Source organism: Thermobia domestica, chromosome 5 (genome assembly GCF_964235325.1).
Source record: "Thermobia domestica chromosome 5, izTheDome1.hap1.1, whole genome shotgun sequence".
Classification (NCBI taxonomy): Eukaryota; Metazoa; Arthropoda; class Insecta; order Zygentoma; family Lepismatidae; genus Thermobia; species Thermobia domestica.
The window spans coordinates 229,352,871-229,424,959 of NC_137458.1; the positions used below are offsets into that span (position 1 = coordinate 229,352,871).

General features: G+C 35.0%; 1 protein-coding gene across 1 annotated transcript; it reads left to right on the top strand.

Moving 5' to 3' along the window:
• The first annotated feature begins 5,739 nt into the window (after positions 1 to 5,739).
• LOC145685422 (phenoloxidase-activating factor 1-like) lies at positions 5,740 to 57,870 on the top strand. The gene is made up of 5 exons (XM_081757816.1): positions 5,740 to 5,749; positions 21,501 to 21,705; positions 31,611 to 31,918; positions 54,957 to 55,156; positions 57,859 to 57,870. Exons 1-5 carry the CDS (start codon positions 5,740 to 5,742, stop codon positions 57,868 to 57,870), a joined length of 735 nt encoding a protein of 244 aa, XP_081613942.1.
• Positions 57,871 to 72,089: the final 14,219 nt, after the last annotated feature.

Genomic DNA, 72,089 nt, shown 5'->3' on the forward strand with positions numbered 1-72,089 from the left:
CGAATCACTTATGTTCTGTAAGTGTTTACACAGAAGTCGGAAATAAATCAGTTTTGTTTTCAGAATTATTCAAAAACAATGCCCATTTTTTGGGAGTGAGTGTGGAGTCTTTCACAAGTATTCTTAATCCTTTTCCTCGTTGGTCTCGTTCTTCTTTTTTCAGAATGTCGAATCATAATTGTCAAAGACTATGTCCATTCTGACGACATCACTCGCAAACTTTTCTAAAAATGGTTGAAATGTGTAGTGTAATACATAGAAAACGTCTGTCCTGGAATAGGCTTCCGCATGTGAGCTAATACTGCTCCATCAAATATAACACGATACACTAGGTACATCGTATTGTGATGTTCCAAGTGGTTCTAAGCAAGAAATACCATCTGATTTTGTTCCCTTGCGTAATTGACCATTTGAAGAGAGTGACGGAGGATACGAAAAGTTTTCGTGAGCAAAGAAATCTTTGATGTCTCCAACTAGACTTTGACAAGCTATGTATAAGCGAGAAAACAGGCTACAGTCACTCCTTAAAATTGACTCCTTGAGTTCTTCTTCGTTCCTTCTTTTTGCGACGTGTGAAAAAGCGAAAGTTTATGTCTTTTAATTGGTTCTCATAAAGGCGTCTGGCATTCGATGAGCCGTTTCCGAACAAATGTTTTGTACTGTTGCTTTCCCAATTCTTCTGCTTTGAAGACAGACTCATCTGCTTTCTCATTCATAACAGCATAAGTGGCAACGCATATTAGCGCACCATTTTCGTCACTTATTCCTGCCTCTTTCTCAAATTCGGTTAGAAATCCTGCAATCACTGGTCCCGAAAGCATCCAACGCAGAAGAGCACTTTCATTATCAAATATACCAATGGCACCTCCTTCCCATTTTAGATCTTTATTCCATTGTTCATGTAACTGGTCGTGGGACATGTACGGATATTTACTGTTTGTCTTTGTTCCCACAAAATTACCTTTCTGAAATTCATCATATACTTATGGGTTTCGTACATTCAATTCTCCCAAAGACTTTACAAATACTGACATCCAACGGGCATAATTGATGTGATCCAGGGAGAACATCCAGGGACAAATCTGATCCAATGCACTACAATAGGAGGAACATTTCGCCGATCGAATACTGTCCAGCAAATAAAAAAGAAGTGATCCAAGGTTCATGGCCGTGTACTAAAATTTGAATTGGGCCGAGAAAAATAAATCATATAATATTATGCATAACACATATTTAAGAGTCGAAGGCTATCTTGGGTTTATGACGTCATATACTCGCCTTTCGCCTCAAAGAAAAGACAATAACTTATGTTACTTTATGATTCTACATACGAAAAAAGATATTGGTGGTTGTTGGACGTTTCTATCGTTTCTCTAATGCGAGAAATAAATAATTTTCATAATCCGTATGTAAGCCATGGCGTCATACTGTGTTTATGACGTCATATACTGGCTTCTAGACACAAAGGGGAGCTAATCACATGTTATGTCAAGATTCTTCACATCCAAAGAAAGATATTGGCGGTTATCGCATATTTCTATTATTTTTTCTGTGGCGCGAAATACCCACTTCTCATACCGGAGATAAACCGCGGCGGCCATCTTGGATTTATGACGTTATAAAGTGTTTTCAGCACTGACAGAAGATAAACACTTGTGATTTGCTATTCTCCACGTTAAAAGGAACATACTGGTATGGTACTATGTTTCTATCATCAAAGGGCCAATGGAACTACAAATGCCATATAACTACATCTACGGATACATTCGAACATTATTCACCAAAGTTCGACATTTAGTCCTACAAAAAATTGATTATCTCAGTTATTTGTTGACATACATCAATGATTCTGGTCGCGTTCGAAAGCTATTGAAATGACCTTTGACGATTGTTTCAAAGTATTTTTCCATAATCATAGCAGTTTCAAAGTTATTTGCTATAAAACATAGAAGATCGTTTTGAAAATAAACATTTTTCCAGTTTGAGACGCCATATTTAACAATGGCGGCAATATAAGGCAAGTATTTATAATGACAATAGAGGTACAATGTATTCTCTGCAAAATAAAGGAGAAATGAAGTTTCTACCTTGAATGGTAATGGAGTTATATAATTTTAAACTCAGTTAAGTCAAAATTCGTTGGCGGCCATATTGATGACGTCATATACCTAAAACAAGACCCCCGCCGAGGTGGTTCTATATCAGGATTTACCTCTTATTAATAGGCTTATCATCCCTGAAAGTGGCATGTTGGTATCACATTTTGCATGATCCAGTCGCTAAGCTACTACACTATAAATAAAAAAATAAAAATAAAAAAGTTGCTAAGGTGACTGTACAGAGTGCCAAATTCTACTTGGCTTCGGGGGCTGAAATCTCTAGCTATGACTCTGGATGGCCGTATTTTTTAAAACTGTTGATATGTGAAAAGTTTTAACGGAATGCCGAGCTCATAATTGCTGTATGGGAAGCTTTAACAATGATAAAGGCAAATAATTTTCAAACGTCGGATCGATCAAGCCCGTAAATGAGATATGAACTTCCTCCTCTGAATATTTGCAGTGTCTAGGTTGAAATTGCTAAGGGCAATTTTAAGTTTTCGTTGTTGGGAAAGATAGGGATATTTTGCTGATATTTACTGGTAGAGCCAGGTGTTTTGGGCTTCCTTGAAAGTAATTTTATGTGGTTAGGTATAACTCTTCCTTGTTGTTCAATGACTTATTTTTGTCCTTAATGATTCTATGTTTTTTGGTAGGGTATTTAGCCAGTATTAAAGTAACTGAAGTAAACGATGTAAGTTGATTCTCAAAATAATTTAGTGCAGTCATTATACATGATTATTAGTCCAGTAATTAAATTATATTATTGACGGTTTTATTCAAAGTAAATGATAATCTTGCATACTGTGTAAATTGAAGAAACTGATTTCCAATAAGAAAGTAATTTACTAATACATGTATTTTTATTTCAATAATGTCTTTGAGATAATGTTTGCGACATTTTCCATGTTACTTAATGTACATTAATATCATCGCAAAGGAAATCAGAATGTTGTAATTTAAAAAGTTGAACAAACACATTCACCTTGATAAACTAGTCCTATTTTACCCAAGACCGAAGAAGACGGACGTCATTACGCTGAAAACTCTCAAATGCTTTATGCAAATGTTTCTCGAGGAATCATTGTGAGTACCTAATTTTATCTATGTTGTCCTCGCTACGTGAATTTATTGAAAATTCTTGTGATTACTGAATCCTGTTTACTGGCTTGTTCGAGTGATGTCTGAATCACAATCAGGTCTCATTCCTTTGAAGTGTTGTTCTATGATGAAAGTTTTTGTTTTTCCAAGGAAAGTCTCCAAAGGAGAACATATCTGAAGCAAAGATGGAGTGAGTCAATGGGTCATGATTTGTGAGTTTGTTATTGGGTCGTGGTCAAAAGGACGTGACCCATTGCTACCTACAACTCACCGTGACCCACTCTGACCCACCATGACCCACTCTAACCCACCGACTTACTCAGACTCACTGACAGACATTACTGAGTCCATTGTAGACAGCATTTTCTGAACACTAGTGTTGTCTGTGTTTCATTTTCAATTCTTCATTTTTCATTTACTGCTGTTTACTTACCTGAGATGAGTATATCTAAGTGGAAAAAGAACTTGAGGTACTTTTGGATATTGATATTTGTAACTGTAACAGTGGTCGAAGTGAGATGCTATGCGGTGGTATGTTTTACAGCTTCTGGTTTCTCAGTGATGAAGACATACCGCCTCTGGTTTTTAAGTAATGAAGACATACCGTCACTGAAAAGTAGATGTTAATATACTTTCGATAACCCCATTTTTATACACAGTAATCAACGAATTGTTTTGCATATCAATAATTATATTTCTTATGTAGAAATAATTTCTGGTTTGGCAACACCAGCATTTTGTTATGTTTTCGATCTTTTTAAAATGAGCTGTCTGCAAAGAAGATCACCTCTTGCTCCTGTGCAAGAATTTGTGTTGTTTGTGTAGGTTACAGATAATGGTCACATGGCAGAAAGAAATCAGTAATGGGTTCAATCCAAACAAAAGGCAGTGAATTGAAGCGACTTGTTTAAACTGAAATCGGAAATTACAGTTTTGAGTTCGCCGGGACTTGTTCTGCGTCTACCTGAGTCCGCTATTTACGAATAAAATGTACTTTATGCAATCAAGAAATCTAATATTTTGCTTAAGTGTTCGGTCACTGTGTTGTGTGTCAAGAAAATTAAATTGATGGAGCTTATATACTTTCATTAAACGTATTATTGCGTCTTTCTAAATTAGATAACAACCTTCCGGGGATCTGGAATACCTCATTCGAGTGGGGAGTCAGCGGGAAATTGTTCAAAAATTATTAATATAAAAATGGTTCTGGAGCATTTTCGTATATAATTCTTTCTAATCAAAATAATGGGATATTTTTTTTGTTATTCGCAGAAAATTTGGGACGTGGACAAAGCCTCCCATGTTGTACCCGTAACGATGAGAAGTTCTTTCATGGTTTTGAGACATTATGTAAATAGAAATGCAATCTTTTAGGTAACATACTCTCAATGTATTTCAACATTTAGATAGCTGGGATGTCGAGCCAAAATCGTAATAAAACATACCGCTTCTGCTTTTTCTCCACTTCGAACGCTGGTAATAATAGCAATAGGACCTACTACCTGGCTATCGAGACACAGTCTTTGAGTCTTTAGAGGAGTTAACTACCGAAAAAAATGTATTTAAGAATCACGGTAATATATGATTTATTACATAAAAATGAAAGCAACTATGTATGCGTGATGATCACGGTCAAATGGCAAAGGCAAAAGAAATGACTTTTGGTATATTCTTAGACCCCAATTCCAACTGGGACGTTATCATATGGCTCTACTAAAGGGGAAGAGGGGAACCGAATTTTTATGAAAATTGAGGGTCTCACATGTCGTTCAACTTACGAGGTGGAGTTCAGTATAATAACTCTTTATTAAAAATAAACAGAACGTGTTCTAGTTTTTTTTTTAAATTTCTCTTTTATGTGAGGACTTTCTATATATGGGAAATTGGTAGTGGGTTGATTTGTAAAAATTATTGAGAACAATCGATATTAGTTGAGAAACAAATTGAGAAACAATTATCAATGAATACACAAAAAGTTACAGTGCCTCATATTGTATATCCTCTGCTTTCTAATGCAATAATTGCTGAAACTTATGTTTATTATATGGAGCGTTCAGAGCACAAAAGATTGAAGCCATAAGGTTGTGAGAAAAATTACTATAAAATTTGTACTGTAAGCTTAATTACATGGAAGTCTAAGTTTTCACGATATTCTTCATTATATTGAAAGCTTTACACCTTTTTTGTCCCTTACTTTCGTCCACTGTACCTTGATTTGAGACTTTCAAATTTTATCAAATTTTCAATGGAAAAGTATCTTTAATTTAACAAGGAAATATTTATATATGATAATTAAATTCAAACTCATCGTAATTTGCAACATGACAAATACTTTACCAAATTATATCGTAAATGTTACATCCAACGTTATTGTAACAGAGCTGTACTTGAGCGATTGACTTAGAAATTCAAACTCCAATTAGTGATAATTTTACAGCATTGTTTTATTACATGTGTAAACTCTTTATGCAATGTAAAGGAGGACGTAGATCATGGGTCAGAGTTGATGACGATGGGTTTCGATGGATAATGATTCAGAATGCGTCACGGTAAGTAGTGGGCCAGAGTGGCTCACGGTGGCACGGAGTTAATCATGGTGGGTAGTAGGTCAGAGTGGGTCATGGTGGATCTTGGGTCACTATGGGTGGGTGACCAGTTCATGGATCAAGTTTTCATTGACCAACACAATTTGAACAGTGATCAGAAATAACGAATTAAAAGAAGCATTATTCCTTCTGATCACTGTTCAGACACTGTGTCCTTTGTAACAACAGAAACAACCTTTGGAACAACGAAAATATCATAGTCTAATACTTCAAAGCTTTGAAAGTTCCTTGAGATTCCTCCATCAGTTCTTTAAGCCTGACGTATTAAACGAAAGTAACAATGCACTGTAGTGCCTTGCTTTGTTAAACAAGAGCATGTTTAACTATACACATAACTGCGATCTCAATTATTGCAAATAAACATGGATATTGCATTTGCTATAACTAGTGGTAGTTGGTATTTTTATAGTTTAATTGGTATTTATGGCCATAAGTCTTTTAATTACCTGATGATGTGACACCAGTGAGCACATAAGGTTGTAATGGAAAATGAGACTGATTTACATTGTTCAGTATGAAGCAACAGCCGGAAGTAGATTTGATTTAAAGAAAGTAAGTGTCTTTCCAAGAATAAAAGTTAGATTTTGTTCGCGAAAGATGATAGGTAAATATAGAAGTTCGTAGTAAAGCTATACGTGCAAGAGTAAAATTTTAAGGAGATGATAATAGAGTCAAGAAGCAAGGAAATGTGAAGCTAAAGGTACGGGACTTTTCGAACGCACTGTAAACAAGTGTTGAATGAGGTCTTTGTTTAATACCACACACGTTTTGAAGCAGAATCGTAAAACATGGAAATAAATAGACAATTTGAGCAAATTGCTTCCTCTATTTCCTTTGTTTTCATGCAAAGATGAGCCTCGTAACGAATCTTTACGCTACATTACAACAGAGATTAAACGTAGTCCTAAAAAGTATAGTTCATCAAACACAAATCAAATGTGTCTAGGGTTCTATGAAAAACAATTCACTGTGTTTGAAGTCTAGTGTTCAAGTAGTTTCGTGTGGCTCAGACGTAGTGAGCTAGGCCATAAATTGCATGAACCATGCATTATTTATACGAGAAGAACAATATACATGCTTTCTCGTATATTCTAATAATATGGACTTCCGGTATAAATCATGCTGACATTGCCAAATAATCTTGGTAGCTCCAAGCTAATTTAAATAGTTGAAGACCTATGTTTCCATACATATACCTAGCTGAGCCCTCTACGTTATGTGTGTTTCGTATTATTGACAGTAATATCGCTAATTCCAAGGTCTCTAGTGCCCGTTTTTACTTTATTATCCGTTACAAATAATTGGGGAGCCTTATAATTCTTTTAGTCTAAAATCCCTGGATTATTCCAAATTTTCCAAGTCACTTGTCAGAACAAAGTATATTTGAAGGTAGGCCGCTACGTTTGATAATAATTGAGTCGTCAGATAAGAACAAATTAAATTCATAAAATCGGTGTCTGTGTTGCTCACGGTAACTGCAGCATGCTTGAACCGATTCCCATGAAACATCTACAGATTGTTTGTTGCTTCAAAGTACAAGACAATTTCATTGGGGAAAAGAACGACAAAGAGGAGGGGATGAAAACACACTCTAAAAGCGGATGAAAATCGGACAAGAAATGACTGAGTTTCACAAGTTTCTTTATTAGTTCAGAGTACAAAGTCTTTAGGGAAGAATATTTGAGAAGGGCATCATTAGAAAAAAAGAAAGAACTCTAAAAATGAGTTGTGATTACTTTAATAAAATTCAGGGGTTTATAGCAATATTGCAGAATCTCTATACTACTATAAAACTAATACAATTAAGTCATTAATCCACTGATTTACCTCTGTGTTGTAACAATTTGCAAGTTAAATCACATGTCGTAAAATGTTTTATTGTCATCCTGAATTAACGGAAAAGTTTTATCGCAGGATTCCATGTTTGTCATTGATTGGTACTTTGGCATTTTAAGCTGCATCTTTCGGACGTATAACACCAGGAGGCACAACTTCTGACTTTTGCAGCAGGAAACTTTTTGTTTAACATGACCATCAATAAACTTGCAAACAGATACGTAACCTACTGTTACTGAAAAAATCGTACCGTAAATGCCGCTGTTTTGAAATGGAAAATATCTCGGTTTTAGCAAATGATTTCGTGGATCTATTAAAATACATTGACCATAAACTTTTAAAAGATAAGATGTGCTCAGACGAAATGTTTGCTACATAGTAGCCGGCATTTTCCGCACTTATGAAAATCTCATTTCATTCGCCCGACAAGTCCTATATTAAACACAAACAGTCGATTTTACTTGTCCTCGTTTCATTACTTCTGATTACAGAAAGAGAAGACACTTACAAAACGCTTATCAGGTTAGACAAGAAAACATCTCAGATTTATTCTCTTCTGAAACCTTACACTAACTTCAAAGTCATCTGTTGTCCTCTAGGGACTGCTTTTGCTCTTTCTTTACCTCTCATATGTAGAGTGAATCTTGAAGATAACGTAGAGTATACAATGTAATTTTTGTCATTATTGTTTTTATTCTCTTCTTAAATCTAACGTTTCAATTGTCCGACAAAGGTTAAAAGACAGGGTTCAGGTATGCTTGAATTAGTATCAACGTCAGGGCGTAGAAATGTTAACTCTTTCAGTGATAGCTAAATTAGTTTACACCACGACAAGCACCTTCAAATCGAAACTACTGTTTTACACTACAAAGTGCAACATTGTTATCAATATTCTTTAAGAAATGACCACACAATTCTATTTTGCATTCACGATCGTGGGGATGAAAAATTTGCAGCTTAAAAGAACGAAGGTTTCCTTCAGGATATCGTGAATTGCTGAGAGTCCTTCCTTATCCTCCCGTTTTGTCTCCTTTTCAAATACAGTATTTACGCGATCCTAAGACGCACTTCGTAAAAGAAATCATCACCAAAATCGACGTGCGACTTAGATTCTAGTTTTGCAAGTTTAGGTCTACATTTTGTACTGTTAGTAAGACTCAACTGAGAGTAGAAAACGATTATGTTTTGTCGGAGATAGCTAATCCCGTTAGTCATGATTCTGTACTCACATTTTTTTTGAAAAAATGGGAAATTGTTTTATGCGGAAAGTGGAAAATTGGAAACTGGAAACGGAAGAAAAAAGTGTCATTTATAGTTTTAAATGTTTATTTATCTTTTTCATTTTAAAAAGTCATTGCAGTGCAGCTTTTCCGTTTTCCCAAGGATGCGTCGTACATTTGAGGACGTCTTAGATGAGCGTAAATACGGTATTTAAAAATAGCCTGCAACCCTCTCTAATTGAAATCTATGTGTGAAACCACTAAACTTTTATTCTTATAAACTTTCAGCTGAGATGCTAATTTTACCAATTTGTTCTATGGTCCCTGACTTTGACCTCAGAAAACTATGTTGGAAAGCTTGGAAGCACTTACTATGGACAAAAGTGAACATACTGTTTAAAATTGTAAAGTTATTCTTCTCACAATTTCAACGTATTATTTGGTTTTACCTATTTCCTGTATACTGCAGCATTTTTGAAGTATTTTGTAGATATATAAATGAAAATGTAAGTTGTATATTTATACAAGAGAAAATTATACGAATGAAAAAGAGAAAAACACTCTCCATACATTTTACCTCAGTTACATATTCACCCATTTAAATGAAAGTAAACGTTATCAATACATATAAATGAAAGTAAAAGTTTCGTTTCAACAGAACTGAACACTACGTTTGAAAGTGAAAGAAATGTTTTCAAACCTCAGATACTTATTTCACTTAACCAATTTCAGGAATTTTCCAGAACTTTAAAATAGCATGTATACAAGGTTTATCAGATCACCCGTTCCAGGCATTTTGCTCAGCTCGTTGTGCACGTAGACCCTTCAAACAACAAACAATATTTGGTATCCCAAATAGTTCTCTGCAAGGCGACTATCACAGCGAAAGCAAGGAGTGAAATTGAGTGTTGCACATCATTTAGGAGGTTCGAAAATACTTTCAACGATATGTATTAAAAAGAACTGAAATGCCACTTGAAACTCTTAGCTGAACGCTTAATGCTATTATCAAGGTACGAATATCTAAAGCTAGTTTGACTTAGCTGAAGAACTAAATATCTTTCTTAGAGTAAACATATTTCTGCAATGCTTTAATCGCACTTGGTGTTTTTATTGTAATATTTGTAGTAGCAATAGTGATAGTTATAAACGTACAATACCAATTACGTTAAAATACTTGATAATTACTATAGTAGCAAATATACATGGAACACTGATGGTTAAATAAAAGTATATTAGTGGTTTGTACAGCCACTCAGAAAAGTATCTCCGCCTTTAAGCGCTCTAATTCCATTACTTGGGGTCCAGCTCATTTGCAATTGAGAGAACGCCTACACAGATGCAACCTAACTTACACGTAACTTTTCTACGTATTGACAGCAGTTGGTAGCACAGAGGCAAGCTTTTATGCAAGTAAAATTGTGATTAGATGACGCACGAAACATTTCTACAATCTCAGATCAATCTCCCTTTCAGAGTGTGTTTTCCAATGAACATCATATGTTAATCTGAATATTGTTGTGTATGTAATGTATTATTTCATTATATACTGTAATTCAAAGAAATAAAAACATGATTACACATGAATTAGAAAATGCTTGAAATTAGGCGAAAATATCAAATCTAGAACAACTGCTGGAAATAGGTTTCTAAATCACTGTCTCCATTGACAGACCTACAGTTCTCCTTATTTCAAATCTGTTTCTTTCCAGGGAAGAGAAGATCTTGCTTATGACACTGAGTATGCATTGAGATTGAAATTGCAACAGGAACAGTTCAAAAAGTTCCAGTTTGACCGGGATTCGAACTCGGGTCTACCGAATGGATGTTAAATGTGCTAACCAGCCATTTAACCTTCCACCTAAACTAATAACTAGTTAAAATCGTTTCATGGAAAAATATAAACAAGATACTCAAATATAACAAAAACAAACAAGTATAAACAAAATATAAATAAAAATATAAATAAGAAAATAATGTATAAGCAACTTGTGTGAGTGCCTTAATGCCTTACTCGAGAATTCTTTGTTTAACTCAAAAACATGTTAAATAGACGTTGCACAATGAGGAAAATATGGAATGTTCTACAAGTTGAGGCTACGCTATCGCAGAGCCCTAACTTGTGGGGAGGCAACTGTCCCCCAGATAAGCTCCCTGCCGTTCGAGGCGGCCTATTTTGAGACAAAATTGTCTTACTCCATATACGATACGAACATGAAACTACAAATGAAACATCAAATATTGCCGCTACATTACATAAACAAAACAGCATACAAGAGGTAAATAGAACGAAAATGAGTCATGGACCCATTTCAGTAATATTTATTCGCATGGCTTTGATATTTATCAGTACTATCCCCTTAATAAGCTGTAATGTATGGAATTGGCTCTGGGAATAACTAACGGAACCGGAGACCTTGCCGTGCGAGAGAGCCCACAGGCTGTGGGGGCCCATAAAAATTAGGTGAAATTTGTAGATTGCGGGCCCAATAATTAGAATATCAACTTTTTCTAGGGGACCCAAATAAGCTTATTAATGATTGACCCCACCACCAGTAAAGAATCTAAGTTACGGCGCTGGTCGTCGTTTGCAAGGATGGTCCCGATATACATTACATTTCGTCTTTACCATATCTTGTAACTTCCAAAGAAGAATAGACGACATAAATTATTTTCGCATTCTTTGAATTGTATCAACACGTGTAGAAATAGACAGTTCTATGTTTATGTTCCATAACTACTATTTTCTTTTCTTATATTCATATGAGGAGTTTGTGGCAAATTGAACCGGTGGTACTAGCCGAGTGATCTCGGGCGTTCGGCTTCTGATCATGAGGCGCAATCCACTAGGATTCGAATTCCTCTGAAGAGCAAAGTCGGAATTTTAACTGTCCTCAGTATTTCTGTGTTTGTGTTCCTGGAGTGTCTGGAATACATCGAAAGGACATGAAGTGCCAGACACGAACAGTACTCTGGTTGGGGCGATTTGTTTTAAAAAATGTGAAAATAGGAAACTCCCATTGCAGCTACTTGGGTTGTTCAAATCCCATCGTGGTTATTAGTATTTTTTTCTGAATGAGAATATAATGTTTATGTAATTGGTATTGTAATTAGTTTATTCCTTCATTTTTATTATTATTATTATTAATATTATTATTATTATTATTATTACCTCAATGGAAAGAAAAAGTAATATAGTCGAAGGTATTCATAGGATTAGAAAAGTTATAGAGTATGTCAGATGTTTCTTAGGTTTACACATAAACGCAATAATATTATTACGTTTATGGATTTACAGATACAATTATCTTTTCATGACAACAAGAAATAGAATATGAAGATTTGTTAGCTGATAACAGTAATGCACTTTGTTTCGCCCTTCTTCTAAGTAGAAAGGTGAGGTGACATCTTAAATAGGATCATTCTTGTGACAAGTTATCCCTATTGTAAGTTCGATTAGTATTTGCAATTTGTGCACAGCTAGGAACAATTCCTTTGAACTCATTTTTGGCGCATACTACAGGAGTGAGGACGTGTTTAGCCCTTATGTGTTATCAATTCTTATCCAAACACGTTACTTGCCAGACAGTTACGAACGTTAATACGGATGACGTAATTTTGTGTTGTTGCCATTTTATCTGTAAAGGAACTTGTCTCAACTCTTAGACCCAGAAAAATTGAATATTTTTGATGTTAGTATACATCAGAAGTTCCAATTTTGCAGATTAGAGAAGTTTACTGATTTGCCACAGCCGGAATCAAACTCGCGTCCCAATCGATATGAAACTAGCACTTAAGCCACTACTCTAAGACATCACTGTTCTGAGAGAAAGACAAAATGGAGCTGTAGTAAATTCAGTAATCACGCGCTTTTACGATTCCAGTGTAATAATGCTGAAACTTTCTTTGTGTTGGTCTGCGTACCTTGTTTTGGGACTTTCAAATTTCATCCGTTTTTGCACTGAAAAGTATCGATAATTTAACAAGGAAATAATTAGACTATGATAATTTAATTGAAATTCATCGTAATTTTTCCCATGAAAAACATTTTACCATTTTATATCGTAAAGGTCAAATCCATCATTATTGTAACAGAGCGGTGCTTGAGGGGATAGACCGTAGAAATTCAAACTCCGGTTAGGCTTGGTGTAGCGTGGAAGTAAACAAATGAAAAGCAACAGGATAATATTTCCCTCCTCTAAACGCTCTAAAGTGGAGTGTGTTGATTATTCAACAAAAGACTTGAATTCTCATCAGAAAATTCGTAAAATATAAAATATGTAGCCAAGTTGCAGTTTGCAAAAATAATATTAATATTATTATTATTATTATTAATAATAATAATAATAATAATAATAATAATAATAATAATAATAATAAACGAATAACAGAATTACAAAATCAATTACGTAAACAATACCTTCCAATTAAGGAAAAATGATTGTCAAGACGCCGGGCCGAAACTAGTGGGGCAGGGGGGCCACTGCCCCCCAGAGAAGCTCCCCGCCGTTCGAGGGGTTCCCATTTTAAGACATAATTGTCTTACTCCATATACGATACGAAAATGAAATTATAAGTAAAGCATCAAACTGATTCGCTACATTACATAAACAGAACAGAACAATAAAGGTAAATAAAACAATAATGGGTCGTGGGCCCATTTCAGTAAAAAATTGTCTACTATTAGGATCACTATAAATAATATATATTTATATATTATTGTCAGATTTGTCAATATTGTCCCCTTAATTAATTTGTCGTGTATGAAACGGGCCCAGAAGCGTAACTAACGACCCCGCAGACCTTTGTGTGCGGGAGATTCCAAACATTTCAGATATCCTCTGATCTTATTGGCCGATAACGATAGGACATCTAGAGTCATGATCTATATATAGCGAAAAGTAAGGCCAACTTTTGTCGGCTCTCTTGGTGGAGAATTCTAGAGCAACGTTCTAGTAATGAAAATAGTTTTGGCGAGGGTTCAAACCTTGCCCAAGAATTTTTTTTAAAATTTTCATAACACTTTTTTCATTAAAACAAACTTGCAGTTTCAATATACGGATCCATAATAAAACTAGTACTACTATTACTACTACTACTAATAATAATAATAAAATAATAATAATAATATAATAATAATAATAATAATAATAAAATAATAATAATAATAATAATAATAAGAAGAAGAAGAAGAAAAAGAACGGGTTAGAAGTACCGCAGGGGTTGGTTAGGTTCTGTTCTCTTGCTCAATTTTTTCTGTACATTTTACATGATCAACTCTTAACAGCTGGCTAAGGTGGCGCGCGAATGCTGAAACTCTTGGGATCGGCGTAAATGCTGCGGCACTTCTTCTTTGGAAATTAGAACTTACGGTGAGGAAGAATAGTAGTAATATAAATCGGGAGCAGTTAAAAACGATTAGATAGCCTCAACTTGAAAAACGTTTCGTAATATTTTCCTCATTAACAAAGGTCTATATAACTTGCTTTTGAGTTAAAGCAGGAAATCTCGAGTAAGTCATTGTGACACTCATAAGAAACGTCTTCTCATACCACCATTAGTAGTTTGTATAGTGTTACATGCAACGATTTTAACTACCTAAAAGTTTAGGTAAAAGATTAAGTGACGCTGTAGGTAAATGGTTAGCGTATTGAACTTCTGTTCGGCGGGTTCGGGTTCGAATTCCGGCCAGGTTGGAACTTTAGCAAATGTTTCAATTTCAATACATACTCAGTGTGACAACAAAGATCTTCTCTTCTACAGAGAGAAAAAGATGTTGGAATGAGGAGAATTGGAGAAGGTCTTTCACTGAAGGCAATCATTTACTAACTTATTTCCAGCCGTTGTTCTAGATTTGATATTTTCAGATACTTTCAAGTATTTTCTGATTCATGTGTGGTCAGTATTTATGTTTCTCGAAACGTAGAGTATATAAAGAAATAATATATTACATACACAGCAATATTAACTCGTCGTTACACGCACCCGTGGCAAATTACCGCAGTTTTGCAAAAACACCTGCACTTTTCTTATTCTAAGACAATAGGGGCGGAGGGGCCGAGTTATCCCCTACCCACCCCACCTCTACCTGACCCTGACCGGTTTTGCCAGTCACGCGCATGGTTCGGGAGTGGAAGGTTGTGCATTGGCCACCGTGAGCAAATTGCTAACGGCGCGTGTAACCACGTAGAGATTGTTGTGAGCAGGCTGCTAACGGGCGTGTTGTAGTGTTAAGTGTTGTATTTTAAGGGCCGTTTGCTCATTCTTTAAACGTATTGTTTGAAGAGTAGAACAACAGGTGGCACTAGTATCGTACAAAGCAGCAAAGAACAAGTATATTGTATTACTTTCCATATGGCACTACGATGATGAGATTGATGAAAGTACAGGTGATGCATGCAAACCATCAGTTACCTTCTACAACAAAAACAAATGTGTAGATGTCAGTGACGCCATGCAAAAAGAGTATAGCGTATCGAGTGTATCAAATCGCTGGCCACTAACCATGTTTTTCTTTGAATTTAATGTTGGTGGAACAAATTCGTTTGTTATTTGGAAATCCGACAACATGGGAGATATTGAATTCAACAAGCCTGCAAGAAAAGACTTCTTAAAATCACTTGGCCGACAGCTTCTTTTGGATCATGCGCAAAGAAGAATAGCTACAAACTAGCCAATCGCAAGATCAATAAAGGACCGGCTAGTTGAAATATTCCAACTTCAGCCAATTAGGCAACAACCTCAAGCAGCACCTGATCAGCGAGGTCACAATAGAGTTTGCGGTATCTGCCCTCGTAGAAAGATTTTTTTTTATTCGCTCAACCGCGTTACTGTCAGCCGGTGCCTTGAGCATTCAAAACCGGCGAAGTATCATCATTGTGAATGATTTCTCTTTTGGGTTTATTTATTTCATAATTTTGAAGAAGGAAAGGAATGCGGAAAAGGGCGTGAAACCAAAACAAGGGATTGGACAAAAAAAGTAAAGATAAAACGAACAAAAAAAAATAACTAAACTTAATATTTGCTTAACTCTACTCTCATTTCTAGTCTTGTGAGATTTTGTGTGTTTTTTGTTTTATTGGATTTGAGTTTGTTACGTGTGTGTTGTTTTGTATGTCGTATGTTTTGTGTTTTCGTGTTTACCTATTGGTCATCTTGTTCTTTCTTCTTTTCTTCAGGTTTTCACTCTGTATGTTTGGTTTTTCTGGTTTCTGCCTGCATTTCTCTCCTGTGTGTTCTTTTCACATTTGCACTATTTACACTGGCTTTTCACCTTTATATTTTACCTCTTTTCACTATCCTGCATCAACACTACACTACACTCACTACAGATATTGACACTGACTGCTTTAGATGAAATCACTAACCTTCACCAACTAGTACTTACACTATGAAACACACACACTACACTTACTTTTATCTAAATTTTCGCATTTTCAAAACTTTTAATTTTCTGATGCTTCTATATAAGCGTTTCCTGTTACTTTTGCTTTGATGCTTTAGTGTTCTCAGTTGCGTATCAATGCCAGTTTCCACCTATTTGTAGAAAGAAAAGAAAAACTACCGTCTTATGCATCAACTGCAACACTCCGAAATGCACGGAACATAAGACCATCATGTACAAACTGCACCGAGCGTGGCCAAGGACCAGCTGCAAACCAAGGATATTATAAAATAGAGGATCTGCCCATACGTATCTTCATCATATGAACTCAATGAAACCAAAAAACAACCGAGCATCGTCTGAGCCGGCACGTCTGACCGGCTACTCTCGTTTCCGCCATAATTGTTGTCTCGAAACATTGCGATCTTAATGGCGTGGAGTGGGCAGAGTAGGTGTGGCGAAGCTGTGACGTACGGCTTCACGATTTTGTTGTATGGGTAGATCCTCTATTTTATAACATCCTTGCTGCAAACGATAAGGACGGAGAAGGTGACATGTAAATATACGTTCTAAATTTCACTGGACTAGTTTCATAACATCACTGTACTAGCACATCAATTATGTTTTTGTACATTTTTTTGTATTTGTAATAACAAAACGTGTGTCAATATGGCGGAGAAAATTTCCTATAGCCCAAACAGCTAATGCGGCAATCTGCTCACAGCGCGTGTTCTGGCGTTACTTTGTAAATCAAAGAGTGCAGCAATATGCTAACGTGGCGTGTTCTCGCGTAGCAATAGAACATTCAAAAACAGTGAAAACATAACAAAAATTTTCTCAAAATCTTTAGGTTAATCTTTTTTTAGGTACTCAAAAGTGTCTATAATAAGCTAAGAAGCCAAAATTTCATAGAATAAATTTTTCACTGTCAATAAAAATGTACGAATACTGATATTAACTATCAAAACTTGCGTGAGCAAATTGCCGTCATGGCGTGTCCTCATGTTACAATTGGGGGCGTGTACTGACGTGTTAAGATAAATAGACGGTATTCTTTGGAAAACACGATCCGAACCATAGAGATTTATCTTAGAATGGAAAACTGTTTCGTTAGTCTCATACTTTACAATTTTACCTGGATAAACACCTGGAACAGGGCTACCAACTGCTGTCAGTGCCGAAAAAAGTTACGTGTGGGTTGGGTTGCATCTGTCTAGGCGTTTTCACAACTACAAATTTCCTGGACCCCAAGTAATGGATTTAGAGCACTCAGGGGGAAGATATTTTTATGGTTGAGTGTACAAGGAATAACAATGGCTACTCAAATCGTAAACATGAAATACAATTCGATAATTGAAGCTAGTTCAAAAGGAAAATAATGAAAGTCTTCACTTCCTTTTCAGAGGCCAACAAAAGTCAGCAGGAATGTTAATATTCCTCCTTCCCTGATATATTTTCTCCATGCGTTTATTGTCTAGTATAATGTCTCTTCGTGTTCCTCACTGTATTGTCCCAAGTTAATTGAGAGGTAACTGAATTGGCGATGAAGAAAGTGTTGCTACACATATATGTTACATTGTAATCGTCGGAAATGTTGTAGCGCATCACTGACCAGCTCTTCGTAGTTCTCAGGCTTTTTATTTCTCAAAAAAGGGTTGATTACATTGTCAAAACTTGTCCACGCAAGCAGTCCAACTTCACACATCGTTTTTTCAAAACCTGCATAATTCATCAAGTTCCGTACCAACGGCCTTGTAAATACTTATTCAGTTTCTCCTCTGTTAGTGTTGCAGACTTGTTACCAACGTGTTTGAAGCCTATGCAATTTTTGTCAGAAGCCTTCACGAATTGTTTCATATCCTTAACTTTATATGTAAAGCGGAAGTAAGACACTTACGGTACAAAGAGAATTTTTTCTCACCACTGGCGAATATACTTCTGGTTGGACACAGCTGTTGGTCCATTCATAGGGAAAGAAATTTGCCCTTCTCTCCCATTCACATAGGAAGCAAGTCATTCTTGTATAAGCAGTCTGTATCTCAAACAATAGACCAATAATCTTGAAATCAACATTCAAAAGCAATTTGTGTTCACCATACTTCAATTTTCAAAGAAACGCCGCACACTCTGATAGGTTTCATTCATTACTACCGAATGTGCCACAGGGGAAGATGGGGCGTGGCGCGTTACAAATCAGAGACGTGGACAATGAGTAAAGGTGAAATGTACCTAGCTGGAAGCATTTGAAATGTGGTGTTGGTGCAGAATGCTAGGCATATCATGGACCGAAAGGAAAAGGAGTGAAGACGTACTAGAGGAGATTAATGAAAGACGACAGCTCATAAACATAATATGAAAAACAGGAACAGCATGCTTGGCCATCATATTCGGCACTCCTATTGGATCACTGTACTGACAGAGGGAAAGGCAGAAGGAAAACCAGGAAGAGGAAGACCAAAGATATAATATCTAGGTGCAGTTACTATGAAGAGATCTTATCAAAATACAAAACAGCTATCCCAAGCGATAGACATGTTTTACAATTTCCATGTTGCCACCAACCTATGTTAGCGGTGAACAAGAAGAAGACCCAGGTGATTGAGATCACTCTGTGTAATTTGATTACTATTTTCAGTGGTTCCTAGCGATACTTAAACATTGCATAATTTTGGCCTTAATATTTTATGTCGGAGCAACTGTCACATTTGAAAGCTGGAACAGGGATTGGGAGGTGTAATTGCTCAGTGAAGGTTGGCACACTCAAGGTTATTCCCAGTGTTTGTACTGTGTTCTTTAATATTCACAAAAACAGCAGTCCGAGGTATGGTCCCCCTGATGTCTCCAAACTATAGGTGTGGCAAACTGTATATATTTCTTAACACCTTTCATCCACAATCGTAAGCTTTCAACGCAAGACCGACACACAATGTGAGGCATGAAACCCTGGCCTTGGTCACCGATATCCATACCAAAGTACATCCGGTATGGTACCTTCACAAATGTACTTATCTTCTGTCGCTAGTTTTCAAGACTAAACCTGCCACAAATATAATAAAATCAATCTGGGTGATTTACGCATCCTCAATTCGCCATGATATCAACGTGTTCTTTTCTAGCAACTGCAAAGCAGATACATGAATGGCTGCAGAGCAGACAACAACACTTCCTCATTCAACTTATAAATGTCTGCTACATTATTTTCACTTACATTGTTGTACGTCCAGGCATTACAACATTTTGCGAGGTATGATTCGTATGTACAGCAGCGTATTTAGGGGTAGCTATCGGGCTCCAGCCCCCCTAAATAAATTTGTTATATGCACAACTTCATTGAAATTTGTCGGCATCCAAAAATGTAACTGCTTGTTCATGTGTTGTGAAGAGCCCCCCGCCCGAAACAAGATCCTAAATACGCCACTTCGTATCTACCAACTACTACTTGTTTATTCATCAGTCATAAAATAATTCTTTCAAATTGTGTAGAAACCTGATATGCTAGGAAAGAGCTTACGTATTTGGATTCTAGAGGGAAAATAGCATCAGAAACAGTTTTTGAATGTGAGCCATAAAATCATGCATGAAAATAAAAATAGGAAACGCAGGGTGTTAGCGTCGAATTGTTGCAAATATTAGTGCCACGGTGTCTGAGATAGTGAGTGGCAGTCCCGAAGGTCTTTAAGTTCAGCTGCCACTGGAGAAAAAATATGTCTCTGTCACCATGAGGTGGGATTGAGAAAGGATGAAATGTAAAAACAACCGAAAATTTCCGATAATAGTGTTTAATTCACGGTTTTGGTGTCGTCAAGAAAAATATTTTCAGACCCAATGACTTTTAACCCAGTTTGAACCTTTATCGGCTTTTGGTAAACATGGTATGAGTTGACATTAAGATTATTTATCATTACATTTTCATTGCAGAGCATATCTTAAGGTGGGAAGGGTTCAAATACTTCTTAAAGTCTACCTTACATGTAGGAAAACTAGAAATTTCAGCTAGTGATATATAAAACAAATATGATGCACACACTCAACTTCCTTACAGCAACGAATAAAAATTAACTTAACTTAGTAATTAAACAACAGAAAATGTTATAAAAAATGGATATCAAAAGAAACGGACAACATAAATAAAAAGAAAATGATATGGGAAAATTTATTGTGATTGATGTATGAGTACTCTTTTTAACATATATACTTGGTTATTTCTGGACATGATCATCAAGAACCTGCAGAACGTTGCTGGTACCGTAATAAAAGATTCATTAGAAACACTCTGTAAAAATTTACCCCTGAGAATGGGCACCTCACTGTGGTTAAAACCACAGTGGAAGTTATTTTTTTAAGGTGAAGAAAAGAAAAAATCTCTGGGCAAGGTCCACATTGGATGGGGAACGATTGGTTAGTTGTAATCAAAATCTTTGAGTTGTCGCAATAATACTAGCAGCTGTATGTGGGTGGGTCCTTTCACGGATTAGAATTATAGAACCTAGCATTCCTCTAAGTCGAATTTGCATAGCAGGTCGCAGACTATTTACTGTTTTGCAATGGACATCTACTGTAACTGTTCGTCCCAGCTCTAAAAATTCGACAAGAATCACATTATTTTTCGTCCAAAAACACAGTTGTCATACTTTTGTCAACTAAAGGCATTTGTTTGAATCTCTCCCTTTTAGCAAAACAAAAGCAACCAAGCTTAACCAGTCTTGTCAGTCATAATTAGATGCACAATTTCCAAAACACTTCTGGAAACTCTTCGTCGAGTTTAGTTATTGTGAACTGACAATTGGAGCGCACTTTTTCGTTAACACGTTCCAACAGATTAGCTATTTTGATACTAGGCCTTCCGCTAAGCTCATCGTCCTAAATATTTCAATACTTTCCTCGAATCTTTGCTCCATTGTCTAATCCTCCTTCCTATCATTATTGTTGGTCCATGAATAAGACACAATTTTTGATGGGTGTCATCAGCATTCTGTCTGTTGAGATTGAGAAATGTTGTGACAGATCTTACTCTTCATTTGAGAAAATTATTTATTACATCAGCTGAGTCGCTATACTGCTACTTACACAAAGTGAAGTCCACTCGAATGGTTCTAACTATATTGCATGCACAGTATACTAGGGCTTGCTCATGCGGTTCTCAACTTTTATCAGTGTGGCCAAACTCACGTAAAATTATTATCGTCCTTTTTTGATAAACATCTCGTAGTTTTACAATATGAACAGAATATTAATTAAATACTTCTTTTTTCAGTATGCGGCAAAAAAATTAAGGCCGGACGGATCATTGGAGGAACAACGGCCTTGAAAATCCCTGGATGGTTTGGAGCACTGAGAAAAGAAACTCAAATTATATGTGGATCGTCATTGATAAATGACAGATACGTGGTTACCGCAATACACTGTTTCAAGATATCATTTACTGATGAAAATCTTACCGTAAACGGGCTAAGAGAAAGGTAACCTTAACAATGTTAAGTAACACAGTATGGTTAGAAATACTGCAATGTTTTTTTTTTTTAATTTTGTAAATCCTTCATGATTTATATAAATTGAAATATTATAAACTGCCAAATATATAATTTGGTATCTCCCTAAAAACTTAATTATTGGAGTTTTCCTAACATTTTTACCTATAGTTTAGAAAATTTTACTTTTATGAGAAATTGATTATCATATAAGAAATTCATATTTCATAGTCGCTCACGTAGGAAAATTATCTCCGTATTAAAAATTTGTACTTTTTACTTTTCTTTGTAAATGGTCACATAACGGTAGCCCTTTTTCAGAGGTGCTAACGATAAGAAATCTGATAGGTGTAAATGGAATCTACTGAATGCCAGTTCCGGGAACAACTCTGATATATCGAAATGTATTTTGGTTCTGTTTCCAAAGTAAATCGTTTTCGGCAGGGCCGGAACCTGACGGCAAAGCGGAGCACGTGCTAAATTCTTGTAATCGGAGCGGTGCCTAGAAGATTATATATTTATATATAATACACAATATATATTTATATAGTTAACCCGTCGACTTAACATCAACATTAACTATGTTTTCGTAGTTTTTAAAGTTTTTGTGTGCTTTAACATTAATATTGTTATTTTGAGCTCTTCTGCCATGCAGCGAATTTTCACACAATGTGAGTTCATGGTAGGGATCATCACCTTATTCCAATTAAAAAGGATTTCACGGGGGATTTCTCTTTATATGGGTTTTCCACTTTCAATTAGAAATGCTAGTACTTGACTCCTTTGTCTGTCTCTACTTCCCAAATGACGGATTGCAGACCTGCCTTTACATCTTGCAATTAGCTTCAAAGAAATCTCACCTCATTAACCGCTGGTCTGAAATCGACTATAGTAATTAGTAGTATGCTGAAAAAAATCCCCCATAGTAGTTGGTAACGTCAGAATGGGCATATTCCAGAATCGCCTAGTATCAGTTTTGCTTATAACACCTAATTGATTCAAAAGTCCCAGCAAAAAAAAAAAAAAAAAAAAAAGTAGTAATTTTGATTAACGATTTTTATTACAGTAGAATAAGAAAAAATATACATTGTGAATGACAAGGAATTGGCTACAATCTATGAAAACTTACCAACTTGAGTAACACTACTTCTTTCCAACTATGTACAGATCACACTCTGGACTGCTCCAGAGAATTCTAAGTCTCGACACATTTGAGTTAATAGTTCTGAAAAACGAACAAAAATGAAAAAAGGAAAACTAAAAAAAGTCGGCCTCGAGTGGCTTCAGGGCCGTATAGCATCTCTACTTCTCACTCTCTTAAGTGTGATGCTGCATCTCTCCAAATAAACTAAGCTCAAGAACACCATAAAAATGGGACCCATTAAATCCTAAATCCCATTTTACCTTGTCTTTGGCTTATAGCCGTCCGATACTTTTACTACGAGTGTCCTTGTAGCATCGTCAGTGTTCTTGTACAGCTCATTACAAAGGATATGCTACCGTGCTGGCAATGTGTGACCGACCTTAGAATGGGATCGAAATTTTTTGTTTTCTTCTTCTTTGCAATTTCAAATTAAAATAAATTGGAATGATTCATTTCTGCAAACCACGATTGTGCTGTTTAGGACACAAGAGGTAATGAGAAATAAATAGAATTTTAGAATGAAGAAAATGGGAGGAAAGGGGAAACCCAGAGACAATTTACATTTATAGTGTTTCTGCACCAAAGTACAAAATTAGCGCTAGAGGTTCCCCAAATACCAGAAGTATATGTTCAAATACTGTGCTCTGTTGTTAATGTGAATGACTAACTATATACATAGATACAGTGGACGGAAGATCACCGTTTCCGTTGAATACAAGGAATTTCAAAGTATTGAAAGACAAAATATTAAGAGACGAAATAATTAATAAAAAAGAAAACAGAAATCAGCAGCTTGAACAGAGGCCATCAAGCTCTGCTAAACATTACAAAGAATTGCAAAACGGCATCTAAAGATCGGCTGAAATATAACTTTTCCGACGCTGGGAAAAGAGCCTACGACAGTGAGTTTCAGAAAATCCAGCTAGAGCTCCTTGGTGAGTAATCGGATAGCGTACGCCCTTTTGGATTGGGAGACTCGGGTTCAATACCTGACGGGAGCACATGTAGTTCGGATTCCATGTTAATCAGTAGGCTCATGTCTCATATCCCCTCGCTGCTGAAAGAGACGTTAAATTCATGGCCAACTAAACTCACAGAATCCAAATAGGTACGAACATTCAGCAAAGGCTTCGGGCGATGTATATTTAGTATCGTACATGCCACAAGAAAAAGCATAGCTTGTTGTTTAGTTGGTGCGAAAACAGAAATCAGGAAAGAAAAGATATGAAACAGTAAACTGATCTGAGGACGTGTACAAATTTGACCTAAAACTGAAGTAAGGCAGTTACAAATTTCTGTGGTAGCGGCACGCGTGAAACAGCCATGGGTCAAATAAACGTGCATTGCACACGAAGTACAAGGAGCGTCAGCGGAGCAATGAGCACAAACAGATGGGCGCGAGTAGGATGTACCATTTGAAGCCATTTGAAAGGAGCACAAATAGTAAAAGTGGGGCACATATATTAGCCCATAATTGCGATCAAATAATATAAGGATACCACTATGGGATCCGTAGAAGAATTTGATCGAAAGGTAAGAGTTGGTAAAAAGTCTGTGAAGTGTAGCACGTGGATGAACCACAGCGGTTTTAAGGGCCACACATAACTGAATAAAAACAACATCTCCACTAGTAAGTTAAAGATTCAACGTTTATATATGCCGTATAAAAATCGAGCATGAACAGGGTTTCAAGTTTCGGACTATGCGGACGAGTCTCAACCCTCCTCGCAAAGAAGAAAGATAACGAGCCGTGCGCGGGATGCGAAGAAAGGAGTCATGCCAAATATCACAGAGGAATAAGGATTTAATCTTTTAAGCGTACAATTTTGGTGAAGGGTAAACGTAGTCCCGGAATCGCAATTTGGTAACTATATAAATATTTTTAAATTTAATACGGTGAAGTAAGTGAAAGCGACGGAAACACTGTGAATACAACAACAGGTGAATCTGTGCCTGTACTGGGAACCGGATTCCCTCGTAGAAAGGAGTACGACTCGACGTGAAAGGGATACACCTGGAACTTCATAGAAGTGACTGTCGTAGCCTCAGGACCGATAGTTGATAAAAAAAAACTATTAAAACGTAAAGCTGACTTTTTCGTACATTGTAGTGTAGACCGGAAGAAAGAGCATAACCTACAGCACAAAAACACTCGAAATATACTCAGGATCCACTCCTGTGACTGTCACAAAATCAGCAAAGGCAAGACTCATAAACTGCAGCCATGATGGATACCACCATTCAACTTAATAATTGGGACAGGTCTCCGTTCATCTGAGATCTTAAATGTGCTGTAGAATATACATTAGTAATGACTTAGGGAAAGGTCAAAAGGTATACTTCTAGACACTGTTGAAGGAAATCGTGTTCTAATCTGTCATACACGGTCCCCATTCACTGCTAGTGCTTCCTCTTATACGTTCCGAAATTGACAATAAGAAAACACATCTCGCAAAGATATAAGTGAGTACATAATGTTTTCGTCTCATTAAGTGCCACCGGAGCCGAACTAATATAGTGGCGGATAAAAGTCGTACTCATTAAGTAAGAACTTTGCTGAATACTTGTTCGATAATAGTCCTGAATGACGCACGAGGCACTTAAATTGGAGGAAAGATTAAAATTGCCGTATTGCGAGAATAAAGTTCTCGCGATAAAAGGACATAAGGTAAGTACTGAATTGACACCAAGATTGAGGATCAAACAGTCTTCGCCGAGAGAGCTACAGCATTTTCGGATATCTAAGGACTACGAAGATTTCAGAGCAGTAATAGGTTTCATTAACAAATGACAATCATGCTCTTTGAGATGATGAGATAAAGTGGATAGAAAGTCTGGTGAAAGTGTATAATCCCTAGGAAGATTCTCTGAAACTTTGGTGAGTATAGCGTAAATACCCGCAAAATTTGTGAAGAGTCAGAAGTGATCGTGCTATGTTCAATTACATGTGATTGAACGAAAGTAAAGTGTCTTTGTCGGAAAAGCTGATCAACATTGTAAGTAGTGTCTGTTTCTTCTGGGAAACAATGCTAAAATTCGTCCGACAAACATACACGAAGAGAAATTTGAGTATATATCTGTTTCAGCCGGTGTTTGATATAGCTAATACCAGCGAGGTTAGCAATTGAAAGAGGAGCGACCTAAAAATTACAGAGTGCGCGGTACAGGAATTCGTATATTTGGCGATCATCTCCACGCGAGTCACGTCCACATGATTTTAAAAGCTCTGACTTTAAGGTTTACAATAAAGATTAGAACAGAAACCCAAAGTAGAACAATAACGCTGCATATTACAACAATAGAAAAAAAACGAATCGAGAACTTCGTCACTATCTCATCGCGGGACATTATTTCGTTATTAATCTTCTAATACGTAGGCCATGAGAATTCGGTAAAATAAAATACATTTTGAAAGACACTTTGATTCCGACAGGATTGGAAAAAGGTGACCCAGAGCAATGTCGAGAACAATCGCAAAGCAAACATTATATGCAACTTAATCTCCATGACATATATGCGACTTAACACTCATTAACAAATGTGATATTGTAAGACAATGTTTTACATGTAAATTTCAAATTTGTAATAACTTGACATACAGCTGTTTGTAACTATTAACCTTTTATTGGGTTCGCAATATTGTTAATTTATGATATCACATAGTATGCCAAATAGTTTACCCTTAGCGGTACAAAGTATCAGTATTTTTCGTCTATTAATTTAAAAGTTATAATTCAGTACCAAGGTAAATAGTCGACCCTATTATATGAGAGGATCGAAGGAAAGCAAAGCTGTATTACATTTTCTAACTGCCGAGTGAACTAGAAAAGAAACATGATATTCCTATGTACCACAATGTATTGACATGTTCAAATAAGCTCCTCCGGCCATCTGCAAGTAGATTTACGAAAACTACGTACATACCCTTCCGTGGTTCGATCTCGACTCATTACACCTAGTATCTCAATTCCACTGGAAGTGGTGCTTACAAGTGTCTTAGTCTGAGACACTCGTTCATTCTGTACATATAAAGTAGGCCTAAGTGACCTTACATTTAGTAGGTATACACCGTCAAGTACATTTAGTAGATATACACCGATTTTATTATGTATTTGTTACCATCATATTTGTTCAATATTGTTTATGTACATTCATTTAAAACTTCTATAACCCATTAAACATAGCTAATTCTTTAATTATCGTAAGGACTCAAATTGACATTCTGCAGGTTCAAAAATTTCCAACAATTTCATAACACTATGTACGACACACAGTACGACCCAAAATTAAGTAGCTGGGCCGTAATTTTTCTTGCAAATTTTGTTCTGTATTACACAATTTAAGAATAGATCCATTGACGTTAAATTAAGTGAAAGATGTGGTTATCAGAAGCCCCCGCTACTTTTGTACTAACGCTATGGAAAGGTTAGAATAGAGTAGCTTCGAAGTAATAAAGCATAATTTGGAGGTGTTTCATCTTGGTTAAAGAACTTTTCGGAGAAGTTAGCACTGATTAATAAGCTGGGACTTCCGCGCCACGAATATTTACTAGATAATTCGCTCCTAAATCTATATTTCTAGGACAGAGAATTAGTCCAATAATATATTTGCTGAAAAATGGACACAACCCGGTGACACCAGGCTGATTCAGTTTGAAAATGATGCTGGCATACTGACTGTTACCAGTCTAGTACACCGAGTTATAATGTTCACGAGACCTGCCAATTTCAAACATTCTTCTAACCATGTAAGCTAATCCAAAATATCTGGTTCAGACCCAATTTGGATAAGGCAATAAAATTCAAAATTGACATAGGAGGAATTAATTAATACTATTTCTAGAAAACAAATAAAGCATAATGAATATTCGTTTGGAATAATTGTGATTGCCTTTAAATCTAGTTAGTTTTTAGGTAGTGCTTGTTATGCATGTTTGTTTCTTTTATAAGAAAAAATGAGAAAATATGACTCACGTAATAACCAACGGTAAAACACAAATAACTCTAGAACTTAATTATTGAAGTTTTCTTTCATAGTAATTAGAGTACTTAGGCGAAACGGAATATATACCTGAAATGTAACGCGAGTTCCTAACCATATCAGACCGACGCAAAGTGGTGCTCTTGTTTTTGACCTTTTCGAATTTTGTGTGTTGTGTTTGTGCTCGTGCTCTGATGTCGTCATGTTTCTTTGGTGCTGTGACTTTCTCAAGTTAAGAGTTGCAATGAAACATGAACTGAAGTGTAGTGAAGAATCTTACCATTGCATTGCTGCAGCTTGCATGCCAAGAAGATCCCTATATTCTTTCTTAGTTACTGCTAAAGTGACAGAGGAGCTACAAGTAACTGTGTAACAAAATATGAATAAAAAAATCAAAAACAGAGAAAAACAGCACCTAATTATCTTCTTGTCTTCTCTTGCTTTGTGGTGATATTCACATAAACCCTACTCCACCTGGTCGAGATTCCACAAGTGGTTTTAATATATACCAGAATGTTCGTAGTATTAAAAACAAACTACTCTAATGCTCCATCAACCAAGGCGAGATAATGGAACTGGATTGCCCTGCAGTGACAGAAACGTGGCTCAATGGACCAGTAAACGACAGTTAACTTCTCAAATAATTTTTCCATCTTTCTTAAAGACTACATAACTCGTCTAGGTGGGGTAATGATTTGTAACAATAATAAATGGAAGAGCAAGAGAAGATTGGTTCTTGAACGGAATTGTGAACTATTTTGGTTGAAGTCTTCATTCCAAACGTTAATATGCTTTTATTGGATGATTCTATAAATCGCACAAGAACACTCCCCAACACATCCTAGAAGTCTGCTATGACTCACTGTTGCAATTGCTGTCATACGGTGACGCCATTCTACTGGGTGATTTCAATCTTTCCACCTCGTGGCACGACAGGAAGCAAGGCATCGCTAAAGAAAGAAATGACAATTATCGCATGGACAATTCAATTCATGAACTGGGAGTGGGTCAACATAATATGCATAATACCCACAATCGCAATGTGGATTACTTTCTCTCAAACTTAGAATCCCGTTGTATTGATCAATGCAGAAATTTCTTTTCCTTCTATCACGATTCCTTGGGTGTTTCATTCGATTTCCTCTCCTTTACTAATACAAACCAGCAATTTAAAAGTAGGTCACAACTTCTTTGAATCTACTTGGGAAAACATCTGTGTGGCTACTGAACTGAGACAGGATCTATCGACGAGGAACTGGACCTATTTACTTCTACTGTCCACTCAACTATAAAGTATTTTGTTCCTGTAAAATCATCAGAATTGAAAAAGTTTCCGGACTGGTATGACAATGAATTGCGTGGTCATCTTATAAACGAAAATCTAACCTGGAATCTATGGAAGACACATCCGGGCGACTACATATTCAAACAATTGTCTAGAAGTAGAAGCTTTACCAAGAAGGTACAGGGACATAGGAAATTTGAATACATGGACTTAATTAGTGATTTTACTGTTAGCAAACCCTAAACTATCTTGGTTTGCAATTAAATCTCGATCAAAATCTCTCGGCATAACAGCAACAGTTCAAGACGAGAATATTTAAACTAGTGACGGTCAAAAACCCGACCCGTTTAACAAATACTTCTATAAAACGTTTATTGTCCTTCCCCCTACCACAAATATTTCCCCTCTCTTCTCCATCTCTACTAACACCTTATCGGACTTCTCTACCATCCCGGGTGAGGTTCTGATTCTCCTGCAGTCGCTTTCTCCACATATGTCACTTGAATCTGACATCATTAACTCACTCTTTCTTAACAAAATTGCTTCAGCTATTTAAGTTCCTTTATGCATCGTATTCAATTGGTGCTTAAGAGAATGATACAATCATATCAGCTGGAAACTAGCTCAAGTGATCCCTACAAATAAATAAGAGATGCTTAAAGATCATGTATTCTCCTATAGGCCAATAACAATTCTATCTGTAACATCTATTATCTGCGAAAAATAATCAAAGACAGGCTACTTAAAATTCACGTCACCTTACATTCACACTTCTCAGCATGGCTTTCTACCTAAAAGCTCAAGTCTCAGAAACATATGTACTCTTCTTTCCTGTTCAGTTAAATGTATGAATAACAATACTCAACTAGATGTCATCTATTTTGATCTCTCCAATGCATTTGATTCTGTCAGTCACATTCTTCCTCTCCACAAGGTTTCCAATAGGTGTAATGTACATGGTAAATATCTCACTGTAATTACCATCTAGCTGAAGAACAGTATACAGAAAGTTGTTCTGTCAGGGATGACTTCTAACCCCCTAACATGTGATCTTCGGGATTCCTCATGGAAGCGTACTAGGGCCCCTGCTAGTTGTCCTGTACATGGACTACCTTTACTCAGGTTATCAGCTAATCCTAATGGCCACTTAAATGTTGCTGACGATTGTAAACTATATAGAGAAATATTGTGTTTCAATAACAAGATTGTCCTACAGGAACATATAATTTATCGTGGAGACTGATGTGAAATGTGACAATTGAAACTTAACAGCAAGAAATGTGACAGTGTTAAAATTACTCTGAAGAAGTCTTTTGTTCCCCCCAAATACCATATTAAAGATTCCTCTGATTCATTCTGCTAGTCATAATGATCGCGGTGTTATCTTTGATTCCAAACTCCAATTTGCTGACTACATCTCCTGAATAGTTAAGAAATCATTGCGTATACTTTGGCTTATTTTGCGATTCACTGAACTACGCACTGTGGCATCATTAGCAACTATAAAAAACTAATAGCATTCAAGATCGAATACAGTTCTCCCATATGTGTCATGGCCGATCCTATATACATCTACATAGACTTGAGTTCTCAATTTCTTTATTGCAATAGTACGCTTCCGTGTTTCTGCAATTGGATGTTACAAAAGGAGAAATGTTTACTATATATTAATTGCCAGCGGCCGGGAGTACGCAGAAATAACTCGGATCTGAAATTTCTTCATAAGAAACTTAATGGGAACATACGATCAACCCTACTTCAACAACTACTTTTGCGAGACCTTCCCGCAAAACCCAGAATACTCACCTATTCTATTAGTACGCCCTAGGCTGACAATTATACAAAGGTCGGTTTTTCACAGAATACCGAAGGGCTATAATTATGTAAATAATGGGGTTGACATTTTTTCAAGATACCTGATGTTCGATAGAGCAATAAAACTCATGTTGGACAAATAATATTACTTTTGCACTCTGTTGACACTATTAATGTTATTGGTATTGTTATTTATTTTACGTTATTTTTCTCTTTTTCCCTGCTCGTTAACTTTTTTGTGTAAAACGGCAACATTATGTTGCATCTGGGAGTCCTTTCAACATATAAATAAATAAATAGTACTAACAGTTAAAATCAAATTTGTCAATAGATTCAAATTAAAAAAGCAATGTTTAAACGGCGTTTAAGCTCCTTCATTACTATATGATTAAAGCATGCGTCTTTGACGCGGAGAAAAGCGGGATCGATTCTCGTTGAAGCTCTTGTGGGTTGAATCTCACGCTAAGCAAGATACCATGTATTATATATCCTCGCTGATGACTGCGAGTCTAAACTGGAATCTATTTATTTTAATGATTACAAAATTTACTGTTACTAGTGTTATCTTAATATTTTCAATTTTGAATGTCTCCTTTTATAAAATTATGGGTTGTATGGAAATTCTACTTATTACAACAGACAATTGTGTATTAACATTGTGTGATTTTGCAGAAAATTCGAGGGTTATGATCTAGTATTTGGACTTATAAGCAGAAAGGAAGTGGCTAGTATTAGAAAAGCAACGGATAATAACACAGCGCTACAAGATGTGGAGGAAAATGTTACGAAAAGTAATTGGGGAGTAAAAAAGCCTCATGTAAAGCATAAACCAGTATTAAAGACAATTCAAGATATAATTGTATATAGAGAACCTGAAGTTAAATATGGTCATTATAGACACGACATTGTGCTGATTCGACTTGATAGTCCAGTTGACTTTACATCAACAGGATTATTACCCATCTGTTTACCACCGCCAAGTATGTAAATTTTCACTTTTATAGGAGTACACAATAGAATGTTAAGTAATAAGTTATACTAGCTATATATCTACAGGCGTAATACATTAAATTGGTATACTACCAAAAAAGAAGTTAGTCAGATTTTTAAGTAAGTTGTAGCGTATACATATGTGTTACATTGTCTTGTGTTTTTTGAATATTAGATATCTTCGTGACCACATAAAAAAGTAATTCAATATTTTTATTACATTTCTCCGTCAAGTATAACGGGAAGTGTCAATACTGAGAGATGTTCACTTTCGGCAAATATATTGGTATATCTCTGCCTCATCCTTCTGCCACAGTGGCAATATCAACATCATTTAGAAACATGACACCACGTGACATTTTTTCCTATCGAGCCTCCCATTCCCTTCTATCGTCTTCACGCAATCCGATCCTACACTTTCTCAATCTTGACCACACAATAAATCTTTAACCACTGTTATGTTATGCTCTCAAATTCTTGATCACTGACTTCACGTTTTATTGAGGTCGACTAAGCGTGATTTTAAAACTTATTAATATCGAACTTATAAATTCACTTTTTTAAAACTAAATTCTGTATCCAGTAGAGGATAATGAACAAGAATAATACATACTCACATGAAACATAGCTGTGTTGGTAAACTCTGGTCTTCATAGTGAAGTACGAGCAAACATTAAAAACCAACTGAAAATAGAGGCTTAAAATCGTTACTAGATTTAAAATTAAATATTCTGGAGTTACTCATTACTAAAACGTAGGGCAAGGTTAGGTAATATATAAATATTTCTGTGCATTTTCTAACAACTTATATATTATTGCTGGCGCGGATGATTCCTCATTGGATCTAAGATGATATGAGTTTGGTGTAAATCAGATATGCAAATAAGCATTAAAATGTTACTAGCCCAAGAAAAAGGTACTAGCCCACATCCCACAATAGAAATCATTTACTTACCTTCGGTATGGTATTAAATTGCATTCATTGTATTGTACTTACGTTCGGTATTGTATTGTACTTATATTCGGTATTGTATTCATCACCCGTACCGATGACCCATTCGCCCCTGTCGAGTGGGCGAGTGGTTATTTGCATCCATGGTGTAAATAATAACGTTTGTTTTATTTACGTGTTTACCCTTTTCCTATCACATTCATATTACACAAATTATTTTACAAGCATTTACTTTCATTATTCATCTATTACCTTTAACTTTCAAGAAATAATCGAAGGACGTAAAACTTTAAGGTTTCATTTCATTTTTGTATAAAAGTCAATGCGTGATTTAATATAGATAAAATTTCTTTATTTATCCATACTATTTCTGGGCGTTAACAGTAACTACAGCTTTACATCTGTCGTCTATGAGGGATGACGTCTCTTGGCGAGCACACTATTTAGGGAACAAAGGAAGAAAGTGACTTCGTATGTACTTATTATTTACTTGTATGTTTGGAACCATCTTGGTATTTGACTAATGTGAATGAGAAAAATGCAGAACTTCACTGAAAATGGATGCCTAAAAAATCTGCTACCGCACATCAACTGTGTACGTGTATCCCAACTGAAAATTGAACCCGCGGTCTGTAATGTATAAAGATATCAAAGTAGGTGCTTAAACCAGAAACAGAATTCTACTCAAAGTTACTTCTTAATTGTAGTGTCCGTTAGTCTTGTTCGAACATACTAGTGGAAGAAATAAAATAAAAAATATTTTCTTGTTTCAAAAGAATAAAAGAAGTAGTGTATTTTAAATAGAGAATTGAGTTTCATTTCTCCGTTTCGTGTTGAGTAGTTCGTTTAAGTAACTTAACATTTTCAAGTGAAAAACAGAATCATAAAAACGTAATTACAAGAGAGGATCACAAAATGGCTCCGCTGAGATCTGAACGAGACAATTCTGTTTGCATTAGATATGTTATAACTAGACGAATCCCAAAGTTATACGTGTCTCCGGGCGGGATATCGTGAGTTACAACGTATTTTGTAATGTAAAAGCTACAAAGCTGGCAGAATAGTTTTCACCGGGTCATTTGTTCGGAAATGGTTGGGTAAATGGCAAACACGCATCCCATCATTTTCAAGGCCACACTTGTTGGGATATAAAAGTTTGCTTGAGGGTCCCCGCACTGTCCCAGACGGGGTGCAACTTAACAGTTTCAAATGACAGTTAAGTAGCACATTGCTCATAGTTAATGTAAAATAAAAGAAAATGGAGAAAGTCTCGACTCTCTACGGCAATCTTGTGCAAAATGGCGGCGGGTCAAAATGCAATCAAAACTTAATTACCAACACTATAAATCGGAAATGGAGAGACACGTGAAAACAGGAAAGGACGTTTGGCCTCATTTCCAAAGTATAGCAATTTAAGTTTAAATTATTGTCCCAGAGCCCCACGGGGTCCCAGGTGGGTTCCAACTTAAAAGTTATTAATGGAAAGGGAGGTTATGTAGCACAGCATTTGAAAGCTGTTGTTAAACGAAAGAAGATGGAGCAAGTCTCGACTCTCTATGATAATTCTGTGCAAAATGATGACAGGTCAAAGTGCAAACCCAAACTTAATAGCCGCTTAAAACCTGTGTCATTCATAACAGTACAAAACTAAAAAAATTATTGTTCTTTAATTTCCCTAGGAACACCAAGATATTTTTGGGTTACATGGCATACAAACGGTGGATCCTCTGACGCCCACAGCATAAAGTTAATTATTTCTCAAAGAAAATAATCTATTATGTCTCATATGAACTTGAGATGTATCAGATATCATATATTTTAATTCTCTATTACTACTAGGTTTCTAAGCACAGTTTTGCCAACTATATGTGTGTAATTGTTTAGGTTACCATTTTTTATGTATGTCAGTAACTATGATCTATATATTTTGTTTTTCTTAAAAACTATCAAACAGATCAATAGCGACTTAGTATAGTGTAGTATGTGTATATAAGCGGCATCTAAAAACATTTTGGTGGTGGGGCAGTAAAGTAGGGTAGAATGGGGAAGAGTGGGGTATACTTCAGTATTCGAATGAATTCAGGATTAATCATTTATGACTCCATCGCGGTTATCTTTGAAATGAAGAAATGCTTTCAAATTTTGTTTCCGCGAAAAGATAGGTAGTGTGAGAGTCGTTTAGTGGAAACTATAACGGATGTCACCAGAGAAGAAGTGTTGCCAACCCAACTTAAGTTACAATTTTTCTAGTAGCAGAACGCAGGTTTTCGACATATTAAATTAACATGTAAAACATAAGCAAGCAAGCTATGACTTATCTGTCAGTTTTGTAAAGTAACATCGCTAGAATATCATGAATATTACAAGGGATTCAATGAAAGAAACGTACCACTGCTTCCATTTGTTCAATTTGCATTATCAAATAAAATGTTCAAATCACTGTCTTTTGTATCAAAATATAACAGGGTTATTTTCACCTTGCTGTATTCGAGCTCACAACCTTTTATGTCAGATTCAATTAAAAGTTCTTTAAATTTTTCTCAATTGATTTTTGACGAAGAGCACGATTTACCATTGTTCCAATGCTGCTGTAGATTCCCACATACAATCACAGTCAAAGGATAACGAAATGACAATTTGCTATGAAATATGCGACTTCAGTCAGTGTTTGTAGTTTCTGCGATTAAAAAAATTGATAACACTAGAGGTGCAGCAGCATAGTTCTTTCGAATGATAACTTGATTTTCTGTTTATATATATATATATATATATATATATATATATATATATATATATATATATATATATATATATATATATATATGTGTGTGTGTGTGTGTGTGTGTGTGTGTCTGTGATTATAATGTAAAGTGAAAATTTAGATGTTAGCAGGTTTGAAGGAATAAACTAATAGAAAATAAAATATTTTGGAGAAAAAATCAGAAAAAAATGTATATAATAAATTTTAATAACGTGCAGTTGACAATACTGCGCCACAATAATATCTCAGAGTGCCCCTATTATTTAAATACCAAATTGGTTTCAAACGAAAATGAAACAAATAGCCAAAACACTGGAATATAACAGTTAGCGTTTGCGGTGAATAGCCCCTTATTACTATGAAAAGGGGGCCTCTGAGGCCCACAACACTTTTTTTATTTATAAATAAAAAGAAACAAACAATAAAAACTAAACAAGTACATTTTTCTAAAAGATTTTTGATGCAATTAGAAATGTTACAAAATGTAAAAACAATAATTTGTGGGCATGGGAGCCCTTGCCCCTTGAGACTAAGAACAATTGGATTTCAATTTACTTCAACTATTATTTCATTCCGTAACAACACCTATATATATTGTTCGTAACGCACCTTCGTCATGGTTCACTCGACATCGTTTACGTGAATATAACGAGTATGCGATCAACACACAACTGTAACTTCCTGTTCATACTGCCAAAGAAAACTTGAACATCTTCGGATATTTTTCTAATTTTATCACACGTAGTTGATACATAAAAGACTTGCTCCACCAGAGTAGTAATTGCCCCATCTGACCGCACTCTCGATTATCCAATTTGGCGCCACCATGGACCATAGTGAATGAATGAGGGATGCTTTGGCCCGGGATTGCGTCACCTATTGAAATTTTGCTTATGCTTATTCAGGGGCCATGCACGCTGGTGCGAATGAGTCAGGGGTACCTTGGCCCTGCTATGATGTCATTGATTGGAAGTTTTGGATCAGATGTTATGATGATTCTTTAACCCTTTGGAGATCTTATGGTACATTTTGTACCATACGCGTTTTACATGGTACATTGCGTTATTTCTCCTCTATTTGAGCTTTTTCGTCCGGTTTTTTTTTTTTCAAGTCCAGAGACATTGTAGAAGGCATTACGTATGGTTTCAGACCGTCCTGCGTCCAGACATGGGAGGTGATGACGTCATAATCTTAAAATGTATTTTTTCCCTTTTTAAGCCTATGTTCATTTTTTTTGGCGGGCTTATTTTTGAACGTAGAAGATTGAAATTTTGCACATACATTCAGACCACCGAGTAGTATATACCAGATTTTTTGTTACGATGTCAGTGCTAACACAAAGGGGGAACCAGAGGGGAAAAGGGTTAAAAAAGGGATATTTTTACCCCAAAAATCCCGTTTGTCGTAATTTTCCCGCCTCAACTACATGATAGGACCAAGCGAGTCATACCGTCTGAAAGGCCGTTCCATTCTGAAGAGAATGACGGTCGAATTATTATTCTAGGGCAATTAGGGATGTCTCAGGGATTTTTGGAAAAATATACTTCTATATAGGGAAAAATGGGGCATTGTCGGTATATATATTTTTTGGCGGGCTTATTTTTGAACGTAGAAGATTGCAATTTTGCGCAAACATTCAGTTCACCAAGTAGTATTTAACAGATTTTTTGTTCCGATGTCAGTGTTAAAACAGGGGGGGAACCAGAGGGGCAAAGGGTTAAAAAATGGATATTTTAACCCCCAAAATCCCGTTTTTCGTCATTTTCCCGCCTCACATACACGATAGGACCACGTGAAGGCCGTTCCATTATGAAGAGAACGACAGTCGAATTATTATTCTAGGGTAATTAGGGCCGTCTCAGTGAATTTTTATCCAAATATACCTCTGTATAGGGTAAAAGTGGGGCATGGTACGGAAATTTTTTCTGGCGGGCCTATTTGTTCACGTAGAAGATTGAAATTTTGCACAAACATTCAGTCCACCGAGTAGTATTTACCAGAAGTTTTTTTCGATTTCTGCGTAAAAACAGGGGGGTCCAGAGGGGCAAACGTTGAGGAAAGGGAAATTTTGCCCCAAAAATCCCTTTTTCTAGAAATTTCCCGCCTTAGATACATGATGGAGACATGTGAATGGTACCGCCTGAAAGACAGTTCTATTCTGAAGAGAATGATTGGCGGATTATAGTCCTAGGGTAATTAGGGATGTGTCAGGATTTTTTTCCCCTGAGATCATAGTATTTTATGGTGATTTGGGGCATTGTGGGAATTTTTGATAAAAATTCTCTCGCCCTTACTATTCAAGATAGAAACTTGAAATTTGGCAAACACATTCAGGATACCCAGTACTATTTATCAGATTTTCTTTAGATGGCTACGATCAAACCAGGGGGGGTCCAGGAGGGGCCAAAGTTCGAGAAAAAAATTTTTCCCTCCGAAATTTTCACTTTGACAATTTTTTCCCGCTTCTGGTATATGGTATGAGCATGCAGGTGGTACCATTTGAAAGCCAGCTCTATCCTGAAGAGATTGAGGTATGAACCATGATCCTAGGATAAATAGTGACGATGCAGTAGCTGCTTGACTGAAAGTCTCAAAAATAGCCCAAAAAGCCAATATCTCCGAAGGGATAAAATTACTAAAAATATGGTCTTGATGATTCATTACGTTATGAAATAGTACAGGTTTACGAATGCTTTTTATTTTTCATTCCCTTTTATGGCATAAAATTTGGAGATTGTTATATCTTTGATGAGATGGACTAATACTGGTGCAAATGAAATCTTTAGTTTACGTCCCACGACTATGCCGTTTAGGCTAAAGGAGACGGTGACGATGAGAAATGAATGATAGTGTGGGAGAAAATTGGAGTATCCTGAGCATAATTTTGCCCACAATAAAACTATTTTCGCGGGGTTTGAACCAGAGACCACATACAGTAGAGGTGAACGCCCTACCACTGAGCCACCTCACCTCTACAGGTATTAATGAATTAGAGGTATTTGGTTCGAGCTAATATGTTCGTTTGACGTCGCTGAACTGGGATTTTTAGCTTGGAGGTTATGATGACTTTTTCGTTCCCTTTTATAGGTATAAAATTACCAAAACAAGGTTTGATCTTTTTCTTGATGACCTATTACATTATGAATTAGTAGATTCAGTAATAGTATAAATTAGTATTAGTATTAATATGAAACTCGAAAACTTTGGAGTTCCTACGTGGCTAACCGGTTAGCGTATGTGCCTTTAACGTGAAAGACCAGGGTTCGATTTCCGGAAGGAGCTCATGCGGTTTGGATTTCATGTTAATTAGTAGGTTTTATCCTCGCTGCTGAACGGGACGTTAAACTCAAAATCAACTTAACTTTGGGAGGAATACTTGATTTTCGATTAAGGTATAGTTTTCATTCACGGGACTTATGGGACTCGAACCACGATATTCAATTGTCAAAAAGTGTGTCCAGGAAAGCATACATTTACTGAGACGTACAAAAGAGGTGGAGGGGCGATCCCGGACCTGGTTACAACAATAATTTATATTGTATTCGTTTGTGGGTTAAATAAAACTATTGGAAAGATTTAAAAAGTTTCATCGTGTATTGACTTCTAATCATATGTTGAAAAGGAAACGTCAGCTATACCGTGTTACCTATGCTTACGTATTCGTTGTTACAGTATCGTTGGCGTTGTTTGTTCGAACAAATACAGTGTTTAATTGTCAAATAGTGTGTAATGGTATACTTTCAAAGGATATATTTATTCTTTGAGAAGGATAAAAGGGATGGGATGATGTGATTTTGAACCTCGTTAGTACCTCTCGTTTTCGTTTCTGAATTAAAATAAATGACGTCACATTTACATTTCGCTTAAATCTGATTGGTTCATTGTAATAACGATTAATATACTTATGTAACGAGATAACATTGAGGAGTTATTTCTTATGACAAAACAAGAACATATATGTGTAATGGTTTACTTTGAAAGGATATATTCATTCCTAGAGAAGGTAAAAGAGGGAAGTGATGAGCTCACTTCGAACCTAGTTACTACCTTCCGTTTCCGCTCGTGGATAAATAATAATGACGTTACATTTACTCTTTGCTTAAATCTGATTAGGTCATTGTAATAACTCTTACAAAACATTGTTATTGGTTTGAACGATTTAAACGTTCAGCGTTTGTGTTTAGTTTAATTAGTAAGGGCTTAGCTGATGGAAAACTGTTCCGACAGTACTTGTTATATGCTTGTTATATGTTGTTTAGGTTCATGATTAAAATGTTCTCAATATTGTGTAATATTTCTAAGCTTGATTGGTTCTTTATTACAGTATATGGATGCGTATAGGCTTTTATAGAGCAAGGGTACATGGACCAACGTGATTGGTACCAACTTTTTGTGGGTTAATTTGGCAGGACCAAAGTCATGGTCTCCAGAACTAATGTTAGAATTTGATCACCTAAAATTGCTAAAGATATAATTTGGGAAGGTTTCTAGCCTCATGTATTCTCTTTATTACGTTATAGCCATGCACGGTCTATATTTAGTCTCCGAAGGTCATGAGTTTGATTCTCGATGAGAGTTTATATGACTTTGATATTAACTTAAATTATTGTGCTGTTTAGGATTTATGCTCTACATAGACGTTGTCTGAGCTCTTCAAAGTAGAGTTTGCTGTTACTTTATTTACATATAATGAGGATATGTGTACCTAAATGCACTCCTCTTAAGCTTTTTGATGAGAGAACCACGATACTTTAAGGTCACCTTCTTTGGTCCTGGTGTTAGTTCGTGTAATTTATATCTTAAATAAAATTGACTGTTTAGTTTAAATCATCATTTCAAAAATATTTTATTATGTGCCAAATATTTTCAGTGAATGCAAAGAGGGAATCGTTTCGCGGTTAACTGCCAAACGTTATCCGGTTTTTAACTATTCGATTAGAATTATCGGTTTTTAACTATTCGATTAACAAATAAACGTTTTTTAACTATTCGATTAAATTTTGAGTCGACTAATTTCCAGTTATTACAAAAGCTCAAGTGAAAATTTGAAACTAAATTTTTTCGAGCTCAAATTTTTCAAATCAAAAATATTCAAACTGAAATTTTCGAATTAAAATTATCAATCTAAACTTTTCGAACAAAAAAGTTGAAATCAATATTTTCGAATTCAAATTTTCAAACAAAAGAAATCAAACTGAAATTTTCCAATTATAAACACCGAAAAAAAATTTTGAACAAAGACTTGAAATAAAACTTTTCGAATTCAACTTTTCAAACCAAACAATTTCACACTGAAATATTTTGAACTAGAGATTCTAAACTAAAATTTTCGAATCATAACATTTCAAACCAATTTTTAGAACTAGAAAGTTGAAACTAAAATTTTCGAACAAAAAAATTGAAATAAAACTTTTCGAATTCAATTTTCTTCAAACCACACAATTTCACACTGAAATTTTTGAACTAGAAATTTTAAATTAAAATTTTCGAAAAATGAAATTAAATTTTCGAACCAAAACACTTCAGTCCAAATTTTTGAACTAGAAAATTGAAACTAAAATTTTCGAATTCAAATTTTTGAAACCAAACTGTTTCATTGAAGTTTTTGAACTAGAAATTTTAAGCTAAAATTTTTCGAAAAATGGAATCAAAGTTTTTGAACCAAAACATTTCAATCCAAATTTTAGAACTAGAAATTGGAAACTAAAATTTTCGAATTAAAAGTTTCAACCTGTTTTCGAACTAAAAATTTTTTATAACGAAATTTTCAAATGAAATTTTTGAACCTAAGATTTCAAACCAAAATTGTCGAACTGAAAGTTAACGTTTCGAACAAAAGAAATAATTCGAAATTTTCAAACAAACTTCTTGAAAATATTTAACCATAGCCGTTTACTGATTTTAAAATTTTAATTGTCTTGAAGAAATATTTGGGACTAAGTTTTGAGAGATGAACCGTTTGGTAAGCCATAGCCAGACCGAGACATTCATATTGCTTGAAATGAAGCCTTATCAAGCTTTATTTCATCAGATAGTACTAACTTACTATCCGTTTTAGTGCATTTTTGTTTAAGGTCAACGGCCAGCCATAATCGGACTTTTTTTTTTCGTATCATCACGAAAGCACGCAAAGCTTCTTAAAACGGTTACAGGCGTTACGCTACGACAAACCCGAATCCCTACCACAGAACAAACATAAATGCATATTTCAGGACCTTGAATCGAACATGGGACCATTTTAAGAGAAGGTATCTTACTACAGCGATTCCCATCTGATGAGATCAGTCGTCCCATCCAATCTCTTGAAACAATATTATACTGTAAACTGTTCGACTTTCAATTTAAAGAAATCTTGATTTTGCATTTGAAATCACTCAGTTTCGTCATAGGTAAAGGATGCATCATTTGCAGTTTTGTTTTGCGACATAATTCAAAGCTCAGTTTGGTTCGTGTTCTGTAATAGAATTTCTTGAAAACGTGTTCTCAATAGCTAGTGATGAATAATGTAGATGTTCTCAGTTTGCTTTCTTCCCTCAGATACGATACCAGTGTTTTGCCGTTCGCGATAAGTGTCTACTATTAAGGATCGCTGTTTCACAACAGTGCGTAAACTTCATTCGTCACTCTACCCATGAAACGTTATCGTTGTGAAGGAAGTACAGCTGATGCTGACACTTGCAGAAATCAACTTAACCGACCTTGCCACAGGAAATCTCATTTGTTTTCATTACGAAATCCAACCATTCAACCTATTTTGAGTTGTACTTTGTTATTACAGGAGAGAGAGAGAGAGAGAGAGAAGGAGAGAGAGAGAGAGAGGGAGCGGTAGATCATTAATGTCAGCATGAAAGAATTTGTACATCTTAGCATTTTGTTTTGTTTTATTATAAGGGGTACCAAGCGTGATTGATTTTAAGGTTTCTTGATCTCATCAGATGGGAATCGTTGTGGTAAGATACCTTCTCTTAAAATGGTCCCAGGTTCAATTCAAGGTCTAGAAATATGCGTTTGTGTTTGTTCTGTGGTAGGGATTCGGGTTTGTCGTAGGGTAACGCCTGTAACCGTTCTAAGAAGCTTTGCGTGCTTTCATGATGATACGAAAAAAAAGTCCGATTATGGCTGGCCGTTGATCTGAAACAAAAATGCACTAAAACGGATCGTAAGTTAGTGCTGTCTGATGAAATAAAGCTTGATTAAACTTCATTTCAAACAATATCAATGTCTCGGTCTGGCTATGGCTTACCAAACGGTTCATCTCTCAAAACTTAGTCCCAAATATTTCTTCAAGACAATTAAAATTTTAAAATCAGTAAACGGCTATGGTTAAATATTTTCAAGAAGTTTGTTTGAAAATTTCGAATTATTTCTTTTGTTCGAAACGTTAAATTTCAGTTCGACAGTTTTGGTTTGAAATTTTAGGTCTAAAAATTTCATTTGAAAATTTCGTTATAAAAAAATTTTAGTTCGAGAACAGGTTGAAACTTTAATTCAAAATTTTAGTTTCCAATTTCTAGTTCTAAAATTTGGATTGAAATGTTTTGGTTCGAAAATTTTGATTCAATTTTTCGAGAAATTTTAGCTTAAAATTTCTAGCTCAAAAACTTCAGTGTGAAACTGTTTGGTTTCAAAAATTTGAATTCGAAAATTTTAGTTTCAACTTTCTAGTTCCAAAATTTGGACTGAAGTGTTTTGGTTCAAAAATTTAATTTCGTTTATCGAAAATTTTAATTTAAAATTTCTAGTTCAAAAATTTCAGTGTGAAATTGTGTGGTTTGAAGAAAATTGAATTCGAAAAGTTTTATTTCAATTTTTTTGTTCGAAAATTTTAGTTTCAACTTTCTAGTTCTAAAAATTGGTTTGAAATGTTGTCATTCGAAAATCTTTTAGTTTAGAATTTCTAGTTCAAAATATTTCAGTGTGAAATGGTTTGGTTTGAAAAGTTGAATTCGAAAAGTTTTATTTCAAATTTTTGTTCGAAATTTTTTTTCGGTGTTTATAATTGAAAAATTTCAGTTTGATTTCTTTTGTTTGAAAATTTGAATTCGAAAATATTGATTTCAACTTTTTTGTTCGAAAAGTTTAGTTTGATGTTTTTAATTCGAAAATTTCAGTTTGAATATTTTTGATTTGAAAAAGTTGAGTTCGAAAAAATTTAGTTTCAAATTTTCACTTCAACTTTTGTAATAACTGGAAATTAGTGGACTCAAAATTTAATCGAATAGTTAAAATCCGTTTATTTGTTAATCGAATAGTTAAAAACCGATAATTTTTAATCGAATAGTTAAAAACCGGATAACGTTTGGCGGTTAACCGCGAAACGATTCCCTCTTTGCATTCACTGAAAATATTTGGCACATAATAAAATATTTTTGAAATGACGATTTAAACTAAACAGTCAATTTTATTTAAGATATAAATTACACGAACTAACACCAGGACCAAAGAAGGTGACCTTAAAGTATCGTGGTTCTCTCATCAAAAAGCTTAAGAGGAGTGCATTTAGGTACACATATCCTCATTATATGTAAATAAAGTAACAGCAAACTCTACTTTGAAGAGCTCAGACAACGTCTATGTAGAGCATAAATCCTAAACAGCACAATAATTTAAGTTAATATCAAAGTCATATAAACTCTCATCGAGAATCAAACTCATGACCTTCGGAGACTAAATATAGACCGTGCATGGCTATAACGTAATAAAGAGAATACATGAGGCTAGAAACCTTCCCAAATTATATCTTTAGCAATTTTAGGTGATCAAATTCTAACATTAGTTCTGGGGACCATGACTTTGGTTCTGCCAAATTAACCCACAAAAAGTTGGTACCAATCACGTTGGTCCATGTACCGTTGCTCTATAAAAACCTATACGCATCCATATACTGTAATAAAGAAACAATCAAGCTTAGAAATATTACACAATATTGAGAACATTTTAATCATGAACCTAAACAACATATAACAAGCATATAACAAGTACTGTCGGAACAGTTTTCCATCAGCTAAGCCCTTACTAATTAAACTAAACACAAATGCTGAACGTTTAAATCGTTCAAACCAATAACAATGTTTTGTAAGAGTTATTACAATGACCTAATCAGATTTAAGCAAAGAGTAAATGTAACGTCATTATTATTTATCCACGATCTGAAACGAAAGTTAGTAACTAGGTTCGAAGTGAGCTCATCACTTCCCTCTTTTACCTTCTCTAGGAATAAATGTATTCTTTCAAAGTAACCATTACACATATATGTTCTTGTTTTGTCATAAGAAATAACTCCTCAATGATCTCGTTACATAAGTATATTAATCGTTATTACAATGAACCAATCAGATTTAAGCGAAAAGCAAATGTGACGTCATTTACTTTAATTCACAAACGAAAACGAGAGGTACTAACGAGGTTCAAAATCACATCATCCCGTCCCTTTTATCCTTCTCAAAGAATAAATATATCCTTTCAAAGTAAACCATTACACACTATTTGACAATTAAACACTGTATTTGTTCGAACAAACAATGCCAATGATACTGTGACAACGAATACGTAAGCGTAGGTAACACGATATAGCTGACGTTTCCTTTTCAACATATGATTATAAGTCAATACACGAAGAAACTTTTTAAATCTTTCCAATAGTTTTATTTAACCCACAAACGAATACGATATAAATTATTGTTGTTAACCAGGTCCGGGATCGCCCCTCCCCCTCTTTTATGCGTCTCAATAAATGTACGCTTTCCTGGACACACTTTTTGACAATTGAATATCGTGGTTCGAGTCCCATAAATCCCGTGAATGAAAACTATATCTTAATCAAAAATCAAGTATTCCTCCCAAAGTTTTCGAGTTAAGTTGATTTTGAGTTTAACGTCCCGTTCAGCAGCGAGGATAAAACCTACTAATTAACGTGAAATCAAAACCGCATGAGCTCCTTCCGAGAATCGAACCCTGGTCTCCCACGTTAAAGGCACATACGCTAACCGGTTAGCCACGGAGGAACTCCAAAGTTTTCGAGTTTCTTATTAATACTAATACTAATTTTATACTATTACTGGGTCGACTAATTCATAATGTAATAGGACATCAAGAAAGAGATCAAACATTGTTTTGGTAATTTTATACTCATAAAAGGGAACGAAACAAGCCATCATAACTTCCAAGCTAAAAATCCCAGTTCAGTGACGTCATACAAACACATTAGCCCGAACCAAATAACTCTAATTCATTCGCACCAGCAGAGAGCGCTGTGGCTCAGTGGTAGAGCGTTCACCTCTGCTGTATGGGGTCCCTGGTTCAAACTCCGCAAAAGAAGTTTTGTGGTGGGCAACATTATGATCGGGATACTCCAATTTTCTCCCATACTTTCATTCATTTCTCATCGTCACCGCCTCCTTTAGCCTAACCGGCATAAGCGTGGGACGTAAAACTAAAGATTTCATTTGCACCAGTGTTAGTCCATCTCATCAAAGTGATAACAACCAAAAATCAAGTATGCCTCCCAAAGTTTTCGAGTTAAGTTGATTTTGAGTTTAGCAGCGAAAATAGAACCTACTAATTAACGTGAAATCCGAACCGCATGAGCTCTTTCCGTGAATCGAACCCTGGTCTCCCACGTTAAAAGCGCATACGCCAACCGGTTAGCCACGAAGGAACTCCAAAGTTTTCGAGTTTCATATTAATACTACTACTAATTTATACTATTACTGAATCTACTAATTCATAATGTAATAGGTCATCAAGAAAGAGATCAAACCTTGTTTTGGTAATTTTATACCTATAAAAGGGAACGAAAAAGCCATCATAACCTCCAAGCTAAAAATCCCAGTTCAGTGACGTCAAACGAACATATTAGCTCGAACCAAATACCTCTAATTCATTCATACCAGTAGAGGTGCGGTGGCTTAGTAGTAGGGCGTTCACCTCTGCTGTATGGGGTCCCTGGTTCAAACCCCGCGAAAATAGTTTTATGGTGGGCAACATTATGCTCAGGATACTCCAATTTTCTCCCACGCTTTCATTCATTTCTCATCGTCACCGTCTCCTTTAGCCTAAACGGCATAATCGTGGGACGTAAAACTAAAGATTTCATTTGCACCAGTATTAGTCCATCTCATCAAAGATATAACAATCTCCAAATTTTATGCCATAAAAGGGAACGAAAAATAAAAAGCATTTGTAAACCTGTACTATTTCATACCGTAATGAATCATCAAGACCATATTTTTAGTAATTTTAAAGAATCATCATAACATCTGATCCAAAACTCCCAATTCAATGACGTCATAGCAGGGCCAAGGTACCTCTGACTCATTCGCACCACCGTGCATGGCCCCTGAATAAGCATAAGCAAAATTTCAATTGGTGACGCAATCCCGGGCCAAAGCATCCCTGATTCATTCACTATGGTCCATGGTGGCCCCAAAATTCGATAATCGAGAGTGCGGTCAGGTGGGGCAATTACTACTACCAGTCAGGTTGGAGGCTCTATTGTAATGTATTCATGATGGTTACATTTGTATTTGATTTGTTGGTTTGATCGCAATATTTCAAGCAATTCCAAACGCCATTTAGACAGCCCCCCCACCTTGTCAAAATAAGTCGAAAATGGTATCAATCGTTTGTGCATCGTTTGTGCAGAAATGTGCAACAGAAATTTTCGTTCGTGCAACAATGAACAATGAGCTAGATCGAAAACAAAGTGGGGGCTGTCTAATCGGTAGCCCTCACCTTGTCAAAAGAGGTCGAAAATGGAGTCAATCCTTTGTGCATCGTTTGTGCAGAAATGTGCAACAGAAATTTTCGTTTGTGCAACAATTAACAATGAGCTAGAACGAAAACAAAGTGGGGGTTGTCTAAACGGTAGCCCCCCCACCTTGTTAAATTGGACGAAAGTGGTGTCAATCGATTGTTCATTGATTGTGCAGAAATGTGCAACCCAAATTTTTGTTTTGCAAGAATGAGAAACGAGCTAGAACCAAAACAAAGTGGGTGGTTGGCTAAACGTTAGCCTACCCACTGTCTCTAAATTGTTCGAAAATGGTGTCAATCGTTTGTAAATCGTTTGTGCATAAATGTGCAACACAAAATTTCGTTTGTGCAACAATGAACAATGAGCTATGGCGAAAACAAAGTGGGTGGCTGGCTAAACGTTAGCCTACCCACTTTCTCAAAATTGGTCGAAAATTGTGCCAATCGTTGGTTCATCGTTTGTGCAGAAATGTGCAACACAAAGTTCCGTTTGTGCAGCAATGAACAATGAGCCAAAGCGAAAATAGTGAGGTTATCTAAACAGTAGCCCCCACCTTCGCAAAATTGGTCGAAAATGGTGCCAATTGCTTGTGAATCGTTTGTGCAGAAATGTGCAACACAAATTTTCGTTTGTGCAATAATGAACAATGAGCTAGAGGGAAACAAAGTGGGGGCTATCTAAAGTTGTGTTGCACTTTTTGCGCAGATATTGAACAAAGATTTGACACCAATTTCAACTAATTTAGACAAAGTGGAGATGCTAACGTTTAGACAGCAACTCACTTTGTTTTCGCTCTAGCTTATTGTTCATTGTTGCACAAACGAAAATTTATGTTGCACATTTCTGCACAAACGATTGACACCATTTTGGACCAATTTTGGCAAGGTGGGAGCTACCGTTTAGACAGCCCCTCCCATTGTTTTTGCTCTTGCTCATTGTTCATGGTTGCACAAACGAAAATTTGTGTTGCACATTTCTGCACAAACGATTGACACTATTTTCGAACAATTTTGAGAAGGTGGGGGAATATCGTTTAGACAGCTCCCACTTTGTTCTCGCACTAGCTCATTGTTCATTGTTGCACACACGAAAATTTGTGTTGCACATTTCTGCACAATCGATGAACAAACGGTTCTCTCCATTTTCGACCTATTTTGGCAAGGCGGGGGGCTACCGTTTCGACAGCCACCACTTTGTTTTCGTTCTAGCTATTTGTTCATTGTTGCACAAACGAAAGTTTGTGTTGCACATTTCCGCACAAACGAAGCACAAACGATGCACAAACGATTGCCACCCTTTTCGACGTATTTTGACAAGTTGGAGGGGGGGGGGGTTAAATGGACGTCAATACCAAATATACAAAAAACGTCCATTCACAAGATTGTCGAGCAGTGCCAAACCAATGTGTAAATCATTTCAGCACATCGAGCTGCGTGGAACTTTGTTAGGTTGATCACAATATTCTAAGAAATGGCATATTTACATACAAACTCACTTTTCATGCTGGCAGTCATATTTAATTACAGATGATAGTCTTTTAAATTTTGTGGATATCTACACAGGATGGATAAAAAGTACTGGTAACCCTGCCGGCACGCACCATCTAGTGACGGAGAAGCACGAGATGACAACGAAGGAAATGTCAGTTGAGGAACTAAGGTGAGTGGGAATGCTCTAGTGTCAGTCAGTCAAAGAAGGCAGTGCCGTAAAATTGGTATCGCGAGTGGACGTGCTCTAAACGATGTTCACTAAACAGGAACAGCGCTCGTGGATCAAAATTGAAGTGGCACGTGGTCGTAGTGCACGAAAATGTTATCAGGGACTGCGTGAAGCTTATGGTGGTGCATCGTTGTCATACCGCACCGTGACGCGATGGGTTAAAGTGTTTCGTGAAGACAGGGAGAACATGGAAGACCGCCAACGTTCTGGACGCCCTCCAATGGATAACACGGCGATTCAGTTTCTTGCATTCTTGCTGGACGTGGACAGACGGTGGACGGCGCTTGACGTATCAGCAGACTTCGGGGTATACCATAAAACTTTGCGGGAGAATTGATTGGGAAGTTTGTGGCATATAATGTTCAAGAGGTTATTCTACACCATGCTGTACCAGAAGGGCAAATTGTGAAAGCTCTATATTACTGAAGTTATTTGCAATACCATCTGAGTACCCCACTTCGGAGAAAGCGCCCTCATCTTTTGGTACGAACCCCCATAATCTTGCATGACAATGCCCGTTATCATACAGCCAATGTTGTGACGAATCTTTTACGTACTTGGCAGTGGGAGATTCTGGAACATACACCGTATTCACCGGATGTCTCCCTGCGATTACTACCTTTTTGCAAAGACGAAGAAACTACTTCGTAGACAACGATACAGCATCAGACAAGCCATTCTCAATGCCGTAGGGCAGTCGCTGCGAGACATCACCAGAAAAGAAAGTGTTAAGGAGTATGGCGCCTTCCATATCTGTAGCAGAAGGTTGTGGACATACGTCATGAGTACATTGAAGGCAGGTAGCATGTATTTTCACCGTTAATGCAGCCATTTGTGAATTATAACAGTCGTGCCATTACTTTTTATCCATCCCTTGTACTATTGACCATAAACGTAAATACCACATTTCGCTTCTCGAACACCACTGGTTTGAGCTGGACATGCGTTTGATACATAGTGCGGCATTTTCAAGCGTCAAGATGTCGCGTTTTTGAACTTTTCGCATCTTTTCGTCACCTCCTGATCAACATTCATGCCTATGCTTATGCCTATCCTTTCGACATAGGTTTTAAGCGGCCATCTTGGAATCAAGGGGCCTCAGATTTTTCAATTAATCTTTTGTTTACATTTTGCATATCGCCATTTTGCATAGGGTTGTCATAAAGAGTCGAGACTTGCTTCATTTAACAACAGCTTACAAACGATGTGGCAACCTTTAACCCTCCTTTGCTATTTGAAACTTTTAAATTGGACTACACCTGGGACCCTGTGAGTGCCGTGGGACAAGATGTTTTAACTTAAATTTTCGTACTTTGAAAATAATGCACACGTCCTTTCCTGTTTTCAATTGTCTCACTTTTTCCGATTTATAGGGATGGACATTGACTTTTCAATTAAGATTTTGTTTACTTTTTCACCCGCCAACATTTTGCACAAGGTTGCCGCAGAGAGTCGGGGCCTGCTCCATTTTCTTTCATTTTACGGTATATTTCAAATGATGTGCTACTTAACCCTTTTTCCATTTGAAGTCCGACCCCGTCTGATACCCTGTGGGGGCCACTGGGGCAAATTTTACCCCAAAAAGTTTGCCCTTGAAAATGATGTGATACGTGTACGCCTAGTTTTCATTTACCCAACTGTTTCCGAACAAATGACTCGGTTCAAACTATCGCTCCACGTAATATTTTGTAGCTTTTACATTATAAAATATATTGTAACTCACGATACCCCGCTCGTTGGCACTATAACTTTGGGATTTATCTAGTTATAACATATGAAATGCAAACACAATTGTCTCGGTCTGATCTCAGCGCAGGCATTTCGTGACTCTCCCTTGTTAGAAACATTAGTAGAAATACGAAATTCTAGACCAACGTTGCTATATAACAAGACAATAGCTTAAGGTACTTGTAATAACTTGTCATCTATGAACATTCTGATCATGTTAGAAATTAATATTTAAAAATTCACAAACTAGCTCAAAAAATCTTGGCTCCCCTTCTCTTTAAGTAGATACAATTAGAGACCGTCAGTACGGAACGGAAGTAGTGTGGCTCTAAATAAGGATCTCAGTTGACATAAGAAATCATCATTTCTTTGATTTAATTACATATGTGGTTAGAATACAAGGCTCCACAAAAGAGATGGATGGCTAGATTTCTTGAGACGACTATACATATGTCCCTATAGAAACGCATGCAACAAAAGTGAATGGTCACATAAGCACTTCTTCGTCACGATAGCCACTTATACAGTGGCTGAATGCCTCTCTGATTTATAGTATTCCATGCTCGTAACTTCATGTGGCTAGGCGCAGAATGGCTAGTGATAAAAATGACCATACTGGAAACAATAAACTGTCTAGTGCTCGCTGGATTAACCAAGCAATATGAAATCAGACGTTCTTTCGTTGAATTTTGTGAGCCCGTAAGGTGTATATACAAATTTACAGGACAGAACTGATAACATTAATACTGTACGATGCAGTAGTAATGTTCTAGTGAATGATGACTAAAAAAATATCAAACAAATATATTAAGTTATGTTTTAGAGGAAAATCAAAACATTTGAATCCAAGAACAGATAAATAGTATTTAGAGAGCTTGGAAATGTAATGTTGGAGGAATATCAAGAAAATGGAATGGACGGGAAGAGTAACAAACGAAGATATTTTAAAACAAGTAGGAGAGTACAAGACACTTTTAGACACCACTGCTTGTAAAAAGACCAAATCTATCAGACATATCTTGCGAAGAAATTGCCTTCTTCATATCGCTATAAAGCGAAAGATGGCAGGAAAGCGAAGAATAGATTGAAGATGAAGACAACTTATCAATAATTTGTAAAATAGAAAAAAAATATTTCAAATTCAAAGAGGAAGCTAAGATCAATAAAAACATTTGCAGCCTCGAACCTAATAATAATAATAATAATAATAATAATAATAATAGTAATAATAATAATAATAATAATAATAATAATAATAATAATAATAATAATAATAATAAACTTCAGTCCAAAGACCTGAAAACAAGTAGAATAGTTTTTTTACCAAGAAGGCTGCGGTTAAAATTTGGACATCTTAACACTCCCCAAACATTGTGTCTCGAACGACTTGTATCTCGAACAGGAAAAGGGCTAGGTACAGACAGTCTTAAAATTCGAATCTAAATAAGAGCTCTCAGTTAAGGTCGATTTAATATCGTGATCTGTTGCTTACTGTCCTCGTCATAATACTACTTTCGAATGATCCAATTAAACAACGTTTTAGACAAATTGAATTCACTTTTAAATTACATCATCATCATCATAGGTATTCTGCCCTTACTGGCAGGTCACTTGCAGCAGCTGAGAAGCTTCCATGCTCCACGATCCTCCGCTAACCTCTTCATCTTCACGTATGATCTTCATGTTTTTATATCATCCATCATTTGTAGTCTCCTTTGCCCTCTGCCTCTCTTCCCGCTACCATACCCTCTATGACGTCCCTCATGATACAATTTCTTCTTAGGCAATGTCTCAACCAGTTTCTCTTCCTCTTCTTAATAATATATAAAAGTGTTCTTTTCTCCCCCACCATTTCTAACACCCACTCATTCGTTTTCCGCTCGACCCAACAAATTCTTTCCATCCTTCTACACACCCACATTTTGAATGCTTCCAGTCGTTTTTCATCACTTTTACGCAATGTCTTCGTTTCCGCTCCATATAGTACAACACTCCACACGAAGCATTTTATGAGTATCTTTCTCCACTCTCTGTTCAAGGTCCTACAGAACAGACGATTCTTCCTCCTAAAGGCTTCTTTCGCCATTCCTATTCTTACTTTTATTTCATGTTCGTACTTCATGTCATTACTAAGAATACTACCCAGATATCGAAAACTATTTATTATGACATAATGTTATTAAAGGCTTCACATATACGTACGTGAGGATCTCTCTGTCGCCGAGAAAGCCCTTTCCCTTTTAACTTGCGAACAATATTTTGCGAACGAACTGTACACTTGAGTCTGTCTACTTTTCTAATGAGGAATGATCTTACTTTACCTACCTGCTATTGACACGATATTTACATTGTTAGTTAATATAACATATTTCTGATTTATTACTGTACAAACAAATGTGGTTTCGTGGTTTTTAAAAATCGGAGTCTTAGTAATCTAATGGCTATTTTAACAACTAAGACTTATTGTTTTCTTCAACTTTACAGTTTAGAATTAAAAAAAAATAAATTGGAATAAAAAATTTTCTACCTATTAGTTTTAAATCATACTTTACGTTTCAACATGTGTGAATCTTTCTAATCAGTCCTGAACTTATTAGTCATCCGTGATCTAATGAGACTTAAATATCTCAATCAGTAAGGATGGCTCTTATACATCAGAGATGAGAAAGCCAACGTTTGTCTGTATAGTGAAAGTGGGTAAGACATGCTAACAAACACAGAAATATGTTAATGTTCTATACTTTGAATATTAAAGCTTTTGTTGAATTCTAACACTTAGCTAATGTAATTATGCACACACGGAATAAGATAACTTGTGGACAGTCTAGCATGGTTAGTGGAAGCACTTAGATTTTTTTAAAAATATCGTTCATTCACATAGTGGTATTATGCAGTCGCCCCTGTCAGTTCGAAAACTCAGATAACGAGCTAATGAATCCCAAATTTGAGGATATCAGAAGTGACAAGTTACACCCAGGATTTTTAAAATTTAGTATATGGTAGAGTACAAAGTACGGGATCTGACCTGGGTTGCATTAAAATAAAATCGAAGATATGCAAAGAGACAGATTGTGATGTCAAATGGGGGTTGAAATGGGTTAGAAGGGCATAGCGATTGGAATCGGTTAATCTACTAATACTTACTCGTAGAGTTCGGCGTTCCTTCCTCGATGAATCCTTTGGAAGCGTCGGCGTTCGTCCATTTATCTCCTCTGTCTGCTGAACGTCAATGTAGCTGGAAGTTAAGAGGCAGCGAAGTCCAAACAGGAAAACCAATATTACAACGACGATTAATCCAATTAGGATCGAAATCGACAACTATGCAACGTTAGCCTAGACAAATGCTCTCTAAGCTAGAACAAGGCATGACATTTGGTAAGTTCGAAATTATTGTTCGCGCTTTTACACCTTGACTCGTCTGAAACCCAATGGAAACTACCTCTTCCCAAACTCTCCCAGCGGTTTTGATCAATGTTCCTTCCGGATTCATATTCTAGTTCATTGACTATTTCTTCTGTTAGGTTAAAAAGTGCCTACTACGTAGGTTAACCAAAGGTAAGGTGATGATAGGCATTTGGACAGGGAAACAATCTGCTGTTTTATTGATTAAAGAATTACAAATGAAAGAGCAATACAACAGACAACAAAAGAGCTTCCTTGTTGGTAAAGTAAGTGAACAAAAAAATAATTAAAATATGACTCAACATTAAACAGAGATGATGCTTTTTAGTGAATTGGATTTAAAATGAAATGTCCCAAAGTTCAAAGTTCAAAGCTTCACAGTATTGACATGTACGTATGACCCTGAAACATATTGTTATCGGATGTTATATAGTCAGATTGGTTGATTTGTCCACGTCAATATCTACATGGTGGCTACCCAAAAGTAACAGCATCTGAAGATTGTTCTATAAATCAAAATTTTCATGATACGAAGCTGTGGTAGAGAATCGAATAGCATGTTGGAACTCTATTTTGATACTAGTATATTGGTAAACGTCTATACAGTTTGTATAATACAGCAAAGAAGTCTTCCTTCTAGAACTAGATTAATAGAAACTAGTGGCTTATCTTCTCATTAAGACATGGTATATAACATTCATATTTTTCCAGATAGAGATATATCAGGGCAGAAGGTACAGGTCATTGGATGGGGATATGTTCAAGACGGACAAGTAGTTGAAGATTTATTGCAGAAAGGAAACATAAAGGCAGCTAACAGAGAAGATTGTCTATATAGTTCACAGTATTCGGAGGACGAATTAGATGAAGGGAGTTTTTGTGCTAAAGATGTAGGAGTTGATTCTTGCCAGGTAAGACAGTATCACCTTCATATACATTTAAATAGTTTTAATCTGGTAATTCTTTGAGAGGAAACATTAACATATAATGTAACATAGTATACGATTGAGTTAACTATGCCGTACAGCTATTAATATAATTTTCTTATACATACTCATTACTAGTGTTCGGATGTTTGTTTGGGCCTAATGTTTTAATGTTTAATAATTTGATTTTAAGCGAAAAATAAACATGTTTTACCTGAGGTTGGTACTTCCATATTCCATATTTGTCATAAACTAATATAACTTCATAATTTGTTTTAATTTATGCACGTTATCATATTTTTTGTAAATTTATGTAATACTTACGCCATATTTTATTTCTTTCAAGAGTATTCGTACGTACGCGTAGAGCCCTAAATGACTGTTTCCTAAGTTTTAATTTGTTTCTTTTAAATCGGAAGCTGATGATATTTTTAAAGTTCCAAATTTTACATTGTCATGAAACTTTTTCTTTGGAATTCGAAGTACTATATTACTTGAATAGAAAGAAATGAAAAAATACCTTTTATAACAAATATAGTAATATTTGGACGTCAGGAGTACTTGACTTTTGTAGTGTTATAAGATTTTTTATGTATTTATTTGAGAGTGTGTATTTACACATACACACACAAACACACACACACAGACATATATATATATATATATATATATATATATATATATATATATATATATATAGATATATAGATATATATATATGGATGTATCCTGACCCTATGCATCATCATATATATTCTTTTAACATTCTTACACACTACAGACCTAAGCTTGAATGCACATTCAACATCTACAGAACTATTGTCGGAATCACAACTCACTCACTAGATATATGCCATGCAAACATCTGGTATTGCTCCTTCTTTATTATTTAAATATCGTCCATAGACTAGAGTCGTAGGGGTTGAATTGCAGGTTTCAGGTGTTAATTACCTCCGTAAATACTTGCATGTATAATTCTTACAAATTGCTACCATCGTTCTCAAAGTAAAATTAGACATTCCATACAACATATCAACCTGCAATTAATTCAGAATCTTGAACCCTATTTACACATAGATTGGTTCTGACTTTCACGAAGTAGAAATAATATTTTACTTTTATAACTTGTGACATGTTGTAACTATTGCCATACTGAAAAATCATTACTTTCTCTATAAATGTTATTATGATTCAAAATAGGCAATTATTTTACAATATATGAGCCGTGTGTTTTAACGAAGTAGCGTTTTGACATAAACAAAAAGCACTAATATACTTTCTGTAGCAGTATAATCGTGATAATATCATATAGCAATTGTTATAATTGTAGAATAATATAATATATTTACGAATTATTTGCATGCTCTTTCTTTTAAAATATACAGAAAGTTCAAATTTCAAAAATATTAAATGATACTTTCATTAATTCATTATCAAATGAGCGGAAAGATGTATTCTGCATGTGGGTAGTAATGTGATCATCTTTTGAACCTTTAGAGTCTCAAAGTTGAAGGAGTTTGATAAATTATGAATTAATTCTTTCACATATAAAATTCTTTCATGATTGCATTCAACCTTATGTCTTTAAAGTTCCAATTATCGCACTTGTCCTACGTTATGTATTGAACTACAGATGGGAGTAATATTCTTCCTTCTACATTAAAAGAAAGTATTCTTTTAAGCTAGGTATTACATATTACATAATCCGAACTTCAGTGGGACAATATACTGTATATACTATAATTTGGTTGATTTGAATAATCTTCACCAATGAACGTAAATCTTACTGTTGTATGGTTTTCAGACTTGGCGGTATTTATATTGTTAGACTGTTTTTTGGATATTGCAAGTCTTCAAAATATATTGCCAACTAGTTTTTGGTTTCAGGTCTATATGCATTGCATATCCTCTTCTTGATCACCGGAATGAAACTCGACCCGTGGATTGCATACCCGCTGCATACGGAAGAAGGCATTGAAATGTTAATGTGGTTGCTGGATCTAGGTGTCCTCTTATGGGTTAGAATACTTTAAATCATCACAACTATGACATATTTTCACTAATAAGTTCAAGCATAAGATTTTACTTCACGAAAGGTAATTTCCATTTGTTTGTGCTTTATCATATATTCTTCCAAGTATTAAGTATCTATTATGCTATACTTTTCTCATAATACGATTCTTTGGAAGACTTCTAAATGAATATTTTCAATAGCTCTCGATATGGTTGTAAATCTTCACACTACATATTTATGAAATGAAATTTTACTTCAACATAAAGGAAAGTCATTTCATAGTGACAGAAATAAAAGATGCAACACACCAATCAAATATTATATTTATTTAACAATGGCTTCACCTAGGTTACTTACTTGAAACTATGGAAAATTTAATTTGCTTTCCATTGATATTTTAACCGATTGAAACATGTTTGCGAAACCATATATTAAAGAACGGAATATTATTTTTTATACCACCAAATGGCATAATTCACTCAGACACAAGTTAACAACCTTGTGGCTATGAGGGAGTAATTAATGTAAGATAAGTGGATTAAACTTTTCTTTATGTGTATGAATGAATGCTAATCAAAAATGAACATAATAATATGTAAATAATTTGAAATCATGTTAGACTTTTAGGTCAAAGTACTTCAAAACGAATATTAACATTTTTTCTATATTGTAGGCATATGTCTAAATCAGAAATTATAGAAAGCACTGAATTCAATATTCAAGAAACATAAGTTTCTGGAGTCTGTAATTTTCTGTTAGTATAATTTTGAACAAAGGGAGCTTATATATATATATATATATATATATATATATATATATATATATATATGTATGTATATATATATTTCAAACATATAGTTGATATATTTGCAAGCTTACGCTATTGAGTTTTAATTGCTGACGTGGGTTTTAACCCGTCACCTGCCAGCAGGCGTCAGATTAAATATTGTTGTATGACGCGTTAATTAAATCATAACGCAGCGTACAATCTTGTGTATAGTTGAGATGATAAATCACTCCATTTCTTATTTGCCTTCTGTTTTAAAAAGTCATGTCACGAATCGAATTCCGGTTACTATAAAATCTGGTATCATTAATTGGATTAGACTGATTGTACCTGTTATTTTTAAATGTTGTATTATCATTAGTATTACGTTTGTTTACATTATTGATAAATCTGGAATTCACCTATTCATTACTACTACTTTACCTTACACGAAGGTACGCATACTACTTGGTTATTAATACAATTTTCGTACATTCTTGTTTGCATTCTTTTGGATAGCCATGTGCTTTTCAAAATCATGTAGTTTTAATAACAGATGGGTAAACTAATACATTTTATACAAGTAGTATCTGTTGTAACTATTACTAAATAACTATTTGTTTATTATGTAACAAAATTCTAATGGATGCAATAATAATAATTGAATTTTGCTGAAAAGAATGTGGTAACTTCAGTTCTTTATAGGTGATTACAAGGTCCATGATGCCCTTGTCTTCTCCCGGGTCTTATCTCTTATTTTTGACTTGTGCACCCCTATTTGCTAATATAAAATCATTATGAAAATTGCCTTACAAAATGCTCTTAAAATATTCATAGTTACTTTAGCCATTCTGGAATGCCTTAAACCAAACGGAACACAATCGCAATAATACCTGAGGTATACTAAAGAAATTAGATCGAATAGTACCGATCATTTGACATTCTTCTTCAAATTTATCTATGAAAGTACTATCCGGAACATCATTTTTGCGACCACTAAATTTTGTTAATGATTTATGATAACGAACTTTGCCGGTATATTTAAGGATGTAGGATGACTATCTTATATATATATATATATATATATATATATATATATATATATATATATATATATCTTACTTTTCTAAATTTTACCTTAGTATGATTACGTTTCGGTCCTTCTTCGTTCTGATTATCTGGAACCGAACTGGTTTCTTTCGTTGTTGTGTTTCTCCGATGGACTTTCATTTTCACATCTGTGCCTAGAAACAGCTGTGTTTCAGAATAACTATTGTACTTGTGGCTCTGTGGTATTGTCTTTTTTCTGAAGGTCCATGTTGTTCTCAATGAATGTCATTAACTTCTTCTTCTTATCCAAAACTTCCTTTCGAAACCTTGAAATTTAAGGTGGACTATTGTCTTTTCTTGTTTATATAACTCTTTCCAGCCTCTGTGACAATTGTTCTAATTTGTCACTTTGTGATTGCACAATTTGCTCCAATTTAGAATCTATTGTTGTTTTAATTTGACATTTTCTTGTTTCATCTTAACCATCTGAGATTGCTCTACCTGTTTCAACCTATTGGACAATTGTCCTGATTCGGCGCTATTGGATTGTTCTAGTCAGATGATGGCTTGTTCATACTTAGTGTTTATTTGGCTCTGTGGCAATTCCATAAGCCCTTTCATCTATTACATGAAAATTTCAAGGTCTAAGTTTGTAATCGCAGAACAATGTTCATCTGATCTAAATTCGTGAATAGATTAACTCTTAACACACCAAGCTGGGTCCTCTAGGGATCCCAGACGGTGATATTTGGTGATACTGCCGTAACTATACGAACCAATTTATCCTGGATTTTTATGTGTGCTGCATCCTTTTGGGATATATGCTACATACTTAGATCAATGATACGTTCGTTAAAATGCGCAAAAAATAGGTTGAGAAATTAAATTAATACTTGGAGTCCCTAGAAGAACCCAGCTTGGTAAACAACATTGACTATTTAGACTTGGTGCGTTAAGGGTTAAATCCTTTATCTTGTGTTTATATTTTCCTGATTTCTGAATAGAATGTAGTCTTTTGTAGGAAGTACGTAAATACATTAGACTTCAGAGCTATCACAAAGAATTTCAAGGTGGAACCACCATATAAAATATAATGATAACGTTATACCTTTCCTCAAATATGTTTTACTTTACTTTCGTAGTGTAACTAATTCATATAAAGTATCCTTAATTGGAACTACGATACATATACAAAGATTACACAATACGTTTCCATTGCTTAAATCACTATATTTCAGAATACTTATTGTTTACTTCACAGCAAATCAATAAATTTCTCTTTAATATGACGTCTTCTTGAATTATCCATAATTAAACATGTATAAACATGTTCTTGGTAACGCAATTGTTACCTTAGTAATCAGACTATTAAACTCACAAGGAAACATTTTATATCAACCAACGGAAAAATAGAACATTTACAAGCAAATTGTTCATGACGTTATACATATTCTTTCGCTTCTACTACTGTATAGCGAGTGCATACATTTAAGCATTTTCGTACTACATATTAATTAAAATAAACAAAAAACAAAGTAAATGTAGAGGCTATTGTTGTAATTGGAGGTTCCAGTTACAGCAGGAGAATACCCGCAATTATCACAATATTAAGAGCATTTGGTTCTTTAGCAGGAATATGATCACTTATTTCTAAAACTATAATCGATGTAGAAAGAATGAACAAGTATTAGAGGAATGAAAAAGACATAACCTAGCAAGAGATGAACAATAAGTGAAGATAGAAAATTAGAAAAAGAAACAAAATCATTAATCAACTTCGATATAGAGAAGCTGGTGAAAGAATTAAAGATAAAACGTTTTAGAGCCGTGTTTATAAGTATAAAATATCTAAAAAATAAAGAAATAGAGGGTCGTGTTGTAAATTTAGATAAGTCTAAAACAATTGGAGCGCATTGAATATTGTCATTAAAAAGGTAATAAAGTTAAATATGTTTGATTCCTATGGAAGAGTACCACCTAAATATCTAAGAAAACAAAATCTATTTTATAATGATAATCGTATACAAGAATTTCATTCTGTTTCTTGTGGACATGTATGTGTTATGGTTTTTAAATTATTGAGTGATGGATATCTCTTTAGCTATGTTGTGCATATAATAAAAAGAATAAAAATAATGCATATTATCTTATAAATTTATTGAAAATATTTATTCGTAATTTTGTATACAGATGAAGAGTTGAATAAGTTATATTCAATAGTCACTTTACAAAAATTGGTAAGAGAAAGTGCCAATAGTTAACATTCTGGCAATATAGATGAAAGAATAAAAGCTTGTAGTATAAGATAACTATGGCGTAATATTATATAAAGATTTAAGTTATAATTATCTCGCTTAAAACTTGAAACACATAAATGTGCCTAAAGAGATGTTTGCAATGTAAGATAACGAGTTTAGTAATATACAAAAAATCAAATATAAACACAATATATTTTAAGAATACTAAAGAAACACAAATGCTAAAAATATTATGATAGTGTTTATTTCATTCATTTTTATTGTACAGATTAAAACATATTAAATTTATAAATGAATATGAAAAATTATATGACATCTTTTGCTAACTATATTTTTTGAAGGTAACAGTTTTTATCACTGTGAAGTGTGTATTGTAATATCTGTTTAGGAAGCATAACGTACATACTGATATTAAGTATAAGCGAACAGAAATATTAAAGTAACTTTTAAGTATTTATGTTAGACACTTTTTACATAATAAACATTAGGTATCGTTGGTAATTTTATAAATAGAAATGGTGTTATTAAAGAAATTACCACTAGCGAGGACCAATTAAAGGTATTGATGAATTTAGACAGTGATGTGAAGAAAAAACAACTTAGTACTGTAAAAGCAATATAAACGTCCAATTAGAAAGGGAAAGTGTTAAAACTAAGTGTCTAGAAATGGTTTCTATTAGTTAAATGCATAACTTATATATACTCGAATTTCGACACTTATAGACAGCGGTCACAACTAAACACAGTGCAGACTGCAATAATTATTTCTGGTTCAAATTTCCAGCATATTGCATTGGCAAATATTGACAATAGGTAGTAATGCGTTGAAATATACTGTAATATTAAAACAGTCTAATTTAATTAAGCTGAATGAAATTGTTCAACTACGGTGTCGATTGATAACAAAAAATTTTGAAAGCCTTTTTTTATATATCATTTACTTGCTAACTATATATTTGTTTAAAGTGAGAGAATAATACATTAGAAATTAAGACTTAATATATGGATTATAAAAAGGGTTATAAATTCTACTCTACTTGAATGATATGCTAAAATTAGACCAATTAAAAGTTCTGATGTGTATTTAGTGAATTGAGGAGTTTGATGCAATAAATTCGTAAGTCCGAAACATGCAGTTGGAGGAAAACGATTTTGAAAATTTGAGTACTGTATTTTTCTTGCATGAAACAACGTAATATGCAGCATGTTATTCCGATATTGAATTGAAATATTACCAGGAGGCTAAACAAGTATGACAAAAGCCACAAATGCGTTTGATGCAAAAAGGGCGTAAACTCGCTTATGCTCTTATTACATCAAACTCCTTAATTATTACTTGTTATTGTGTATGTAGAAAGAGAAAAAATGAAGGTTCGTATCGTAATATTACTTGTTGAAAATTATTAAGTCTCACGAGTTTCTACATATTAAATAACATTGATGATGTATCATGAGTAAGAAATCAATACATAACGAAGAAAGATGCCATTAGAATAGAAAGAATAAAATAGAAAATATGTAAAGAAAAGAGCATGTCGCGTATGAAGAATAAATAAAACTCCTTCAGTAAGAAAGGAAGATGGACTGAAGAATGTAAAATGTTAGAGAAGACAGTATAGAAGAAATCCAGAAACTGACAAGAGCAAACTTTGAAAGGTCTAACGTTGTTTCCAAAGATATAGATAATATCTGAGAAACTAATTTTGTGGACATGGATAGTGCTGTATTAACGGATGTTTTTAAACTAAATGAAGGTTGTAAATATTGACTAGCTATAATTCATGTGTTTTCAAAATTTGGGTTTGCTTTTTGAATTGAAAGTGAAATAGATTATATTGCAAAAAAAATGAATCAGCGTTAAAAATAAGAAATCCTACTAACTTGCAAAGCGATCATTGTAAATAATTTTATAAGGAAACACTTAAAGAGGTAATGAAGGAATATAATAAGAATCATTACTTAACTTATAATGGTGAAAACCTTTAAACGTAGAACGCTTTCACAGGACTCTTAAACAGAACATAGAAAAAAAATTACAACCCAAGGAAATTATAAGTAGTCAGAAATATTACAAGACTAGTTAGTGAGTATAAGAATAAAACACAAAGAACAATTGGTGGGTAATTCCATACGAAATCACTAAATTTCAAACTAAAATGTGGCTCATATATTTTAAATTTTATTTAAATTTTGTGCATGTATTGTGGCACCCAAACATAGCACACATGTAAAATGTTACAACTCTACCTCAAAGGGGACTGATGTAGGAGCCATTCGAAATTTGGGGGTTTTGTGCAAGAAACACCTAAGTTCACCTTCGACTTAAAGTACTGAAACAGCTAGATCTCTGGATATATTGAAGCTATTTGAATGTTTTTTCAGTAAAACCATCTTAAAATTTGTAGCAATTGAAACATTGTAGTAATGAACTTCCCGAGTGGGGTTATGCATATGAATTACACCATCAAAGAAAAAAGGAAAATATGTCAAAATTTAGGAATAATTTCTTAAAAAGGGCGACCAAACACCAACCACAAATTTTGAAAATAAGTAGCTCTGCTGTTTCCATTTAACATATAAAAAATTAGGATTGTGTTTTTTATATGTTCAAGAAAAACAAATTATGACACAATCTAAGTTGAGAGCGGATTTAGGTATTGTTTGCACACAACCTCCAGAATTTCCAATGATTGTTTCTAATTTTCTGTGTTGTGTAACGCCCCTTCCACCTAGCATACACAGAAAGCTTCCAGTCCGACAACTATTATCATTTAAACTAATAATAATAATAATAATAATAATAATAATAATAATAATAAAATAATAATAATAATAACAATAATAGTCAGGCCGAATGCAATCCGATTAACGCCTAGTTGATGGGACTTTGAACCGGAAGATTTAGTTCTCCATCGTACAACCCATTAGTGTGAAAGTTAATTACCATTCCAATGTTTCCAAACAAGAGTAAATTCAAAGTAAATAGGAGACAAAATAATTATACAATAAATAAATGACGACAACAAAAATTAAATTTTCAATAACAAATTTATAACAATATTGGGTTGTATATTTGCACTATTGCGTTAGAATAGTGTAAATATACTATTGAAAAAAATACAACCAAAAAAATTTATATTAAAAAAATATACTTTCAAAAAATCTGAGTGAATCTGTAATCAAAAAGTTTCTTTAATAAACTTGAATTCTAAATAGTAATAATATCAAAAAATAATTATTAAATTAATCTTCTATTATGCAAGAAAATACAAATGCAATACGTTAAGTTCCTCTAAATATCAATGATTCTCAATAATTCTATAAACGTTACTTTTACCTGAATTCATAAAGATAATCAAACTAACAATTTACAAGCGCGCATCTAAATTTCTCTTTCTTTACGAATTCTAATAAAGATCTTTATTACTGAAATATTCAATTTCAAGCAAATAAGTCTATACAATATGGCTATATGATGTATTAAACAATGCATCCATTATATGAACTCCCAGTCTCAATTTTTATAAAAGTGGAATGAAAATATTGAATCTCAATTCTTGACTTAGATATATATGTAATTCAACATTTCACACAATTCTTAATCAATACCTTTTTAATATCTTTCATTACTCTTTTCAAAACAGTGGAATGAGAATGTTAGAGGAAAAAATATTTGATTCTAGTTTTCTAACGGCCAATTACTCGGAACTCTTCATATAAAATGAATATTAACCATATACTGTAAAAGAATCAAAATTGAACTGGAAATATTGGAATTCTAAAGGTTTTCAACAATTTGGTCACTTTTGTCGCCCGTACTATTTAACTCCGAAAAGAATGGAAAATTCCATAAAAAATCTAGAAAATCTTCGAAAGTGTGAAAAAATGATGGAATTGCCTTAGCAATACAACCTGAATTGGATTTCAATTCTGACAACCTCACACACAGAATAAGACAAGTCACAGCTACTACTTGTAATAAGTCAAAAATTACACTCACCTTGACTTGTTTATAGTATGGATTACCTTCTATGTGTAATGCTCGCTCTCTTTTGGTAGTCAGGTTTCCGTCTGAGCTTTCTGATATTCGATTGAAATCAGATTGGTGGAAAAAACTTCATTTTTCGAATGTAAGGTAATTCCTTACAATAATCTTTCTATGTCTTAGTTTCCGAACGAAAAAGTAAAACAATAAAGAATTATTTCTGGTATTTAAGCTAACTACACCAGCTAGTGCCCGATAGGTATTACTAATAATATGATCTAAGCGGGCTTTCACTCGGCACAATAGGCCCCACAAGCACTGCCCTTTAAAACTCACTATTCCTCTGCACAGAAGTAACAAAAAAAGAAAGAATAAGCTTACAAAGAAAATAACTCTCTGTGCTATTAATTCACAAGCATAAATATCACTATGAAAGAATACTTTCACTCTGCTATTCACTTTCATTACTTATCGGCCACAAAACGAGGAAACAAAAAGAGCCCGTTTGACTTGCCACTAAATTTGCTTGCAAGAATAGAATAGACGAGGAATAAAACATTATTTTTTCCACTGATCACTTCGTTATTTAACTGACTTAACACGAATATGATTTCATCGACAGTCGACGATAATACTCTCATCACACAAACAGGAATAACTACGGTGAAACAATTCTCAAAAGAGAAACCCTGCCGAAACGAAACAAAACTCCATTCACTGCACAATCCTCTCGTTAAATCAGTACTCTGTTTTCACAATCTTCCAGCTATACAATACGAACAGAGTAATCATCCGGCTATACCACTACGAAACAGAAGGGCAACCTTCCGGTTAAATAAATACGAACACAAGTAAAGTAGGCACGGGACCCACTTTAGCTTGTAGATTCGGTTTTTTAAGACCACGCCCACAATTCGCGACTGCAATCTTTCCTCTAACAGTCTTACTAACTCTCTTAAATATTTTACAGTTTCAATATTTTTTCTTCCTTCCTTCCAACATTTTTTACTTTTTCTTTTTTTAAAAAGAAAACATAATATGACAATATCAATGAATCTACACAACCCATAGTGACTCTTACAATGAATATTGATCAACTCAATCTATTTTACATTGTTTTTATCCTTCATTGGATTAAATTCTCCTTGTGTCGTGTCCATACTCGTCGGCCTCATTCCACAGTCGGCCTCATTCCGAAGTCGACACGGCACATTCACCAGGCCTTTACAAAATAAAATTCTGCTCCAGAATTTTTGATAATAATGGTATCTATAAATATAGATAGTTAACATTAATATACAAAATATAATCTCATAAATATTTCTTAAATTCACACAAAAATATAAATCTAACTACTACATTATATACTATACACAGGATAAAATTTAATTATTATATACAATACTCTATATACAAAAATTTCGATAATCACGGCCGTGATTAAAATATATAATTATTTAAAATTTAATAGTAGCTTTTGACATTTTGTTATATACACATTTTTTACTATTTTACAATTTTCTATTTTTTTCATTTCCAATTTTTGCTTCCAGCTTTTCATTTAACTTCTCAATGTCTCTGTACCCGATAAATCTTAATCTCGGAGACGTGACTCCTCTTATACGAATCAGGATTATCGTTCTCGTCCGAAATTAAAACAGTATTTGGTGTCAAGAACCTCCTGACTATAAATGGTCCATTCCATTTATCACTGAGTGATTTAGCAACTTTATCTTTTAAGGAAGATTTCACATGCGCTCGAATTAGTACTTTGTCGCCTACCTGGAACGCTACTTCTCTTCTTCTTTGCAGCATGAGTCGTTTCCTTCTAATCCAGCTTTTTTCCATATTATTTATGGCATCCATCCATAAAGCTTTAGCTGATTTTCCGGCTATATCTGCTTCTGAGATGTCCCATCGATTTTCTAGTGGGGTGTAAGTAGGACGTCCTAAAAATATTTCGATAGGGCACATCTTAAGACCGGAATGCTCGCTAATATTTAGCGTATACTGTAAATCTGGTATTAGAGTCGACCAAAGATGTTGCTTATCTGCAAAATAAGCACGAATAGAAGACTTAAGCGTTTTTATAAAACGCTCCGCTGCGTTTGCTTCAGGGTGGTATGGACTTAATGTAATATGTTTTATCCCCAGTCCGAACAAGAATTTCTTAAATAACTCAGAAATAAACACAGGAGCGTTTTCTGTGGAAATAGCTTCTGGATATCCTAAACGACTGAAGATATTAGACATTTTGTAAATTATTGAGGCTGATGATAACGATCTCAATTTCTCTAGCACTACAAATCGGCTAGCGTTATCAACCCCCATTAATATATACCTATACCCCTTAGAATTAGGCAATACACCAATAATGTCAAAGTACCAATGCGATCCAATCCTCTTACTATATTCTGATATCAGTAACCCCATCTTTCTTTTATTCTCTTCCTTTGAAAGCTGACACCTATGACAAAATCTAACATATTCAGCCACTTCCTCTTTCATATTTCCCCACGTAAATCTTTTCATTAGCTTTTTCAGAGTCCGATAGGTACCAGAATGACCTCCTACAAGCTTGTCATCATGATAGTACTCTATCAGAAGTCTACGAAGAGCCTTAGGGATAAAAATCTTAAAAGGGTTGTCAACTGAATTAGTTTTCTTCATAATATCTTTTTGTTTAAAACAAAACCAGAAATGATGTCGCCATTTTCTAATCTCTCAATTATCGCTTTCAATTCTGGGTCTTCTCTTTGAAGATCTTCTATTGGTTCCTGAATCAGAGGCAACTTCCATCTATGAGCTAACCTTAAGTTGCTATCAAAGGCCGCTAACCCCAAAGGTCCGTCTACTAAATTAAACTCAAATGGATCGTAAACTCTTGTGAGAGTGTCAGCTATCACGTTATCTGCAGACCTAACGTGTTTGATCTTAAATGAAATCTGACATAATGTCTCAACAAGAGGACCATACTTTAATAGACGCTTAGAGTTACTTAAAATCCAAGTCAAGGCCTTGTTATCTGTCAGGACATCAAATTCTTTAACCAAATAGTGTTTAAATCGGGACATAGCTTTTACTAGGCTTATAAACTCTATCTCGTATATGCTTCTATGTTTGTCGGCTTCTGATAATTTTTTACTGAAGAAACAAACAGTTTGAAGTTCCCCGTTACTGTTCTCCTGAGACAAACAAGCAGCTATGCTCTTTCCTGATCCGTCCACATTTAATACAAATCGTTTATTTAGATCCGGGGTCTTTAACACAATATTATCCACCATTATATCTTATAATTTGTCTAGAATCCTTTGGTGTTCAGGACTCCAGACAAATTTATTCTTAGGAGATTTTAGTTCACTGAGAGGTCCCATCAGTTCCTGGAACTCAGGAGCGAATTTTGCATAATAACTGAAAAGCCCCAAGATCTTCATAAGACCTCTCCTATTCCGTGGAGGTGGTATGATTCTAATTGCTGAAACCCTAGCCGGGTCGATTTCCATCTGACCTCCGGTAATAATATAACCTAGATAATTTATCGTAGTCTGAAAGAATAAACATTTATCCGGGGATATAGTAACGTTATATTCTTGAAATCTTTCTAATACCTTAATTATAGTATTTTTATGTTGTTCGATCGTATCTGAAAATATGAGAACATCATCAAAATAAGATCGTACTCCTTCCCCTTCCAAATCTCCAAGTATTTTATGCATCACTCTATTAAGAATGTTACTACCAGTTTTAATACCTACTGGGACTCTCGTAAATTGATAAAGACCCTTTGGCGTAACAATTGTAGTGATGTCACGTGAGCTAGGATCAAGTAGTACTTGAAAATATGCTTTCTTAAGATTAATCTTTGAATAGAATTGCTTGCCTGATAGGCCAGCTAAACATTTTTTTATATTCGGAGACGGGAAAGGATCATTTACTATAAGCTCATTTGCTTTAACAAAGTTCCCTACAATACGATAACTGTTGTCCTTATTCTTCACCAAGAAACAACTACTGGCGTAGTTCGAATGGTCAACTTCAATTAATATACCCTGCCTAACTAATTCTGAAATTTGAGCATCAAATTCCTTTTCTTTATTCTTAGGCACAGGGAATGGATTTTGCTTAAAAGGTTTGTTTTCGGACAGATATAATTTGCCTATACAACCCTTTATACATCCGATTCTATTCGTAATAACGTCAGAGTACTCAGCTCTTATCGAACCCATGAAAGAATCTGTATCAGGATTCCGAAAACTCCATGATTCTCGATTAGAGTTTTTCACCTGTATGTTTTCTGGGTTTTTCACCTGCGGGAATCGGTCAGAACAATTAACTGAATCACGATTAATGTCCTCCACAATATATTTCTTATTCTTCTTCAACAAGTCGTGGAATTTCTTTGATTGCTCGACGTCCACGTCAGAAGTTTCCGAAGAACTAGATGGTTCATTGTGTTTAACTTTTGAAGTCGCCGTAGGAACTAAAACAGCGTTCTTCTTTTCCTTTTCACACACAACACTACGATCGTGTTTAATCTGTTGATCATTTGCACAATCCATAATGTTTGTCTTCTTTTTCTTTGGCTTCTTCTTCTTCTTCGATAGTTTCTGTTTCTTAATCTTGGGATCCTTCTCTGAAAGGTTTATATCCGGAACAGTCTGATAACCGGTGTCACAATTCATATCTTCTTTCGAATTGTTCTTATCTTCAATGTCACCAACATTTGTTGAAATCATCGCTAAGTCCACTGAAGATCTAACATGTAAGCCATCTTGATCACCATCCAATGACTTATGCGTGATGGAAGAGGTTTCTGGACATCCCTGATCAGTATCCAACCTCCGAATCTGCTGGTCCACACTAATGCTGTCTCTCGATAACTCTCCTTCAATTAAATTTCGAAGCCCAAGAAGCTGCGAAGCATCAGGAGCATTTATAGTTAATAAATGTTTTTCTAGATGTTGAAGATCGAGGTCGCACTGTACACCCTTTTCGTCAGGACGGATTGAATACGATTCAGCCCTAATAAACATTGAAGATATTCGAGAAGATTTGTTATATAAATTCTTCTTTGGAAACTTTACACCAGCCCCTTCTCGTTGACTAGGCTGTTCTCCAGATCCAATTCCCTTTCGGAATGATTCCACAAAATCCCTGCGATAATTAAGTCGCACACGTTTCTTTCCATTACACAGAACCAACAAAGGTTTCTCGTAATTCACTAACGCCGACATTGAACGCAGATATGGAATTCCCAACAAACAGTCGCAAGGAAGATTATCAGTTATTCTGAATACCACAGATTGAAAAAATCCGGATAAGTTTATCACCAAATTCACCTCTTCGTCCGTAACAAAGTTAAAACCAGAAGGCGCATTGCTGGTTCGTTCTTCTACCTTACGAACATGTTCTTCCACATTACATCTTTTCACTAGATCTCGATTCACTAAGTTAAAACTAGAGCTCCCATCAACACAAATATTTGTTAATATATTATTAATTTTTCCAATGACGAACGTTGCCACTAATCCGTTCATCTGTGATGGGACACTATTATTCTTATTAACTGGAGGAACAAATCGATTTTTATTAAGGTTCCCAGAAAATCTTGAAGTATCCGAAACACTAAAACTATTCTTCATGAGGTTCGATATTACATTAGGTAAAGTAGAATTCGGATTATTATTACAATATTCTTTCTTGTTTACTGAAGAACCTAAATTCGAACAAGACATTTTCTCATTGCCTTTGTTACTCCTCAATAATTTAACATACTCCATTTGTTCCCTATTTTGCGAAACATATTTTTCGGCTATTTCTAACAATTCCTGTCTATTTGCTGGACAATAATAATTTAGCATCCGAAATCGTTGATTTGGATTCATACCATTTAAGGTTACCCCAACTAGTTGACCTTCATTCAACCCGAGTTGTAAAATATCCATATATATCATTACTGATTTGACATAATCGTTAATTAATTCTGTCAACCCCTGTTTTCTAAAAACCTTTTCACCTACTAATGAATGCACATCTGTGGGTGTAATATATCGATCCATAATATATCTAAAATAAACCCAATCAATGTTATTATTCAAAGCTGAAGTAACTTCCTTCAATATACTACCGTCACATCTAGAGAGAAGTACTGAAAGAATCATATTAAATGAATAACTAGTATCCATTAATATTTCTTGGATTTTAAATAACATCTCAAAAGTCTGAATGCTATTATTTCCACTAATGTTCCTAATTTGTGACAGTTTGTTCTCTAAATATGTCAAAGATTTATGAAAAGTAAATTTAGTCATCAGCTTATGTTCTAGATTAAGGTCTGAATATACATGATCTTGTCTATTCGTAGGAACGTTAATATCCCTATTACCTTAAGAACTATTCTGATTTCTATAATTCGAGTTATGACCATGCATTCTGAGGCTAGGATTATTTAAACCCACTTTAGGAGTCGAACTCAAAGCATTAGAAACTCTCTTATAATAGATTCCAAGATTTAAAATATCTATTCTGCATTCCAACTCGTTCTCCTGAGTTACTATTATCAGAAATGTTCGGAATATTTCTACCTAAAGGCGGTTCCGAAAAAGTTACTCTAGGATCATTTCTAGCAATTTGACTATTAGATGGATTAGCCATACGACTGGCTCTATCTAGATCAACTGAGTTCATAATCGATTGATTATTACCAATAGGAATACTAAATGATCTTACATTAAAGCTATTCGCTAATGGAGGAGTAAATTCCATACTCAAATGACCAAAAGTTGAATTTTGACCAAGCTAGGATAACCAGTAGCGTCTACTGTTAAAAAATCTGCATTTGACAT

Bases quoted from the DNA above. Each gene is read 5' to 3' on its own strand.
- LOC145685422 (XM_081757816.1), top strand. The intron at 21,706-31,610 runs GTAACCTTAACA...GTGATTTTGCAG, and splicing joins GTAAACGGGCTAAGAGAAAG to AAAATTCGAGGGTTATGATC. The intron at 31,919-54,956 runs GTATGTAAATTT...ATATTTTTCCAG, and splicing joins CATCTGTTTACCACCGCCAA to ATAGAGATATATCAGGGCAG.